The sequence below is a fragment of the Urocampus carinirostris genome, chromosome 2 (assembly GCF_059441175.1).
Source record: "Urocampus carinirostris isolate Australia breed hairy pipefish chromosome 2, RoL_Ucar_1.0, whole genome shotgun sequence".
Taxonomy (NCBI): Eukaryota; Metazoa; Chordata; class Actinopteri; order Syngnathiformes; family Syngnathidae; genus Urocampus; species Urocampus carinirostris.
Window position 1 is genome coordinate 3,136,281 of NC_142350.1, and position 50,975 is coordinate 3,187,255.

The 50,975-nt window shown below is 38.1% G+C and overlaps 2 protein-coding genes across 5 annotated transcripts; one reads left to right on the forward strand and one right to left on the reverse strand.

Annotated features, from left to right (window-relative positions):
* The first annotated feature begins 6,215 nt into the window (after positions 1-6,215).
* Positions 6,216-34,930, forward strand: ndrg1a (N-myc downstream regulated 1a). 2 transcript variants are annotated; one of them, XM_088328372.1, is made up of 15 exons: positions 6,216-6,376; positions 16,869-16,934; positions 17,043-17,078; positions 22,747-22,852; positions 22,924-23,044; positions 26,155-26,217; positions 26,299-26,359; positions 27,921-28,007; positions 28,094-28,150; positions 28,236-28,339; positions 28,418-28,526; positions 29,758-29,805; positions 30,031-30,066; positions 31,970-32,021; positions 33,091-34,930. In XM_088328372.1, exons 2-15 carry the CDS (start codon positions 16,878-16,880, stop codon positions 33,330-33,332), a joined length of 1,179 nt encoding a protein of 392 aa, XP_088184498.1. In that variant the 5' UTR covers positions 6,216-6,376; positions 16,869-16,877; the 3' UTR covers positions 33,333-34,930. The 2 variants fall into 2 exon arrangements, with proteins under 2 accessions (XP_088184498.1, XP_088184499.1); XM_088328373.1 differs by lacking the exons at positions 6,216-6,376; positions 16,869-16,934; positions 17,043-17,078 and adding an exon at positions 20,981-21,138.
* Positions 34,931-36,374: 1,444 nt separating this feature from the next.
* On the reverse strand, positions 36,375-40,785 carry ccn4a (cellular communication network factor 4a). 3 transcript variants are annotated; one of them, XM_088328374.1, is made up of 6 exons: positions 40,523-40,785; positions 40,208-40,279; positions 39,829-40,093; positions 39,028-39,282; positions 38,640-38,833; positions 36,375-38,580 (listed from the first exon to the last, which is right to left on the reverse strand). In XM_088328374.1, exons 1-6 carry the CDS (start codon positions 40,589-40,591, stop codon positions 38,281-38,283), a joined length of 1,155 nt encoding a protein of 384 aa, XP_088184500.1. In that variant the 5' UTR covers positions 40,592-40,785; the 3' UTR covers positions 36,375-38,280. The 3 variants fall into 3 exon arrangements, with proteins under 3 accessions (XP_088184500.1, XP_088184501.1, XP_088184502.1); XM_088328375.1 differs by lacking the exon at positions 40,208-40,279; XM_088328376.1 differs by lacking the exon at positions 40,208-40,279 and having other exon boundaries at positions 40,475-40,785.
* Positions 40,786-50,975: the final 10,190 nt, after the last annotated feature.

A 50,975-nucleotide genomic window follows, 5' to 3' on the forward strand; every position in this document is an offset into this window, starting at 1 on the left:
TGCTACAAACCAACATTCATAAATAGAATCCGTACTTTTTGGCCAAGTCTTAGGCAGCTATTTGCATTCTGCCGTTTGAGCAATGCATACTACTACTGCTACAAACAAAACCCCCCCAAAAAATTTGATCAATTTTACCTAAAATCTTTATAAATGATTGTTACTTTTCGGTGTGTTATTTCCCAGCAATGCAAATTCTTTGGTAGCTATTTCTATTATTCAGTTTGTCAAGGCGTGCTAAATGCTAACGACATGTCACGTCATGTCATGCGTCTGCACAAGCTGCCGAGTGGCGTGATCACGAAGGGTGTTCGACAAAAAGTAAAAAAAGAAAAAGTCTATCGCTGTTCTGTACTTGGCTTAACCTTTGCGCTCAAACAGTGCTATTAGCCAGTCACTCAGTAACAGTTTTATCGGCTCCTGGAGGGAAAGCAGGGCGTTCTTTTTTCCTTTTTCTTTTTTTCCCTTTTTTTCTTATCGCGACTTGAGTCAGCCCAAGCGTATCCAGGTCGAAGATCATGACGGAGTGCTAGCGTGCGGCCAGCGCGCAAAGCGACTATTTTGGTAGCGAGCGAAACGTTTCGATTGTGGTGGAAAATCGTTTGGTCACCAAAAAGTTTTTCAGCACATTCCTAATTCGATAAAGAGGAAATGTACAATAGTTCTGGTTATTTTAGTAGCCTGCGCTTATTAGCATGGGAAGCTAATCATATTTCAGATTTGATGACAAAAAAAATTAAATAGAATATTGTTTTTGTCATTTTGAGTAGAAAAGGTCTCTATTTTTGTATTTTTTTTGCCTTAATGGAATGTTTACAATTTAAGTAATGTAAAAAAGGTCAATAAAAACTACAAAAATTGAAGTGCGTCTTTTTTGCATGATGTGGAAAAATACATCACAATTTTTCAAATTTTTTTTTTGCCTTTTTGCCAATTTTTCCAATGTAAACAAAATAAAATGGGGCAAAAAATACGTATGTTTTGTCATGTGAATGTGATGTGAATGATTTTTTTAAAGTTTTTTTTTCTTTATGGAATCCTTACAAGTAAATAATGTAAAAGTGTTAGAAACTGACAAGACTTGGGATGCATTTTGCCATGTCATGTAAAAAAACTATCAATTTGTTTGTCTTTTTATGCCTTTATGGAACGTTTATTATGTAAATAATATAATAAAAAACATACATTTAAAAAAACTTCAAAAATTGAGATACAGTACTTTCTTTTCACATGTATTTTTTCACATATTACAAAATAATTGCGAAATTTTGTTTCATAAAACTTTTACAATGTAATCAATGTAAGAAAGGCAAAAAATTGTAGATGTTTTTTTTTTACATATTGAAAATTATGGCCATTGTTTTATCCTTTGTTGCCTTTTAGAAATGTTTACTATGTAAACAAATGTATGCATTTTAAAGAGCCATGAAAACTGCTAAACCATTTTTGGTCTACTCTTGTTCTATTTTTAAACCAAAAATAGGACAAAATATGCAAACGATGTGCATTTTACAAAGCCATTAAAATAAAAAAATAAAAAAGCAAAACAACTTTGTTGGTGGGCAGCACGGCGGGGCAGTGGTTAGCGCATGTGCGGCACAGTTCATGTCTTGGGAACCTCCTGCGTGGGTTCAAATCCAGCTCCAGACTTTCTGTGCGGAGTTTGTATGCGCTCCCCGTGCTTGCGTGGGTTTCCTCCAGACACTCCTGTTTCCTCCCACATTCCAAAAACATGCATTTCAGGTGGATTGGCCGGTCCAAATTGTCCCCAAGTGTGAATGAGCGAGTGAGTTGTCTGTCCCCGTGTGCCCTGCGATTGGCTGGCAACCAGTTCAGGGTATCCCCTGCCAACTGCCCGATGATTGCTGGGATGGGCTCCAGCACCCCCGCGACCCTACTCAGGATAAGCGGTGTAGCTGATGAGATGAGATGAACTTTCTCGGTCCATTTTTAGACCAAAAAAATTGGAAAAAAATTACAAAATTCTTTGTATACTTTTGGAGGGTCTATTTTGTTTGTTTTTTAGACCAAAAAAAGGATACACATATGCAAAAGCACCAAAAAAGTAAAACAGGAATATAACTTTTGGGTCTAATTTTGGTTCTATTTTTTGGTCTACCTGTATTTTTAAACAAAGACAGGACAAAATGTGCAAAATTTGCATTTTGAAAACCCATAAATAACTGCAAAAAAAACTTTTGGGGTTAATTTTGTGACTTACATTGTTTACATTGAAAACATTTGTTAAAGGCAAAAAAGTCAGAAAAAATGGTGGGGGAGGGGGGTTATCAAATCCAAATTGTTCGTCCCTGCCCAGGTCGAATGTCCACCACAATCAGTTCTTGAGCAATCCAGACCAACCAATCGAAAAAGGAAGACGGGTGCGTTTGAGGACTCTTGTTTTTTTTTTAAAGCCAAACCCACATTCACTGACTAAAAACTAGCGAAGGGACATTGGGGGGAAAGTCCAAAGTGCTTCTGTTCTTATCGACACTTGACCCACTTTTGGCCAATTTTATACGCGGCACATTTTACACGAGATAGGGAAAAAACGTCCGTTTTTTGGCCTGCTCCAATGCCTTCATTGTGTACAGTGAAGGCAACAGTGTTCCTATTGTGCTCACTCGGGGACACACAATCACACAATTGCACACACTAATACACAAACAAGTGTAACAGTCATCGGTAGGTGTGGAAAATTACACCAGGAGGTGTGAAAATTCGACGCCAGGCCGACCAATCAAAAACCGAAAACACAATCAAACTATGAGCAAACAAAAAACGATCAATAGAGGTGGCCCCAGGACAGGCCCCAGGAATTCACAATTCTACAGGAAACACCTCGAAAATCATCTTGGTTTGCGGCAAGACGAGAAAATCTTGTTAGTTTTCACACTGCGGAGGGACGGCTAGCGAGGGTGCGTGAGGGGCGGGTCCCCGGGGGAACACATTCTCTGCGCTTGGCCTAGATATTTTCTGAAAAATCTTCCTAGACGTTTGCAAAACGGAAATCTCGACCAGTGATGCGTTCAAGGGACACGCTTTAAAAGCAGAAACAAACCCTAAATAGGACAAAAATGGAAAACGTTTGTACAGTAATCCCTCGGTTATCGCGGTTAATGGGGACCAAAACCACCCGCGAAAAGTGAAAATCCGCGAAGTAGCTACGCCTCTTCAAAAATGCTTGAAAAAAAAAATGTTATTTTATTATTATTATTTTTTTAGACCAGCGAAGCTCTGAACCCGCGAACGTGGAACCGCGAAGTAGCGAGGTCCCACTGTAGATGCATAGTTTTGAAAAGCCATAAAAGTAATAAAATTACAACAAAAGAACTTTTTTTGTCTTTTTTTTATGTCATTATTTTTTTGCCTTTGAGTTTTGTTTTTTTCTTGTTTGACTTTTTAAGTCTATTCTTAGACCAAGTATGGGACAAATTGTACACAATTCAGAGATTATTTTGAAAATCCAAAACTAAAATTAAAAACACCTAAATAACTTTTTTGTTTAATTTACTTTGTGGTCTATTTTCGGTCTATTTTAAACTAAACTATGAAAGAAAGGCGTTTTATTTTGAAAAGCCATAAAAAACAGCAAAAAACCTTTTTGGGTCATTGTTCTGGTTTATTTTTTTGTCTGTTTTTTTGGGCTTGATTTTGTCTAATTTAGAACCACAAATCAGAGCAAAAATGGGCAATTTGAAGATGTGTCGTTTTGAAAAGCCTTAAAAAAAAGAAAAAAATATATTTTTTTATATGTAATTGTCTTTTTTTTTATCTTTGCTATCTTTTTGTCTATTTTTTGGTCATTTTAGAACAAAATAAGATGAAAATTTGCAAAGTTTGGAATTGGATTATTTTCATTTTGAAAAACAATTAAAAAAACCCAAAAAAACTTTCAGGCCTAATTTTGGGTCAAATTGTTGTCTGTTTTTTTAATCAATATTTAGGACCAAACCTATGCCAAAAATGTGCAAAGTCTCGAGGCGTGTCCTTTTCAAATCTACAAAAAAATAAAATCATTAAAAGGACAAAAGTAATGTAAAAGAATTGTGAATAAATGTAACACAAAAAGCGTCATAAAACAACACAAACTTTCAAATGCTAATGTTTTGTTAATGTCATGTGAAAAAGACTTATCTATAAAAAATTTTCATTTAAAAATAACAAAAAATGCATTAATAGAAGGCAAATTATTTTACCTGTGTATATATAATATATATATATATATATATATATATATATATATATATATATATATTACAAAATGTTTCAACCCCTTTACTTTCAGTGCAGCAAACTCTGTCCACAAGTTCAGTGAGGATCTCTGAATGATTCAATGTTGATCTAAATGACTAATGATGAGAAGTGGAATCTACCTGTGTGTAATCAAGTCTCTTTATAAATGCACCTGCACTGTGATAGTGTCGGAGGTCCGTCTAAAGCGCAGAGAGCATCGTAAAGAACAAGGAACACACCTGGCAGGTCCGAAATACTGTTGTGGAGAAGTTTAAAGCTGGATTTAGATACAAAAAGATATCCCAAGCTTTGAACATCCCAAGGAGCACTGTGCAAGCAAAATAATTGAAATGGAAGGAGTATCAGACCACTGCAAATCTACCAAGATCGGGCTGTCAGCCTAAACTTTCAGTTCATACAAGGAGAAAACTGATCAGAGATGCAGCCAAGAGGCCCACGATCACTCTGGATGAACTGGAGAGGTCTACAGCTGAGGTGGGAGAATCTGTCCATAGGACAACAATCAGTCGTATACTGCACAAATCTGGCCTTTATGGAAGAGTGGCAAGAAGGAAGCGATTTCTTAAAGATATCCATTTAAAGTGTCGTTGAAAGTTTGCCACAAGCCACCTGGCGGACACACCAAACATGTGGAAGAAGGTGCTCTGGTCAGATCAGACCAAAATCGAACTTTTTGGCAACAATGTATGTTTGGCGTAAAAGCGGCACAGCTCATCACCCACAAAACACCATCCCCACAGTCAAACGTGGTAGTGGCAGCATCATGGTTTGGGCCTGCTTTTCTTCAGCAGGGACAGGTAAGATGGATAAAATTGATGGGAAGATGGATGGAGCCAAATATAGGACCATTCTGGAAGAAAACCTGATGGAGTCAGCAAAAGACCTGAGACTGGGACGGAGATTTGTCTTCCAACAGGACAATGATCTGAAACTCAAAGCAAAGGCTACAATGGAATGGTTCACCAGAAAACATGTCAAGGTGTTAGAATGGCCAAGTCAAAGTCCAGACCTCAATCCAATTGAGAATCTGTGCAATGAACTGAAAACTGCTCTTCACAAACGCTTTCCAGAATGGGCAAAAATATCAGTTTCTCGATGTGCAAAACTGATAGTGACAAACCCTAAGCGACTTGCAGCTGTAATCACAGCAAAAGGTGGCGCTACAAAGTATTAACTCAATGAGGCTGAACAATTTTGCACACCCACTTTTTCGTTTTGTTATTTGTTAAAAAAAGTTTAAAATATCCAATAAAGTGTGTTCCACTTCATGGTTGTGTCCCACTTATTGTTGATGCTTCACAAGAAATTACAGTTTTATATTTTTGTTGAAGTCAGAAATGTGGCAAAAGGTCACAAAGTTCAAGGGGGGGCAAATAGTTTCGCAAGCCACAGTATGTATATATATATATATATATATATATATATATATATATATATATATATATATATATATATATATATATATATATATATGTTCAGTAAACGTAAAAAACATAAGGATGCGTGATTTTGTTTGACTGGGGTGATTTTATATAACAACAAAAATTCATAAAAAAGCACAACAAAAACCCACAAAATTTGGAGACAGTTCATTTTTTTAAGTACGTATGCCTAAAAGGGCGTCAAATTTCATTTTATTTCATTTTCAGATGCGATTTCCTTGTTCCAGTTTCTTCTTGTAACGCAATCTCCGGAGTCATTGAACATCACGCCATTTGGCAGTCTCGTCGTATCAGGACCTCGCGTACAGCTGTTCGTTTATTTTGGATCAGAACCCAAACAATATGAACCCTTTGCAGCTTTTTATTTTTTTTAATGCACTTGTAATTTTCTCAAATTGATTTGTTCGTCTCTTTCAAAGTGAGAAAAAGTTGCACTAGGTTGCACGATCACGCCCGCGGCAGATGTTGCCCAATCCGGGTAAAGTGGGCCGAGTCCTAACCCTTCTTTACCCCCTCCCTCCCTCCCTCGGCTTCATAAAATTCCCTCAAGCATCCGCCTACACGTTGTAAACAAAAAGTGCCGACGCCGTTGAACGCAACACCTTCAAACGCTTGCAAAATATTACTGCTGGAGTTTCCCCTTCAGTTCATTCGGGAGTTTTTGTTAAAATCTGCAGGTAAGCTGGACTTTTTAACACTTTTTAGATTAATGGGTACGCGTGCACGCGCGTGGATTCGCAGGTCATGACTTGTCTGGACGTGTTTTGTTGTTGCTCCTGAAGTGATGTGATTTTCGTGCAACCAGCATAAATGGGCAACAACAAAGTGTATTGTGCAATCTTTAAAAGTTTGTTAACATTTTTTGGTTTTATTACAAAATATGTGTTTATTTTTATAATTACGAATGTATTGGATCTCTTCTTCAGAGCATTTTTCTTTTGCCATTGTTTTTTTATTGTTTGTCGTGACGAGTTCACTTTCTCGCTATATTTTGCTTTTTTAAATGTTTAATTAATTCAACCTCAAAAGGCTGTGGAACCACGAGAGGGAGGGAAATTATGTTGCAGCTTTTTTTGCATTCTTGCTAAAAGTTTTTATTTATTATTATTATTTTATTCTTGTTTACCCCGTGTCTTCTTTTGGCCATGACAAATAGTCCTTGGTGTGCGAGTTCAGAGACCCTCGTTTTTTATGGTTTTCTTTTTGGGTTTTAGTTTTTTTATTTCTATTTTGCCTGCTTAAGTAACTTATCCCATGCTGCGTTGAACGTCCCCGTTTTAATTTATTATTATTATTATTATTATTGTGGGCGGTGTGAAGTTCAGGGGTCACTTTTAAAATAGAAAAAAAATCCCTGTTTACTTGTTTTCTTCATGCTGGGTTCATAATCCCTTGTTTTTGTGTGTGTTATATTCAGGATCCTTTGATTAAACCAGGGGTTGCTTTATTAACTCATCTCCTGCATGCTTGTGTTCAAAACCTTAGGTTTCCTTTTTTTTCGTTTTTCGTTTTGTTTTTTATTGTGTTATGTTTGGGGTCACTTTCAAAAATCATTTCCCCTGTGCTGCTCTCAAAATCCCTTTTTATTTATTTTTTTTGCACATTTTTTTATCTTTTGTGTGATGTTCAGGGTCACTTTTAGATTCGTAAATGTTTCCTGTTAACTCATTTCCTCCATGCTGCGTTCAAGGTCCCTCGTATTTTGTTATTCTTGTTTGTATTTTTTCTTGTGCAAAAATCAGGTTCTCAATTAAATTTGTCCTTTTTACAAATTTCCGCAATCATATGCATGCTATGTTCAGAATTCCCCCCCCCTTTTTTCTCCCTTGTTTTTGTTTTGTTTTTCTTGTGTTATATTCAGGACAGAGGTAGGGTAATGATGAGTTACATTTACTTGAGTAAGTCTTGGGGCATTTTGTACCTTTTTAGGAGTATTTTTAGATGGCTATACTTTTTACTTGAGTAGATTTGTGGAGAAAAAAAACTGTACTCTTACTCTGCTACATTGAACCCGTTACTAAATCCCCTCCACAAGAGTAAGTGTTCGTCTCTGCTAAGGTGGATTTATTTTGTCAGAGACCTCACTTCTTTTATTTAGATTTGACCAGTGACCCAAACAAGCACTAGGTGGCACTTTTGAGCAGGGTTGGGAACATCTGTTTTACTGTACTGTATGCACAGTTAATATAGCTGTAACCTCCCATAAATTCATTTTTTAATCCATAAAGGGTTCACAGGCAAAATGTCTGAGTACACAGACATACAAGTATACAAACGTATAATTTATTGTTCATCGGAAATATTTTGATGATCTAATTGAATAGTTTTTTTAAAAAATCAATAAATAAGATGTTGCTACAGTACTTGAGTAGTATTTATTTTTTATTTTACTTACTACTTTTTACTTCTACTTAAGTCATTCTGAAGTACCAGTACTTTTAATTGAGTAAATCTTTTGGCTACTATACCGGCTTCTGGTTCAGGGTCTTTTTCAAAATCATAAATTTGCCCGGAGGACTAATTTCCTACATGCTGCGGTTCAAGCTTCCTTGTTTTTTTTTGTGTGGGTTTTTTTCTGTGTTTTGTTTTTCCCATTGTCATGTCGAGGGTCACTTATATACATAAAACGATCTACTGTACTTGCCTCCATGCTGTGTTTAGGGTTCCTCTAGTTAAATGAACCTCCATTTCACGTCCCCTCCCAGTCAGTCACTTTGGATAAATGTAGGTCTTGGACGGCTTATTTTGGCGTAGCTGGCTGGCTTGTTGATATCTGACAAACTGGGATTTGTCAGATTAAGTGAGTTTGTGGCAAAAAGATTAGCGAAGCAATCATTGTTGCCGCAGATGGACAACCAACTTTGGCTTTAAAACAAAAACAGAAAAAGCTAACTGTCAACAACAACAAAAAAACGCAGCTAACTTTGTATGGATTGGCAAAAACAAGGAACTAGACATCCCCATACGTTGGTATTTTTGTGTACCCGATTATTGAGTCTACAAAATTGACCTTTGTCTTAAAAGGGGTTATCTACCTAAGAGGTAGCAAATATTGCGGCGAGCATGCCCATCATAGGTGACAGCGCTAGCATTGCTAACCTAGCCCAGATGAATAACATTGGCGACACAAGTTAGTACGCAAGTACCCGGAAAAACTTCTGAATGTTTATCTGATGTAATCCGTTCACTTTTTAGTTGAAACGGTGATGTCGTTAGCCAGGGGCAATTGTAGGTTCAGAGCTTTGAGGGTACTGAGCACCCAGATCAATGGCGGGCAAACTGCGGGCGGTCGGGCTACTTCATCCGACCTGCCAAACAAAAATGGGACCACATTTTAGGAAGAGCTATTAATATATACATTCATTCATTATCTGAACCGCTTATCCTCAGTAGGGTCACGGGGGTGCTGAAGCCCATCCCAGCTATCTTTGAGCAGTGGGCAGGGGACACCCTGAACTGGTTGCCAGCCAGCTATATATTTATATGGAATGATACTACAGTAATACTACAAAGTTATGACCACATAAATACAACTACAGTAATACTACAGCTATATTCCAAAATTCTACTCTAAAAAATACTGCAAGAAATGCTATGATGCTGTGCTAGGAATGAAATTGACTCAACCACTTCAAGGCAGTGGAGTATATCCGATTTTTGTTTTGGTCGACTTTTTATGTAACGTTTTTTTTTTTTTAATTATATTTAAGCTTATCCTTTCCTTTATGGAGGAAAAGAGAGTTTTAAAAGTCCCATAATTTTTGGGTGGCCCGGTTGAATTTGGGGTTGCTTGAGCAGCCACAAAAATGGCCTGGTTACGCTTTTGTCGTTGGCTATCGTTTTGTAAGACAATACAGTAGGTGGCTAACTTCGTCAGCTGCTAATCTTGTTTATATAAAGTTGCTATTATCGACAGCTGAAAATAAGTGCCTCAAATTGTGAAAATTGGCAGTTGCTAGCATTTTCGGCTTATATTCAGATTTCAAAAGATCGTGAACAAAACAAGTTGATAACATTGTTAACTAGCTTTTGTAATACAAATGATAACCAAAATAATCAATTGCTCATATAAACTTTTTTAAACATTGTCAGCTAATGTTCAGAACACAACTGGTTGCTAATATTGCCAGCTAGCACAGTCTAGCATCAAGTTGCTAACATGTTCGCTTACAACAAGTGGCTTAAATTGCTAATATCAGCTGCGCAGAAAACAATTGAGAAGCAGGCTTGGATTGCTAATATGGTTGTTATGAACGTTATCAGGAAACATTTCGAATACAAATGGTCGCCAACATCACTAGCCAAAATTGTGAATGGGACAAGTTGCTAAAATTATCAGCGAACAGACTAATAATAATTTACTAATATGGTCTGCTAGCGCAGTCCATCCACAAGCTGCCAGCAATCTCAGTTAACAGTAGGTGTCTCAAATTGTGAATACCAGCAGTTGCTAACTTTGTTAGCAAACATTCAGAACAGGTTAACAAATTCGCCATGCGAAAAGTTGCTAATTTCCTGCTAATCCAACGTAGCATTTATCGTCTTATTATATGAGGCACGATATTTCTGAGACCATCCTGTTCCCCCTCCTGAGCCGCCCTTTTTATTTCCTCCCCCAATTGCATAACAGGCCTGACCTGTGCCAAAACTTTGGGTTGAAGAATAAACGAGAAAAGAAAGCAAGAGCAGTCAGGGCACGCTAGCTACCAGAGTCAATAGTCAGATGGGAGCTGTTTGCTATAAACCAAGGGTCTCCAACGTGCTGCCTGCAGGCACCAGGGTACCCCCTAATGATAGTTGAGGTGCCTGCGGACCTGTTTTGAAAATAGCTTACCTGTGCTGGGTCAATGTGATTTTCTTGTAAAATGATTTTTTGGTTGGTTGACTGAATCTTTCTACACTCTATTTTTGATAATCAACTTAGTAATAACATAGTAATAACATGTTAAGTTGTTATTTTAGAAATTCAAATAAATAAATCCAATTCATGGACAAACAAAATATATTCAAGTATTGATAATTATTTTCAGGCAATTTATTAAGGTAGTAGAAATAATCTATTTTTTATTTTACAAATGCACTTATTTTACAGGAAATACAACAAACTAAATTCCAATTTATTGGTTTTACAAAGCGAATAAACAAAAAATGTGCAATTTTTTTAGCTAGCTATCTTCTTACCTTTTTAGGTGTTTAGCGGGCTATCTAGCTAGCTTTTTATCTTTTTTTCTGGGTGTCGAGCTACATTTTTGGCTCCTTTCTAGTTAGCTATCTAGCTTTGTTTTTAGTTTTTCTATCCGACCATATAAATGTTTAATTTACCCTTTTAGCTAGCTATCTAGCTCTGTTTTACTTTTTTACTTGTGCACTTTTCTAGGTAAATGTAAAGCTACCTTTTTAGCAATTTAGCGAGCCATCTAGCTAAGTTTCTATTTTAGACATAACTATCAAACTGGGTACCCTTTGTGCTAATCAGTAACAAAAAGCAGCTCTCCGCTTGAAAAAGGTTGGAGACTGCAGCTATAAGCTAACCCCCCCTGTAACACTAGAAGACCATCTGAAGGAGGGGGGGATACCATGTCAAAATGCATAGAGGCATGTCCAATTTGCGGCACCGGCTACTTTTTCAGACTCTTCCCCATACAACCTTTTTAGCTCCGGGAAATCTTTAAACTTGTTCTTGTAACTTAAAACGACTGCCGCAAGAGTTCAAAGTTTACACGTGTCATAAACCACGACACAAGTGCAACATGGGACGTTTTCTGAAGATGAAGAACCCTGTTCTTTATTTTCCTCATATTGAGGTTTTTGGGTTTTTCCTTGCCCTCATGTAGGTTTTAGATCAGGGGATGGTGTAATAAGAGTATGAGGTTTGCAATAATCTGTGGTCTGTGCAGCGCTTTGAGACTCCTTATTATTAAGGCCTATACAAATAAACATGACTTGACTTGATCTAAGAGGTAGCTAATGTTTAGATAGGTAGCAATTAGCTATCCAACTAACAATGCTAACATTTTTGGGGGGCGTCACCTTCAAAATACTCACCAAAATGTTTCCAAATAATGTGTTAGATAACTTCAAGAACACCTTATCTAACATTGTTTATAAAAAGTAGAAATTAAAGTACAAGTGTCTTTTTATTATGAGCATCACAATAAATGGCAAACTTCTAAACCGGTAGCAAGCTTACAATGCCAGAACATGGTCATTATTATACTCAAAATTATTGACACAAGTAGCAAAACGGTACTGGAAAAGTCTTTAACCTTTATTTTACTTGTGATAAATAAAATTCTCCAATAACGTGTAGCTAACAATTTAACAATTAGCCAGCTATAAATGCTAACATTTGTTTGGGGCCTCACCTTTAAAATAATACCTAAAATGTTTCCAATGTGTTAAACATTTGTAGGACACCTATCTAACATCGTTTACAAAAAGCGGAAACGCGTGAGTGTGCTTTATTCTTTTCTTCATAACACATAGCCAAAGTCTAAACCAGAAGCTAGCTAACAATGAACAAATATGATTAATATAATACTCAAACTTATTAAAAAAAGTCGCAAATCGGGTCTTAAAATGTCCTCAACCTTTATTTATTTTACTCTTGCTAAGTAATATCTTCTTATGACATAGCTAATAATTATACAAGTGGCTAGTTAACAATGCTAAATTATATTTGGATCATCACGTTTAAAATAACAGATTTTTTTAAACAATATTGTAGTCAATGTTTAGGACAACTAGCTAACATTGTTTATAAAAAGTGGAAATTTTGTTGCTAGTGTCCCTGATTCTTAGCTACACAACAAGAAGCTAACGTTTAATCAGGTGGATAGCTAATGAATGCTAAAATATGATCCTTTAATACTCACATAGACACAAGTAGCACATATGGTCTAGAAAGACCTAAACTTTTATTTATTTCATTCTTGCGAAGATTCGTCCAGTTGTTATAGGTAGTTAATCTCCAAACATGTAGCTAGCTAACATTGCTCAGGTTTTTTTTCCCAATAAAATTAGTCCCCAAAATGTTTCCAAATAAGATGATTTCAGGACACAGAGCTAACAGTGTTTATAAGCAAGCATTTTCAGTTAATTTAGCTACTTGTTGTGTTGTGCTAACAAATAAAGTAAACAACTATTAGCATGTAAGTGCTGCCATGTCTTCTTTATTTTCTTTTCTTTTTTTTGCCCATAATTTTTCATCTTCCTTTCCTGTTTTGTTCTCCTTCTTCTCCCTTGCCTCCAACTAAAGTTATGCAGTAAAAAAAAGGAGAAATGGGCGTGCTGTTTGCTGGCGCTCATTGCTATTGTGTGATCCGGATCGCTCCGGTCTTGTCTCGTCTCACTGACTGAGTGTGTGTGAAGCGTGTCGCGCTTCCTGCACAAGAAGTCTCGTTTTGCCAGCAAAACGCGTACTAAACTCCCTGGAAAGTAGCACATTTGTGTGCTAAGGTGGCCTTTACGTGCTAACTAGGAGTCATTAGCTTAATAACGGTTTTGTTCACCTCACTTGCAGAATACAATACATTTTAATTGCTTTTGATTAACGTCACAAAACATAAAAACCAAGATTGTTAAAAAGCAAAAGACATCTGTAATTATACTATTACGCTAATGTACGCCAATGCTAGCGCTGCTATGAATGTACAAACTCGTGTCAGTCCTGGCTCTTCTCCAAATAGTTCATAATTTGGTCAATAAATTGTTTGGATTCGCTCATTCTGGGTTGTTTGGCTCACCGGTCAAGGTAGGAACATTTGAAGCATACTTAGTTCACGTGCAAATCGGTATTCATCAACTGAATTTCTTCCTCTGAAGGCCCTGGTTAAGCTTAAAAAATTGGCCTTGAATGTCCTTAAAAATTGCTTGAATTTGGCCCTGAAAAGGTGCAATTGAGTATGATGTGTAGACCCAAAGTGGCGGAGACTCCAAAGTCACCTCATGAAAAAATATATAACACAGATGCGAAGAAAGGCCAAGAGAGATGGGGTAAAGAAGGCAAACAAAAGTCTCCTCCCGAAAGCTAAAGAGAAGAAAGTTTGACGAAGCATACCTAGCACTTCACTGCGACCTTGGAGGGAGAAGAGCAAAGACTTGCAGAGTTCTTGCTAAGTTAAAAGTGTTGGCAGGGGACAACACAAAGCCAAATCAATTAAGCTGTTAAGACTTTACAACACAATCACACCGTTAAGATGCTAATTTCTTTTTTGCATGACAGAAAATAATTGAGAAGCACTGTATTACGCTAAAGTTACTGCTGCTCTGAATATTTGTGGACTTTTGCCAAATGGTTTTAGATAGCCTAAATTCGGTTAGTTGGTCGTTCTAGTTTGCACATTTGGAATTTGGGGTCAATTAGGTCGCCATAGCACCTAGCAACATTTGTAGCATATTAAGTTCATGTGCCAACTTTCATGAACTAAGGCTAGCTTAATAACGACTTGGTAGAAACATTTGTAACATATAATTTATGTGTAAACCTTTGGTATTTATGAACTGAAGCTAGCTTGTTAAATCCTTTACTTACGTCATACTAATAGAAAACAATGAAATAAAATTGCCAAAATCCGGTTAATTTTGTTAGTTAATTGTTCGGGATAGCTCAATTGGCATTTTGGGTCAATCGGGTCACTCTGCTAGCTAGCTACCTCCCTAGCTAGCTAGCCATACTTATAGCATATTTAGTCCTAATCATATCCTAATAAAAATTGTACAGGGTCTCAATTTAAAGGTACAGTGTGTAATATGTGATCACTAGGTGTATGGTGTCGTGCAACTTAAAAGGAGTGCTAAAAAGAACAAGAAAGAATACAAATTACACACAGTGACCCAAACACAATATTATTTTCCCCAACTAAAATAAAAAAGGGGAATGAAGAAAAAAAGCACATCAGAAAAGGAAAGAAAAGAAATGAGAAAAATGACAAATGGGGGTGAAAGAAAAATATATTAATAAATGAAACGTAAAAGAAAAAAAGTTAGGAAAAAGGAAAAGCTGAAAAGGGAAAGTAAACAAGGAAATTGAAAGAAAAGTATGTAAGGAAGAAACAAAGAAAGAAAGAGGAGATAAAAAGTGAGATAGAAGAAGAGCTGGAGAACAAAAGAGAAAAAAGAGTGAGATAAATAATGAAAGAGGAAAAAATAGATTGAAAGTCAGGGAGTGAGGTAATCAGAAAAAGAGAGAAAGATGGAAAGAGGAAGAGAGGGAAAACAAGAAGGAGAGAAGGAGAGAGAACAAAAGAGAATGAGAAATCAAGAGAGACAGTAAAGGAAGAGGGAGCAGAAAAGAGAGATAAAATCAGAAAGAGAAGGAAAAAGAAAAAAATGTAATGAGCATGGAAAGAAAAAGTGAGAGACAGGTAGAGAGAAAAAGGGAAAGAAGTGGAGAAGGAGAGGGTGAGAGAAAGAGACTGAGCAAGAAAGAGAAAAGGATAGAGAACAAGATAAAGAAATCAAAAGGGAGAAAAGGAGAGAAAGAGCGAGAGAAAAAGTGTGTAAGAAAGGACAAGTGAGAAAGACAGAAAAAGGGAAAAGAAAGACAGAAAAGGGAGAGGAAGAGATAAAAAGAGCTACAGTCGCTTTGCGAGTGGCACCTGGCTTTAGCAACATCCAGTGGACTGATCTGGCCTGCCGCATGTTCGACACCCCTTGTTTGTAAGAATATTGTTTTTGGGTTTTTTTCGATGGAAGTTTTTTTTTTTACCACCTGGAGGTGCTAAATAATACACACTGTCACTTGAAGTGCATTTCCGAGCACTTTTTAACATGGGCAGTGGACGAGTTAAGCAGGCAACCAAAAAAGTTCTGAATGTAAAGGCGTGTCATGAATCACGCGGGCCTGAAAAAACATGTGAAGCGATTAAAAAAAAACAATGAATTACCCACAAAGCTCGGCTTTAAATGTCAATTTCCGAACGTAAAAGTAGACGACGGCATGTTGGGATGAAAAAAATTGTTGTGTTTTCCTCCGCCCACGAAGGCAACGCAGGTACAACACGAAAGTCAGCGAGTAACGAGTTCTAGCTTTTGAAAAATAACATTTAAGGTCAAGTCAAGTCATTTTTATTTGTATAGCCCTAAATCACGAAGAGTCTCAAAGGGCTTAAAAAATAATTTTTAAAAAAATTTCTGCGCGAAAAAACCCCAGAACAATTAAGGTTAATATTTTTCAATTTGGTAGAATTTTTATTTATTTTTCAATGTGTTTTTTTGTTATTTACAATTGCTTTTAATTTATTAAAAAATATATTTAAAAAAAGATTTGTATTTTTATTATTATCATTATTATTTATCATAAATACATATTAATTTTATTTAAAAAATCTTTAAGTTAATTTATACAGATTTTTACTATTCAAAACAATTTTGTATTTTATTTAAACATATTTTAATAATGTGTCATTGATAATATAAATTACATATTTTTTCTAAGCTAAAATAATTGACTATTTTGATTAAAAATTCATACTCCTCTTACTTTTTTGTTTTATTTTAATTAATGTCTCTGTAATATTTTCAATTAAACTACTTTACTCATGAAAAATATTTAAATAAATAATTATCTTTATAATAACTTATTATTTGTATAAATTCGATATTTTTTTAACTAAAATATTGAGTAATTCAATTGATTATTTTTCCTCCAGTAGATTTAAGTTTTGCATTTTTATTGAGTTTTGATGTTATTATTATTTTCATTATTTATTCATTCATGCAAATTAGAATATCATCCATTCCTATGTAACATAGGTTAATTATGCAAATACTGGTATCTGCACTTGTTCTTATACTTATTTTAATGACAAAATATTTAGTACATTCTATTATTAATACAAGAACTTATTTATTATTTGAAATCTAATAATATTTCAATTATTCCTTTAAATAGTTTTCCCACTTAGTTTCAATCTGGTAAAACGTTTTCCATACATTACTGTAATATTTTTAATAAACACATTTTTATTTATTAAAAAACATGGAAATAAATTATTGTTTATTATCCTAACCTATTTATTTGAATATACGATTTTTATTTGCGCATAAATTAGTATTAGAATAAGTCAATGAAATGATATACTATTTATGAGAAATATACTGTCTGTGTTTTGATGAATAATTATTACTGTAGTATTTATAAATTGACATATTTTTGTCTTCCACTAGATAGCAGACATGGACGAGCACCAGGTTGGGGAAGTTAAACCGCTGCTGGTGGACAGGGAACTACCTGTAAATATAACTAAAAATTATATTGTATTATAAGGACATCCCATAATTCATAATCGGAATAGCGCACTAAATATGTAACGTTATTTTCTGTTTTTTTTCTCTCTATAGGGTCTGAGAGAGGCAGTGCACCAGCTTGCTTTCAAGGTAAGCTAGCACCCTGCCCTGGCTACGTATTATCCCGCTATCAAGTTAGGATTTAATAGCTTGCTATCAAATTATCAGTTCATAACCCGCTATCAAGGTAGGACTTATTAGCCAGCCCGCTACTAACTCTTATCTAAAGCAGCGACCTTTGTCACATGACCCAGTTAGCAGTAATGGCGCCATCTAGTTGTAAAAGCGCCGAGGTAGCTAATCATCTCAGCCGTTATCTTGTTAGCCGGGCAATTGAATCTGGGCTCGGATAATTAGGTCTGCTGGCTCCGGAGGATTTTTTAAAAAAATTTTTTAGCCACTCTACAGTTTAACTATTGTTTATAAACTGAATATGAATATCTATATACACTAAGTTGGAAATAATTCTGTTTTCAAGCAATATTCCCTCTAATTTTCCACGGGTCTGAGCGTTCACACAAAGTCGGTGAACAACGCTTGAAACAACAGTGAGCAACCATAATCCCAAGTGTGGCAACTAAATCATTATCAAACATGTCCATAACTTGACATTAAGTTACATTTTGCTGAGTTTCCGGCAATGCAAAATTATTTTCTCTTTTGAATGAATTGACTCATGTACTATTGCAAAGGTTGTACGGCCTACAAACGTCGTTTGTTCATACAATTCTTTCACAAGATATCCATTTCTTTTTATTTCCTGATATATTTTGTCGCATGATATTAACATTTTTGGGGGCTTATTTAGTCGGTTGTAAGATACAGAACTGTACTTAATCACATTTTTTTAGTGGAAGTACAATGTTGGCAACAAGATTCACTTGATATAATTGGAAATTATTTGAATGCAACACAAACTTTTTCTTCTTTTTTCCGTGTTTTTTTCTACTTTTTTTAAATTCCTTTAAAAAAAATCTCATTGTGTTTATTTTTTCCGAGCTGTTACTTTTTCTTTTTGTTCTCTATTTACCTTTTTCTTACATTTCTTTCTTTTCTTTTTTCTGTCTTTTTCCTACATTTACTTTTTTTCTCTTCCTTTTGTTTCTTTTTTTCCTCAGCTTTTCACTACTTTTTCATTTTGGTATTTTTTCTTTTTTGTTCTATTCCCCCCTTCCTTTAAGTCATTTTGTGCATAATTTTACATAATATTTGGTCATGTTGGGATTAAAGAAGCAAAAACAACCTGAAGAGCCGTTTAGGACCCGAAAGAGGTGAGCCGAGCTGAAGGAGCCGGTTCTCGACTATCTTTACTAACTTTACTCAACTTCGTTCCACTTCGACTCGACTTCAAAATACCGCATTTAGGACACAACGTCAGGGGAACCCGTGTATTTTTACCTTCATGCACTGTAACTTTGACTTGAGTCGCTTCTTAATTAGTCATTTTGAGCCCTCATTTTTGTGCGCTGGCTAGATTTTCTTGTGCGCTGAGAATGTGCGAGCAGTGCGCAATTGCGCACGCGCGCAGCTTAGAGGGAACACTGGTTGTGACGCATTTTGAGTTGTCAATATTTTAGATAGATAAATAGATACAGTGCATCCGGAAAGTATTCACAGCGCTTCACTTTTTCCACATTTTGTTATGTTACAGCCTTATTCCAAATTGTATCTCAAAATTCTACACAAAATACTCCATTATGACAATGTGAAAAAGTTTTTTTTTTCCTTTTTTTGAATTTAATAAAAATTGAAAAACTAAGAAATCACATTTACATAAGTATTCACAGCCTTTGCTTAATACTTTGTTGATCCACCTTTGGCAGCAAATACAGCCTCAAGTCTTTTTGAATATGATCCCACAAGTTTAGCACACCTATCTTTAGGCAGTTTTGCCCATTCTTCTTTGCAATAAGTCTTAAGCTCAATCAGGTTGGATGGGAGACGTTTGTACACAGCCATTTTCAGATCTCTCCTGAGATGTTTGATCGGATTCAAGTCTGGACATTCCTTTAAATCAGAACCACTCCAGGACATTCCCGGAGTGGTTCTGAAGACAATCTTTTGAGATCTTGGCTGTGTGCTTTGGGTCGTTGTCCTGCTGAAAAATGAACCTTCGCCCCAGCCTGAGGTCAAGAGCGCTCTGGAGCAGGTTTTCATCCAGGATATCTCTATATATTGCTGCATTGATTTTTCCTTCTATCCTTAGAGGGTGCACTGTTTTCAAGATATTTTCACTTTTTCAAGGAAAACATTTTTGCAAAATTATTGAGCAATTTGCTCATTTTAAGATTTTCTTATTTAATCTTCATGTTTTTTCAAATGATCCGACTATTCTCACTTTTTATTTTATTTTAAATTTATTCCTCTCGCATGTCAGGTTAATTGGCCGGTCCAAATTGTCCCAAGCTGTGAATGAGCAAGTGAGTTGTCTGTCTCTGTGTGCCCTGCGACTGGCTGGCAACCAGTTCAGAGTGTCCCCTGCTCACTGCCCGAGGATGACTGGGATGGGCTCTAGCACCCCCGCGACCCTGCTGATAAGCGGTGCAGATAATTGATGGACGGATGGATGGAAAACCAAGAGAAAAACATAATTGAATCAAGCGAATTTGTGTTATTGTATTGTTTAGTGAATTGTATAATATTTTATTATTTCTAAGAAATATGTACTGGCACAATTTAACAACATGTTCTTTTTCCTGGATTATATTTTTTGTTGGATAAAATAAGCAAAATATGTTTTAGGTAGTAAGTTATGTTTTGTTTCAGTTTTTTTTTCATTTACTCTGCTATATAATAAATGATATACATATTACCATGTAACATATATACCTGCTATATATATATATATATATATATATATATATATATTTCATATTAGGTACTGTATTGCAACAATTATTTAATAATCAATTCACCTGACAATCATTTTTTTCGATTAATTGGATTAAAAAAAAACTATTAATTTCCTCTTCTTTATTCAAATATTAAAATTTCGTAGCCAAATAAAAAAACAGTGCACAAAACAGACTACTCTACATTAACAGTATTCATCAAATGACGAATAAAATACATACAAATATATGTTATACACCTACAAATTTATAGTTTATTTTATAAAGTGAAAAAAAAGTTGTTTTTGAGCTTCTAGAACATAGCAAAGCTGAAATCCCAGAGACATGTATCAACATTACCATGCTTGTATATCCAAGCATGTTTTTTGTCATGATAATTTAAAAAATGGTGTAAGATTTGATTTTTTTTTTAACAATACAAAAATGTCATTTTTTGCAACCTTTTATTTTGTTTACGTGTTTTTTTAATGATGATAAAATAAAAATGGGTTGGATTTCATTTATTTTTTGCGGTATTCATCTATTCATAGAAAGTAAATCTCATTTTTTTCAATCAAATGTAATTACTGTATCTTTTTTTCTGATAATAAATAAAAAAGGGGTATAAATAGATTTTTACTGTTATATCATTCTTCAAAACCTTTTTCAACCCTTAAAAATATTCTATTTTTGCAACATTTGTAGTCATAACAATATTTTTTGTTACTGCATTATGTTTGACACATAACACATGTGACCTAATTCCGCTCTTAAAGCGACACAACACCGTTTAAAAAAACAAACAAACAAACAAACAAACAAACAAAAAAACAATTCTCTCAGCGTCTAGATATCAACTTGTTTACTATGTAGCGGCCAGCCTACGTGCGAGTGTGGTTGTTCTGGGTGGGCGGAGCCAAATTCTTTGGGTCATCCCGGTTTCGCCATCTAAGAAAAAAAACCCTCAACAAAAATAACAGTGCGGTTCCAGCACGGGCCCCTGTGGTACTTCTTATGTCATTTGAATGCAAATATGGAAAGAATAAATCCTGGTATGTTAGACAGGTGTCATTTTTTTAAGGCCTCAGTAAATAAGGTGCAAGCATTGCCGACAATCCAATTTAGGGATGATCTTGTTTTGCCCGGGTCGCAAGGCATCATGGGAGGCGGGGGGATTTACGGTTAAGTGCTATAAAGCCCTGCAGTTGAAGGCGAGGACTTTTACAAACTAGTCCGAGATTTTTTTTGTGCGATTTCCCGCCAAAATGGTTCTGGACGATTCCGACGTAGAGATGATGGTGGTCGACATGGAAATCGCTGTGAGTCCGAATTTCTTGACAACGATTACGGCAAGAAGGCGGAAAACTTTTCACAAACTGGTTTGGGAAACAAAGAATTTTGATAATGCAGTCGATGAATGAATAAAATGTTGACTGTTTTTTTGGAATGCAATTGTTGCTGTCAAGAAAGTAGTTCAATCTTGATTTTTTTCTTTTTTGGGGTTTAATTTTTTTTAAAGAAGAAAAACAAATCACAACCACTTCTTTTCTCTGTTTTACTCTTTTTATTTATATATTTTTCTATCGATACATCTTTATTGCAACTCATTTGCTATTATAAAAACATGTTTTTTATTATATTAATATTATTATTTATAAACAGTATTTTTCATGCGTATATTTCATTTAGGTACATTTCACTACAGAAAATTTACTTATTAAAAGATATTTGTATAAATCATGTTATTTGTATAATTAGATTTTATTTTTAATTTTTCCTCTGTGAAAAATAATAGAATAACATTTTAAGATTTGTTTAAAATGTTAAGTTAAATACTTTTTCAATTTTGAAGAATTTTCATTGATATATTTTTGTATAATACACTTCATTATCATTTTTTAATGTATAATTTGTTCATCTGTTATGTTTATAAATTACGTTTTCGTTTTTTTTTTGTGCTTGCATAAAAAACTAATTGAATAAATTATTTAGATGTTTTTCCCCACGTATTTTAGATTTGTTTGGATTTGTATTTCTATACATATTTTTTTCATAGTTTTTTGAAAATGAAATTGTTACTTACAAAAAATATTTGTATAAATTGTTATAAATCATATAATTTTGATTTGATATTTTTCCTGTAATAGAATGAATGAATAAACTTATTTGTGCCAGTTAGTTTCAATTTTTTGTTTTTTTATTAATATAAAACATTTTTTGCAACGAATATTTCTCAAAAATATCTAAATAATTCAATATTTTTAGCATTACATCGTTATTTTTTTCTGAGTAAAATATAATGGTATACATGATTTAAAGATTACATTTAAGTTTGTTAGAAATATAAATATCATTATTTATTTATTTTTTCTTGCACATTTTTAAATTAAAAATATTTATGTAAATTATTCTTTTCCGTATCCATTTTTATTAATTGTTTTATAATCACTTTGTATTTATATTAATATTCCAATCATTTGTGGTTGCCACTATTTTTTCCCCCTCACAATTTTTAAATATGTTTTTTCTGTTTTTCATTTTCCTTTCCTTTTTCCTGCTTCATTTCTTTTTATCTTTTCTTTTTCTCTTATTCTCTTTTTGACTTTATTTATACATTTTTCTTTCCCCTTTTTTCTTGTTTCTTCCGTTATTTTTCTCTCCTCAAAAAAGTAAAATTGTGCTTTTTGGTCACTTTGAGTCTCCCTAGTGTGTATTCCCCTTTTACTTTTTAGCACTCATTTTCAGTTACACTACACTATACAATGATTTAAAAATACACGCTGTCCCTTTAAATAAAATATTATTTTAACCTATTCATATACATTTGATATTTTTTCTGCACAACATAATTAAATCATTCAATATATTGTTCTTTGTATTTTGATAAACTATGAATTATTAAAATGTATATATATATTTTTTGACAGGAGCATGATGTGGAGACCCCATTTGGGCACCTCCACTGCACCATGAGGGGGGTCCCTAAAGGCGAGCGCCCCGTTATCCTCACCTTTCACGACATCGGCCTCAACCGTAAGGCGCACCTCAAATTCTCATAAGCCTCTCCCCTTTTACTTCAACGCTACGTTCTGATTGGTCAACAGACAAGACCTGCTGGGACTCGCTTTTCAAGCATGAGGACATGTTGGAGATTTTGCAGCATTTCGCAGTCTGCCATGTCGATGCCCTCGGGCAACATGAGGGCGCTAACACCTTCTCTACCGGGTGAGCGCCACCTACTGACCTTTGACACGCCGGTCGTAAACTTTGATCCTTGACATCCCGGCTAGTTCAGGGCAGGACCTGCTTAAGTTGATCTCGTTCGCACAGTCTGGGTCGGGAGCTACACCTTGTTCTCACTACACTGCTTTTCTTAATGTTATTTTTTTATATTTATACATATTTGCATTACATTGTATTCGTTTAAAATTGCGATAAAAAATGAACAAGTTAAAATGATTTAAATGAACTCAAAAGCATTTGCTACTAGATTTGCAGTTTTGGGTAGTATCTTTGTTGCTCAAGTCATTATTTAAAGTCCATTCTTCATTGTTCATTAGTGGTGTCCTTATTTTTCGGTAATCCATCAATTTTTTCACATTTGCCCATGAATTGGGTATCCTGTATTCGAAATGTGATCCTCTCTATTACAAATAATTCCTCCACAGTGCCCACCCACTGCTTCACAGTGGGGGGCTCTTGTTTATACCATAATCTTGCTTTACCAGTTGCTAGGAGAATTTTTAACAGGTATTCATCCTTTCTGTAATATTCCTTCTGTTAGGGACCTCAAACAGAGCACTTGGAATGTTTTGGGTATCCCACAATTTTCTTTAAAACAAACCATTATTTGTCCTAGTTATCTTCTATTTTTGGACAGAGCCAAAATAAATGCATGTGTTTGACGTCATCCTATCCACATGCTCTCCAGCATGGTTGTTGAATCTGCCAAAAACTTTTCCTAATTTTGGATGTAATAAAAAATCTGACCAGGTTCAGTTAAATTCCCTCAGAATCCAGTAACTAGTGGATGTGCACAGTGTTTTACAGATATTCCACCTCTCGTCGTCTTTTTTTTTCTGAATCCATCTCCTTTCCTATTTTCTCTTCATTTACATAGTACAGCCGTATATTCTAAATCTTGAGGTAAGTTTAACCCTTTGGGGTCTTTATTAAGGTGCGGAGCTACTTCCCAGATTTTCACTTTTTCACGAGTGGCTCTGGTCCCCGTTAACCACAAAAAACGAGGGATCTGTAGTTTTCCTTCACAATATAGTTTTTGTTTTCTGATGGTCATATTAGCAGGGGTTAAAGTTTGGTCTAGATCAGGGGATGGTGTCATAAGAGACGGCTCAGCTAAAAAGTCTCTGTAGTGCGAAGTGGAAGGAGAAGAGGACGACGAGGTGAGCGGAGAAGATGAGGTAAAATTTTGGACTATTTGATAAAGTTTCAGGAGCGAGCAGAGAGAGTGGGAAAGGTGAGATGGCACAACATTCATTTGGACAGGTAACTTAAAATTAGTTTTACTTGGTTATATCAGTATCAGAAATTATTTTCCCCCCATTTTATTAACACTCCACTTATTGAAACATAAATATTTTGTTTGTTTGTTGTACATGATTCAATTGTTTGTTTGTTTGTACATGATTCAGATTGAATCGTTTCTTGTACATGATTCAATTGTTTGTTTGTTTGTACATGATTCAAATTGAATCGTTTCTCCGGCGCCGTCACGAATGGCAGCCACTCCAGCAGCTCCCGTGTTATTTTCGATTGTTCTCAGTTATTTTCGATTGTTCTCAGCTTAGGGATGCTGCTGGAAAAGTGAATTTCCCTTCGGGGATGAATAAAGTATCTATCTATCTATCTACCTATCTATCTATCTATTAAAATGTAAAAATTACATACCATTAAATATTACATTTCATTGAGTCTTTTTTTGTATATTTTTATTATAAATATTATTAACTATTTGCAATATTCTTAATGTACAATTTGTGTTAAAAAATAAAAAGTGAAAATGATTTAGAGTCAATCATTTTTTTATTATTCTTTTCATGTTTTTAATTACATAAGGTTCAAAAATATATATTTTTGGAATATTTATATTTATAAATGCCTTTTACCTAATGCATTTATTTTGAATTCATTTTTAAATCTTTAAATTCGGTAAAAATTTTGAAATTACATAAAAATTAGGTATTACATATTTCTGTTGATAACATTTGTTGGCATGTATTTATAGATATTTACATCACCCTAAATGCATTTATTTAGAATTATGAATAGAATTTAATATACTAATGTTATTTAAATTAAAAGCATTTTTTAAATAAAATTGGGAAATTGTGCTAAATCAAATACTTTATTACCATTATTTAATATTATTATATCTTCTACATTATCATCAAATTAAAAAAAACAATACAATTTACATTAAATATGTTTTTTATACAAATTTATTATTAATTTATTATGAAAACTAAATTATTTGAAGAAATGTTTTGTACATTGTTTTTCTTAATATTTTTGTTGACATATATGTATTTTCAATTCACTCAATGTATTTATTTTGAATTATAATGGGAAATTAATTAATTATAACTACCAAAATTAAAAGTATTTTTATTAGATTAACCTTTTAAAATGACATTGGATTAGTATTAAATTACCATGGATTACTTTGGTCATATTACTATAATAGGGTGGCATGGCAGCTGAGTGGTTAGCACATCCGCAGTACAGTTCTGAGGTCATGGGTTCAAATCCAGCTACCAACCTCCCCGTGCGGAGTTTGCATATTCTCCTCGTTCTTTTGTGGGTTTCCTCCCATATTCTAAAAACAAGCATATTAGGTTAATTTGCCGGTCCAAATTGTCCCTGAATGAGCAAGTGAGATGTCTGTCTTTGTGGTTGGCAACCAGTTCAGGGTGTCCCCTGCCCACTGCCCGAAAATGGCTGGAATGGGCCGCAACCCTACTAAGGATAAGCGGTGCAGATAATGGATGGATGGATATTACTGTATCATCATATTCATTACTATTAAATATTAATACTCGAAAAATACTTTACCTATGAAATTACCATTAAATCAGGGATGCTATCTATCAGTAGGTTGGACAAAATATTATTCATTGACCAAATTGAATTATTTCACATGCCAATAAATCACAGATTGAAAAAGCATGCTTAAGATTATTTGGAAAAGTCACCTGTTGCTAGGAAGAATTTACACATATTTGATTATTATTGTAAATACTAGCAACACTTATTTTGATCTTGTTCATGTAGATTATTTTATTATGTATTTTAATACATTTGTTTTTTTCCTGCAGCTATGAGTACCCGACCATGGATGAGCTCTCTGAGACGCTGCCGCTGGTGCTGAAGCATTTTGGGTAAGTGGGCGTGGTCAACAGATGGCTTTCTTGGTGGGAGTGGCCAGATTCTGACCCATTGCATTTGTTTGTGTGCTGCAGGCTGAAGTCTGTTATCGGATTAGGGATGGGGGCCGGTGCCTTCGTGCTGACCAAATTTGCGGTAAGAACTTCTTAAATAAATCGTCCAAAATAGGAACTAAATATACTACTTTTAGGTTAAAACGTTTAATGTGCTGATCAAGTTTCTATTCGTTCCCAAAAAGTAAAGATAATAATTTCAAAAAAGGACAGTAATGCAATAGTTTTAAATCATTTCCAAATTAAATGTCGCTACAGCACGGGTGGGCAAACTACGGCCCGCAAGCCAAATGCGGCCCAACAGGCTTTTTGATCTAGCCCGTCCAACAAAAATGGTCAAAGTAAAATGACAAAAGATAAATGACAAAAATTTAAAAAAATAAAGTACTCCTAACAAAAAATACCTTTCTTTGGTGCCAGCGTGTCCCCATTGTCTCTTTATGTGTCTATTATAAATATACTACTCCAGAAAAACTACAAATTACTAAAAACATTATAGATCAGATTTAGTTCTTAAAAACAGGGATGTGAATTTTTTTTCAGTCTGAAAAGGTAAGAAATTTCACAGAAAAAAGATTTTAATACTATGACAGTGATACTGCAATACAGAGATACTACTACAGAAAAGCTTTAAAAAAACTATTTCAGTAATATTACAAAAATACTAAAGAACTACTATCAAAATATTACTATAGAAATACAACATAAATATTACAAAAATACTACAATGGAAATACTTGTACAGAAATATGACAAGAATACCACTAATACAAAAATACCATCGCAGAAATATTATAAGAGGGTACTACAAAATATTAGATATACTACAGTAATTCTTCTATGGAAATGCTACAGAAATATTACAGGAATACTACAACAGAAATACTACAAAATATTACTGTAGAAACACTGCAAAAATATTACAAACACTACAAAAATACTACAAAAGTCCGACTGTGTGAATACTAAAAAAATACAACTAAAGTAATTCTAAAACACAAAATATCATATTTAGTGCTCAACTAAAGTAATTCTAAAACACAAAATATCATATTTAGTGCTCCAAAAAAAAAACTGGGATCCAATATATTATTTTGCTTAAATTGTGATTGTTTCAAAACCAATTTGGTGTAACTGATCTACTTAAAAACAGATATAGAAAATAGAACATGTCTGCATGTATATTTATTTATTCATAAATGAAAGAAAATTGAATAGATTTCCAAGATGGGCCCCTTGGCCAAATTTTTGAACCCAACGCGTCCCCCGACTCCAAATAGTTGCCCATCTCTGATCTACAGGCTTGGACGACTTGCCCTACTTTTGGCTAATAATGTATGAATATGCTAATCATGTTAATATTTTTAACATGCCTCAAAAAAGCAAAAATGTTTGATAATAATGCAATAAATTTGATCAATTTCTAAATGAAACATTGCCATAGCGCCATTTAGAGGCTTGGATGACTTGCCCTGCGGAAATTTTCAAGTGGTTTTAAAGAAAGCGCCATCTACTGGCTTGGATGACTTGCTGTACGGCAATTTTTGGCTAATTTAGTAATCTAAGTAATCATCTACTAGAGGCGCAACATTTGATTATGAAACCATAAATATGTGTGTAATCCAACATTTTCCTTCTTTCAGTTGGATTACCCCAAAATGGTGGAAGGTCTGTTGCTCATCAACATCAACCCATGTGCCCAAGGTTGGATGGACTGGGCAGCGCACAAGGTCATAAACCCTAAAAATATATATTTTTTGAAATAAAAATTGAAGTACAAATGTGGTTTAAAAACGAGAAATGTTTTGACCCCCAGATCAGTGGCTGGACCCATGCCTTGCCCGACCTGGTCATCAGTCACATCTTTGGAAAGGTTAGCGTCGTTTTTGCGAGTTTTTGCAAAAGTTCGCTAAGACTAGCGCAAGGATGCTGATGGATGTAATTCCTATTACCCTCAGGAGGAGATTCAGCACAACCAGGACTTGGTGGCCACCTACCGCCATCACGTGATGAAAGACATGAATCAGTTCAATCTGCAGCTATTCGTCAAGGCCTACGAAAGGTAAAAGTCGCATGCCTTGCAGGTGCTCGCAAATTTCAAAATTAGGGTTTTTAATTCGATTTTGCTTCCGTTCCAAAGTCGGAGAGACATCGACATAGAGAGGCCGGTCCCGGGAAGCAACAACAGAACCCTCAAGTGTCCTTCCCTCCTGGTGGTCGGGGACAACTCACCTGCTGTGGATGCTGTGGTCAGCAAAGCTTATATACCGTCTTGAAACCCTAACACAGGCTTGCGATCTTAATCTAGAAAACAAAATCTGGTTGAGACCTTAAGTTTTAGGGCCATTGAACTTAATCAATATCACATTGACAACTTAAAACCCAAACACAGCCATAACGTGAGATTGAAACCCTGATTTGAATCTCTATTCTGATTTTAAACCCCAACAAGAAATCTCAACTCCAGTACAAAACCTAAATTTAAACCAAAAATGGACACTTCACTCCTGGCTTTAGTCTTAAGTTAAAACCCTAATTTCATTCTTGAAACATGGGCTCAAACTTGAAACCTTAATTTAGCACATATACTTTGATTTCAACATTATTTACAAATCCTAGCTAGTGATGTATGGAACCAACATAAAACTTGTATGTATATATTGGGAGGAGGGTAGAGTCAAGAACACACTCACATCTGCAAGATCTTTACTGTTTCTGGGAGATTGCTGTCGCAAGTCTTTTATATGACTCGACTAAGGCTCGAACCAGAAATCTCCCAGTCTTAGGGTGGCCGCCCTAACCCCAAGGCCACCGAGCTTCATCAACAATTAGATAGATAGATAGATAGATAGATACTTTGTTCATCCCCGAAGGGAAATTCACATTTCCAGCAGCATCCCTGAGCTGAGAACAATCGAGAACAATCAATTACAAATCCGTTTCAAAACCGATCACAAGCTTTAAAACCTTACTTTGAAAGCCCTAACCTGAGATTCAAACATATTTTGATTTTACCACAACGTGTACAAGTTAAAACTCTAAACGCGATTTAAAGCCCAACTTGAATTCCTGAAGCAGGTTGCAGAGCCGCTGTAGTATAAAATTTCAAACCCAAACCAAGGCTTGAAACCCTATTTTAAAAGACTATACTGTACTGATTTAAAATATATTTTCTTTTCAACCTGAAATTCTAAACCTGAATAAAACCTGAGTAGAAACCTTAACACAAGTTGCTAAACCTAATCAAAAATCCAAACCCTAGAATAAGATTTAGAACCATATCCCATACCTGGAATCCTATTTTGAAAGCCTTACGCCTCTTTTAAAAAGCCTCACGTTTCCTTCAATCAATATTCAACACCTTAACCTAGACTACGAACATTTGTTTTGAAAAGTGTTTTGGTAAACTCTGAAATTGTGTTTAAAAACCTTGACAAGGCTGTCTTGAAGCCCTAATTTTGTTTTTGTGGTCTTTGCCAGGTGGAGTGCAACACCAAACTGGACCCCACCAAAGCCACCCTCCTCAAGGTGTGCCCCTTTTTTGCTTCTGTCACAGAAACTTTACCCCTCATATGTTCACTGGTGACACATTAACCTGTACTCAATCTGCCCGGTTGACCTACTTAACCGCTACTTTGGCCCCGCCTACATGTTGATACGACATTTAATGCTGTCACCTTATTTGTGCCTTTAGTTGTTTTGTTTTTTTCTTTAAATTTTTATCATTTTTTTTCTTTTTTCATTTTTATTCAGATGGCTGACTGTGGAGGCATGCCTCAAGTAGACCAGGTATGTATTCCTTCACAACAGGGATCTCAAACTCAATTGGGTTGAGGGCCGCTGCAGCTAGGATCTGGATGAGGTTGGGTCAAGTGCGTTTTTTCACAAACATGGGATAGAAAAACTCACAACCAGTAAAAAAAAACTGGTTTAAAAAGACAGCAAAGGTCAGTCGTAAATATGTCTTTATTTGGTTAAAGTTTGACGATAGAATATTACAAAAACGCTTGACATAATTTGTGTTGTCGTAATTTAGCGCTCTCTGTAGTCAGTTTGGGGTACTGCATGCCAAACTTTCACACGATAATGATATCAAACAGATATGCAACGATAAATCATCCCTGTTAACCTGTACGGTTTTGCCGTACAAAGTACGTTTATTATGCATTTTAAGACGTGTACGACGTACGAGAAAATCTGTACGGAAAAATGCAAATTTGTCAATTATGGGTACCATCCGGTATACACCAACTATCACGAAACGGCAAATAAATCAAGTCAAACGAGTTCGCCGCGGTAGCCTCTATCTCGGTATCGTTTTTTTCGTTGCAAACAAAGCGAGCGGTTTGATGTAGTGAAAGGAAGTCCGTCTCTTTTTAGAAAACCGGCTTTTTTGTCTCAACTCGTTAAAGAGAGCTCTCAAACGTCTCACTTGCTTTGATGCATCATTATATTACGAATTATTATGTTGTAAGAAAAAAAGGAAGTATAAAAGGAGAAAAGTAAAAAAGGCAGGTTTGGAGTTATCCCTTTAATTAGTATATTACCAACAATAATTTCATGTAGAAAATGAATGCATAATTTGAATAAGAAAATGTATTATTCTACTTTATTATATTTGCATAATTATTTTCCTTCTACCGTGAACGTCCAAGCTGCTTAATTTTTTAACTTTTTTTTTTATAATAAACATCATTCATGTCGAGCATCTCAAATCTCACAAAAAATGTTAATTAACAATATATATGATATAACGAAACACGTGTACAACACAACATGTTAAACTACATAAATAAACACATTTGAAAAAAAGAATATGGTGTAAGATTATTTTGTATTTTGTAAGGGAAAATACGACAGTTTGTAAGGGCATAGAGGCGTGGAGGTTGACAGGTATGATAAATACTTTGGCTCAATTTCCTGTGAAAATACGTCTTTATTTGGTCCAAAAGTGAAAGTACAAAAAACGTTAAAAAGAGGACTTTTGAGGTGCTAAATTCTAAAATGGTAAGCAAAACATGGATTGTTTTAGACTCCATTTTGTCCATAATTGATTCTTTAAACAATCAAATTATCGTCATGTCTAAACGGACCAGATTTAGCCTAGAATCTGATGTCCAGAAGACATCCAATGCTAAATTTAGCTGACCTCTTTTTTTAAATACCACAAAATGTCAGTTTTAATTGAAATGAAGGCAATTTTAAAATGGAACAGTTTTAGAATGTTATATTTTTCCATTTTAAATTAAAATAATAATGAATTGATATTTAGTATCTATAAAATTAAATTCATTTTCACCCTTAAATCAAGTTGTTATATATTAATATTATTTGTTAATAAATTTATTCTAAACTTTTATAATTTTTTTTACCATCAAACAAAACATTTGATATTATATTTTAGGAAATATTTATATAACCATACAAAACGATAACAAATGTATTAAAATCTTTTTCTCTTTGTTTATATGTACACCAGAATCTTGTTTTGACAATTGTGACGAAGACAATTTTAGAAAATTATATTTCCCATTTTTATCAACAAAACCACAAAAATATTATGTATAATTTATAATTATATGTATTAAAATGTTAATTATATTTACTCTCAAAAAATATGTTTTTGTCCTGAGAAGTGAATGTATAGTTATACAAATGGATATGGTGAATATTTTTTGTATTTTTTGTGTAGCCTGGAAAGCTGACAGAAGCCTTCAAGTACTTTATTCAGGGAATGGGATACAGTAAGTAGTTATTGTATTTTTTTTTTTTTACAATTGCCCTTTTTAAAATGTCCTTATTTATGTGTATTTGTTTATCTGTATCTTTATTTTTTGTAAATATTTTACCTTGATTTATTTAATTTTTTTAGTATTCATTTTTTTGCTGTATTTTTTTAAATGCATCAATTTCTTAAATATTATTATACAGTGGAACCTCGGTTCTCGACCATAATCCGTTCCAGAACCCTGTTCGAAAACTGATTTGTTCAATCACCGAAATCGGTTTTCCAATTAAAAGTAATGTAAAATCGTTTTAATCCGTTCCAACACCCTGAATGTTTACCATGAACGTAAACATGAACCTAACCCAGGCTAATCGTACGTTCGCATTAGCGTAATCTTCCGTACGAAAGATTACGCTAACATGAACGTGTAAAAATAAAAAAATCAGGTCGTTTACATGTCACCCGGGTCTCCACAAAAAGTGGTGAGCGGTTAAAGGATAAAGAAAAGAATTATGAATAGGATTTCTTACCTTTGTGGTGGTCTGCAGAAGCCATGCTCTATTCCCTCGAAAGAAGGGAAACTCGCACACCTTCTTCATATTTTGCTATATTTCTTTCTTAAATGCAATAGTTGTACGCACTACTCTTCTTTTTTTCACCTGTAGCAACTTTGCTGCTTGTACTGACTTTCTTCTGAGGCATAATTAGGGGCTAAAACACTTTGTACACCTATATTAAAAGCTAAAGCAAAACGAAGCACGTCCGCACGCGATAACAGTTGGTCACGAGGGGTGGGGGCAATCTACACGATCTACACCCGTACGCCGCTCAGCATCGCACCCTAGCGTACCGGCGTTCGAACTCCGATTTTTTGAACGAAAAGCGAAGCAAGAATTTCTCGAAATTTTTGGTCGAGAACCGATTTGTTCGAACTGAGAGGCGTTCGAAAACCGAGGTTCCACTGTATTTTTATTATAGTTATTTTTTTTTCTTTATTTCATTTACAATCTATATATATATATTTTTTTTTCCCATGATTAGTATTTTTTTCTATGATATAATTTAAAAAAAAAATTTCCTCGCAGTGCCGTCAGCCAGCATGACGCGCCTTGCGCGCTCCCGCACGGCTTCGGGATCGAGTGTGACGTCATTCGAGGGCTCGCGCTCGCGCTCGCACACGCACGATGGCAACCGCTCGCGTTCGCACACCAACGAGGGCGCTCGCTCGCGCTCGCACACTAATGAGCAGCCGCCAAGGGTGGGTGGACACGCACCCAACACCGCCCCTGACCAGGGCATGCTCAAAGCCCCGGAAGTGTCCTGCTAAATATGAAAAAAAAAAAAACAACGACAAGTATAACGTCTGTTTTAACACCCTTTTCATTTTTCTTTTTAATTTTAATAATCTGGACGAGGAGGTTTGAGCCTGTGACATAACGTTTCGGGGCGGGGCTTAGCCAGGGGGGCAAGGGGAAAAGTATGGAGGAAGCTTGTTTTGGGTCTTTTTTCTAGCAAACAATTTCTATTTTCGAGGATAATTTCCCTAATGGGTGTGCAAAATGTCTCGCACCTCCCGGTGGTGGAAAGGGGAACTTTGCCTCCCTCTGCTCACATTGGTTCTTTTGTGTGTGTGTTTTTTTTGTACCAAACAATTTCTATGCAAAAAAAGCTAGCTTTTAAAAATTATCTCCCCCAAATAGTATTCAACAACTCTTGCAACCACAACAACACCTAGTGATTGAAACGGGGATTGCACCTCCCTATGCTCTCACTGGTTTTACATATTTGTCTAGACCCGAACAATTGTTATGCAAAAATAGACTATTTTTAAAAAGATCGGTTTGCAAAATCTCTAGCTCCATCTAGTGGTCCCACTCCCTGCTTTAATTTGTTATATTGTTTGTCGTTACTTTTTTTGCACGAAACAATTTCTACGCATAAGAAGCCCGATATTTTAGATGTACGTATTTCCTTATTAGGGGCTAAACACATAATGACTCGACTAGACGGTATGCAACATCAATAGCAAACACAGCACTCTTTAACGGCGGAAAGGGAAATTGCAGCTCTCTTTGCTCCAATTGGCTGTAGGTTTTTTTACATTTGATTTTTTTGTAACCAAAAATTTCTATTTGCAAAAATCCCGATATTTCAAAAACAATAACCCTATAAGTCTATAATATCTCTAGTAAAACCCCTTGGTGGGGAAAAGGGAAATTGCAGCTCCCTCTGCTCTTAATGTCTCAATAGAATTTTTTTTGTTCACCAAAAATCTATGCAACAACGCCCAATATTTTGAAAATAATATCCTTTTTTCGGGCTGCAAAATACAGTATCTAGCACAACAGCTCATTCTAGTGTCGGAAAGCAAATTTGCCACTCCCGTCTGCTGTCATTGCCCTAACAGACCATGCCCAAGGCAATTGTTTTATTTAGTACTTGTATGAGGATTAAACGATTGCTTTTGAGTTGAAACAAAAAATACCCTTATTCTGTAACTCTTATTTACTAGCATCAGTAGAGGGTGACAAAGGGCGAAAGAAGCTATATTAGGGCGTTATTTAATCTCTTCCAGTTTTGTTTTATTTTTTTTGCCATATTGACAAATTGCTGACATCATATTCTGTATTATTGCAAGTGTGTTAACTTTAAATATATAATTTCAAGGGACGAACTTGTGTTTTTCTTTCTTCCAAACCACTAAATGGAAAAGCTTTATTAACAACGCTGAATAATTTTTGATACAATTCTTTTAAAATGATACAATCAAGCACAGTAGTTTTGATTATTATTCCTTTTTTTCAAGTAACATTGTAGAAGTTCCCGCTCAGCAAACATTTTGGGAGCTTTTAAGGGGTTTGTAATGATAACACTTTGTATTTATTAAGAAAAAAATGACATTAAAAAATGACAACTTGTAACTCACTCGGTCTCTTGCTTCATTTTTACCCTTGTTATGTCTTTAAGGCACATATTAGATTTGTCTAAAGAAGCTGTCACCAACGTTTTTAAAAATAGCTCACCAGTGCTGAGCCATTGTAATTTTCTTGTAAAATACTGTTTTATTCGTTGACTGAGTGAAACACTATTTCTAATAATTGAACTGATAATAACATACTAAAAACATAACATAATAAGTTGTACATTTTGAAAGGAAAATTCCAGTCGGCTTCATAGACAAAACTGTGTTCAAGTACTGATAATTGTTTTACTGCAATTAATTGAGGGAGTAAGATGAAAATGTATTTGTATATTAAACAAATGTGTTTACTGTGTTCATTTTTATTGGTTTATATTGCAGTAAATAAAACAAACTCAATTCCAATTTTTGGGTTTAACAAAGCCAGTGAGCATGCTATCTTCCTACCTTCTAAGCTAGCTTTTTGCATTTCTTTGCATGCTACCTAGCTAACATTTCACCATTTCTTGCTAATTTTCAAGCTAAATTTTGACCTCTTTTTAGCTCGGTATTTAGCTTTGTTTTTAGCTTTCTATCTGGCTATTTAGATGGCTTTTTACTCTTTTAGCTAGGTATCTAGCTTCCTTTTACTTTTTCAACTGTCTACCTTTCTAGCTTACTATCAAGCTACCCTTTCAGCTATTAAGAATGAAATCTATATAAGTTTTTATTTTAAAAATGTATATTAAACCGAATGCCCTTTCCAAGGCAACATCGCAGCTGGGTGGTTAGCGCTTAGCCTCACAGTGCATAGGTCCAGGGTTTAATGCCTGCTACAGCAGCCTCCCTGTGCAGAGTTTGCATGTTCTCTCTGTGCCTGCATGGGTTTCCTCCCACATTCCATAAACATGCATGTTAGGTTAATTGGCCGGTCCAAATTGTCCCTAGGTGTGAAAAAGTGGGTGATTTGTATGTCTCCATGTGCCCTGGAACTGGCAGGCAACCAGTTTGGGGTGTCCTCTTCCCACTTACCGAATATAGCTGGGATGGCCCCCAGCACACCCGCGACCATACTGAAGCGAAGCAGATAATGGGTGGATGGATCACAATCTGTAACTTGTGTGAGTCTTAAATACCCTCTATTTTGCCTTGAAGTCCTTTGTGAGATATTTTTCTGTTCAAATCAATCAATTTAAATGATTGTTTTGAATATATATTACATACTTCTTGTGATTAATGTTCCTAAAAATGAACATGACTTGACATATAGTGATTATTTCAACCTCCTAAGAGCAATTTTCAAATTTAATTTTACATTTTTGAGCGCATAAGTCCTATTTCTAAAATGATGCTTAAGTTAAAATATATAGCTGTACTGCTGTTTAAAACTTTTATTTTATGAAATCAGATTATTCTCTTTTCAAAAACACATGTGGAAAAAATGTTACATAGGACAACTACAACATCATGAATATTAGATATATATTTATTTTCATTTCCTTGTTTGATGAAGCAAAGGTCAAAAAACCTAACATCTCTTCTTCAGTCCTTTGTGTTAATAAATCACGGTATTATTTACATGTTTTTAATGAGGGAAAAAAATGTTGAATAACTAACACGTTAAAGCAGGCTTGTCCAAAGTGTGGCCTGGGAGCTAATTACGGCCCGCGATCACATTTTTACTGGCCCGCGGCCTCTGTCATAAAATTAATAATATGTGGCCCGCCAGTAATGTTGAACACAGTATAAAATAGATAGATAGATAGATACTTTATTCATCCCCGTAGGGAAATTCACACTTCCAGCAGTCTACCCCGTTGTTTATTAACAGATGAACATGATGCCCGAGGGGTGCTTGTAGCGGAGTGGATGACGTCGCGCCAGTCCAAAAGTTCGACATCCCTGCGGCAGATGGAAAACTTTTCTTTGTGAAAATCCAGGGATACACCACCTCGTGTTAGCAAGTCCGCCTCCTCTCCGATTCCCCCCGGCTTTCGTGTCTCTGTTTAGCGGCGTTGAAGCCGGATTGCTCCGTGTGGCTACACGTTAGCGTCCGGAATGCTAAACGTGAGCCACGTTTCCGTGAAACACAGCAACTGCGCTCCCTGTGCGCTTCGATGTTTTCCACCAGCACTCGATGATCTTATTTGGTCGTGAGTTCGCATTTACCATGATTACGGATGGTACCGAAGACTTATAACGCCGCTAGCCGCTTCGCTAGCTCCGGCTCTTCTTCCACGATAGGCCCCTTCATCACGCCGGCACGAGAATTCTTCAGGGCAAGGAGTTGAAATTCCTTGAATACACGCATTTTTTGTGCGCTAAAACCCATGTCCATAGGATAGAAGTAATCCATAGTGTAGTGGTCAAAACGGGAAGAAAAAACACCAAAGATAGGAGCAGACAATAAAACAATAGGGCAGCTGCTGGAAAAGGCAGCCGCTCGTGGCAGGGCCGCTTTGATGATAATAGATGTGTACAAAAATAAATTCACCATTTCACAAGATGATAGCAGTAGCCCTTTGGCCACCTTGCCCTTAGCTTTAAAAGTAAATGTGAATGATCTGCATTTATTCAGCGCTTTTCAAGTCAATGAAGACCTCCCAAAGCACTTTACAATGTGCTTCACACTTTTCGCTTTCTGAGAGAATTTTGACCCAGCCCATTTCCGGGATGACATCTGTAAACAAAAAAAAGAAAGTTGGCTTAAAGGGCCGCTTGTTTAAGGACAAGTTGAAATTGGAGTATATTTTCTCCGAAATAACTGCGTCTGCCTAATTTGCCAAGAGACTGTGGCTGTTTGCATAGAATACAATATCATAGGCTCTGCCAGACAAAACATGCTGACTACAAAAAGCTAACTGGTGACGAACACTGTGATAAGGTGAAGCAACCGGAAGCTGTTTTAACAGCACAGCAGCGAGTCAAATGAAACCCTACAAAGGCGAAATACAAGGTCGCGACGTTGTTGGCCAAGCAATGCAAACTTTTCACAGAGGGTGAATATATTAAAGACTGTACAAACAAACATGCCAGCCTGAATTGTTGGCCCTCATATCTTTTCAGCTTACCAAATGTGAATGTTTTGAATATTAGGGGCCAGTATGTATTATTTAGATCCTCCTAGTGGTTAAAAATATTGATTTGAAAAATAATCAAAATACATTACCCGTTAAATTATCAAGCATTCTTTTGAATTCTTGCACGTCGAGAAATTTTCTTTTATTCAAAATAAAGGAGTGTTGCTTTTTGGTCACTTTGAGTCTCTGTAGTTTTGTATTCATTATAGTGCTTTCAAGCAATTGTTTCTCTTGAGACTACAGTGACATCTAGTGGTTAAACCCACTCATTGTCCATTTAAACAAGAGCAAATATGTTAATCGATGACCTCGGGGTACCCGTAATAATTATCCAACTCAGCGAAGATGTCATTAGGGTTCTTGCAGCTGAGGTTGCAAAAGCAGGCCTGGATCCACAACATTTTCCAGGCCAAGACCGAACCGTCCGGGCACAGGAAGTCCACGTCTACGGTCTTGGACTTGTAGGGGATGCAGCAACGTTCGTCCGTGCATACTCCGCAGAACTTGGGCTGGTACTGTTTGGTGCTGGTGCAGCCCGAGATGCTCATGTTGGACGCTTTTTCCTGGCGGTACACATTCAGGCACTTTTTGCCCGCCTGAGTATCAAAACCGAAACGTTAGTGAAAACTCGAAACCATGGTGACTGTACTCGTACCTTGATGTGTTTGATTAAGTCCACGTCGCAAGGTCGGAGGTTACAGAGACGAGATTCTTTGACTAGCTCGCAGCGGCGGTTAGCGTTGGAGACCCGAAGGGACAGGCCTCTGCCACAGGACTTGGAACATGGACTCCAGGATGTGGTCTGGCTCACACAGTTATGGTGCCAGCTGCTCAGCTCAGCAGGGGGCGCTAACAGTTGCAGGGCAACAACGTTACACTCAGGTCAAGAACAGTAGAGCCATTCGTGTTTCTTGATCATCAGTCTTGGTATCCATGGGTATTATGTGTTTGCATTTTCCTTTGGCATGAGTGCAAACCCATAGCCAATACCCTGTGTTGTAGGGGGGTCTACTGTACTGGATCTTACTTTTTCTAGAGCTTACCATCCACGGCATGCCTGGGCGCTGTCTTGCGCCCTCTTTTGGGCTCGTCGCAAATCCATTCTTCGCAGCAGCGACCGGCCAGCTTGACCCGCCTTGGGTTCTGGCACCAAACCCTAGGTGGCTTGGACTTGGTGCAGAGCGGCACGCAGCCGATAGCACCATTGACACAAACGCATTGATACTTGCAGCTGGGCTGGAAGCTTTGCCCGTTCCGATAGATGACACCGTCATGCTCGCAACCCGTACCCACCATGTCTGCCAGTAAAAACGGGTTGGACTTGTGACCTTGTGGACCTTGTCAGTCATCCGACGTGGTTACTGGGAGAGGTTAGTGGGTGGCAACTGGTCTCTCCTTGTTTTTTTAAGGACACTTGGAATTTATTCAAAAGGCTCTTTGGTTGGTCCTGAGATTCTTCACTTAAAGTTCCTTTGGTGTGACAGAGAGTATCTCTGGTTTTAGGTAAGTATACAAGACCGCAAAATGGTTTTCAATTGTTTTGGGGATTCTTCAGTTTGAAGCTTCTGAGTTCGGGAAAGGATAGGATTCTTAATTTAGAAACCTCTGGTTTTAGGTAAACCTACAAGAACCCAGGTCCACGAAGGACCTACAAGTTCTTGCAGGGTGACTGACTCGCATGGCAAATCAACCACTACCATTTGCAGTTGACTACAGAAATTATTAGGAACGTCAAAATCAAAAAGCTCTTCAACATCACAGAAGAGTCCAGTTGCCCCCACTCAAGTTCCGCAGATGACCCGGATGACTGGGATCTCAAAATGTTCGGCGTGAAGGACACTTACAGGCACACAAGCCCTTTTCGTACCTCGGCTTGTCTGAGCTGTAGTCACAGTACAGCCCCTTGTGGTGGTCGCAGGTATCCTTTTCGTTGCATACCTCGCCAACTTGCTGGGCGCAGGCCCTGCAACAGTTGCAGCCATCCATCAGCAGGCTGACGCCCGGCGGGCAGGCGGGGGTTTCGGCGGGACACTCGCAAGGCCAGTGGCAGTACCTAGTGACGTTGAAAGGCTCGGTCCACGGCATGGGGGTGGAATACTGGCCGGAGGTCTATTGGACAAAAATCATCAAAAACGTCAGACCATGCACGAGGCAAAACATCAAAATTGTGGCTTTGCAAATGAGTCCCAAAGTAGAATTTTTGGTCTATGTGAAATGAATTGCCTCAGCATGTTTTGTCTCCACTTGACGTCGCCTCATGTTGACGTCCATGATGGATGTGCCGCATCTGAAAAACTATCCCAGGGATTTCAATAAACGAAGACTCTTTATGCCAAATGGTACCTAAAAGTGTCTCCAGATCTTGAACTACCAGAGCCAAAACAACCATAAAGGACGATATCCTAATCAAATCCTCATTTGAACAGGGATTTTGAGCTGGAGAAATTCTGACTGCCACACAAGGTCACTAAAGCAGACAAAGTCCAGGACAGATGAATACGCTACATAAACAGTCAAATGATATTTCTTACACTCTACCTTTTGAATCCCGACAGCAATTAGAATCCACAGAACCCGCCAACTCATCCCTGGTGAGAAACCTCCCATACATACACTCAGAAACGTTCATGTGCTCTTCATCCTCCCATTCGGACGCCGCATCCTAGACCTAAAGGTGACGTGGCCACGACGACCACAGAGCGACTGAGCAGCCGTGTGCCCAGATCCACATTTAAAAGTCCACAATGACGTCAACAAGCTCTGACATGCTGGCTTTCTCCTGGTACTCCACTTTCACTGCTTGCTATAGCTCCACCTCCGCCCTTTAACAAACTCTCCTCCTCCTCCTCCTCCTTCTCTAGCTCTTCTAAGCACTCCTTCCCCCTAGCAATGACTAATAAACTAATAGATAGATCCAGAGCCTCCCTTCGTTTTTGGTTCTTCTTCAAGATCTGAGGGTCTACTTGAAATTCCAGTGGTGCATGTCCATGATTAGATCTAAAGGGAGGTTCCCTTAACCACATTTCTCTTTGAATTGGCTGCACCAAAGAGGAGTCTGACATAACAGCCATTCATGAATTCAGCCAAACCCAAAAGCCTTACAGGGTTTCTGTCCAATATCGGCAGTCTTTTTTGAGTTTGGTTTGGAACGATGTCAAAATGGACGTCGCCAGCTTTTGGATAAAACAGTATAAGCTTTGAAAACCAGCAAAGTAGTCAAGGGGTTTGATACTAATAATCTATGCTATCCTTAGCATTGTCAGTAATTTCCTTTGAAAAACCTACATGCAAGATGATAGAACTAATAAGTGAAAATCCCCTGATTACTTTATTTCAGGTTCTACAATACACAAGGTTTCTATATATATTTTTTTTTTTAATGTCCAGATGATTTCGGTGATTACAGCCGCTTTTATATAGCTCCTGTGTCACGCCCACAGAGGGCCGAAAAATCTGAACCAGCTCAGGCAATAGTTTTTGTAAGAATGCTGCAGAACATAAACATAGGAACTCAAAGTCCTTGGAAGGCTCCTATCGTGTCAGGACTTTGGGATCCCAAAAAACCCAAGTTGAACTTACTTTATCAATTATTATGTCAAAAGATTAAAATTAAAACTTAATCGATGCTGATAACATCTGATGTTTAATCCGAGGGGTGCGTACTTAGATAAAACAAAAAACAAGATTTGGACTCAAATTCAAGCAAGGGGTGGGAATATACAAGAGTGTCTCTGTTTTTCAGTCTAGAATAAAAATGGCCATAGAAACCTTTTTGGTAGTTCGTGCCGCCCACAGCAGGAATGCTTTTGTCTTGGGACTGTTTAGACTGGCTGACCATTTGTCCACTGATCTCAGGGTTCACCATAGCTCAAGATGTCTTACAAAAAGAAAAACAATTCTACAGTCAACTAAACACGCTCTAGAACTGCATCAGGACGTAATTTTTCTTTATGCGGGGAAAATAAGGATGACATCTCAGCAATGGTTTACTAGCTAAAATTATGACACCAGCTGTCTCTGATCTTCTTTAAAAATAGCTCAAAATCTTTGGCCAGATAAGAGTCACAGAATTCAAATCCTGATCTCAGTTCACCCATATAAGCACAAGCTGGGAAAAGTCGTAACAATAAGATATGGCTGCTCCTGAATCAGTAGTAAAACTGTTAAGAGAATAGACGGACATATATGGGTCGAAACAGAACAATTGGCCCCTTTTCAATTGGGCCACGTTCAATCCAGAACAACAAAGACAGCAAACGCCCAAGATTAATTTATGCTTGCACTAGTAAGTGTCCCTAAACACGAATTAAACGGAGGATGGACTTTTGTCTGGTCTCGTCTCAGGGATCCAAAACCAACAATGAAGTCAAAGATCCTTGTAGGGAGCCAATGAAAGGAAGCAGAAAATCTAACAAGCAGCCAAGGAAAAAAAAGACCTGGAACTTTGCCTTCATTATGCAAGATGAGTTTGGCCTCACTTTAGAGCTTTAGAAGAATTTTTCGAGTTTTGAGTAATCGTTCTACTCTGAAGCAAATGTTTTCCTCGCTATCAGATTTGACTCCGAGGGAGGCAGGTTACATCTGACTTGCACAGGTGCACTTGGTGAAAATAGTTCACTGGTGCGTAATGACAGGATAATTTTTGGATGACACAGCGTTAAATGTTTAAGTCCCATTTGTTGGCCTGAGGAAGCGCACTATTATTATGGTTTTGCCAGGGGACTGGCATTCGGCCTCCCTTGGCAGTAGGGGAGGTACTCTAAGCACACCAAGGTGGCTCCTCACAAGGTTTGGAGGGTGTAATCCGATACAGTTACTAGTTACCTGTTTGAAATGCAATCAGTAACGTAAACCCAATACCATGAGATTTGTTGGGATTTTGTGGTGGACTCAAATGCAGTAAGCAAGAAACATGGCAAGTTCTCAAAATGATGGTTGTTTAATAACAAACTCATCTACAAACTAAAGAACAAATAATCGAAAAAAACAAAAACTGTCCCGAGACACAAAAAACAAACTTTAGAAAGCAGGATGGACTAGAAAAAGGTAATGTTGGAAAATGAAAATTAGCTGTCCAAAATGTCCTTATGGATGGGGAGGCTATTTGAATTCATACCTAGTAGTCACCGCCACGTTTGTCTGGCGTCTTGCTGCTACGCTGTGGTTCGCTGTGGTAAAATATTAAACAATGTACCTTTAAGATAAATGAGCAACGTAATCTTGAAAAAAGTTGAAGGAAACGAAGGTCAGGTAGTTGCTAGTTGTCCTTCAAAAAAGCGTTCAGATTTCAACAGCGTAGTAATATTTATGAAGCAAAAATAAAACTTTAACTTTCACATGGCAGACAAGCCATGCTCTGTTTTAGTTCAAATTGAAATCACAATAAAACAGTGATCATGCAGTTGATTTTGAACAACAATGAGCTGCAAAATCACAGCGGCTGAGTGGTTCGCGCGTCAGCCCCTAAGTTGAATACACAGACACGTAGACATGAAACTGTAGGCTCGTGCCAATCCAACAAAATACAGTGGCTTGCGAAACTATTTGGCTCCCTTGAACTTTGTGACTTTTCGCCACATTTCAGATTTTAAACATAAAGAAATAAAACTGTAATTTCTTGTGAAGAATCAATCAAAAAAGTGGAACAGACTTTATTGGATATTTTGACAAATAAAAAAACAAAAAAGTGAGTGTGCGAAATTCAGTGAGGATCTCTGAATGATTCACTGTTGATCTAAATGACTAACAATGATAAATGGAATCCACCTGTGTGTAATCAAGTCTCTGTATAAATGCACCTGCACTATCATAGTCTCAGAGGTCTGTTTAAAGCGCAGAGAGCATCATGAAGAATGAGGATCACACCTGGCAGGTCCGGGATACTGTTCTGGAAAAGTTTAAAGCTGGATTTGGATACAAAAATATTTCCTAAGCTTTAACATCCCAAGGAGGACTGTGCAAGCAATAATATTGAAATGGAAGGAGTATTAGACCAATGGAAATCCACCAAGATCAGGCCGTCCCCCTAAACTTTCAGCTCAAACAAGGAGAAAACTGATCAGAGATGCAGCCAAGAGGCCCATGATCACACTGGATGAACTGCAGAGGTGGGAGAATCTGTCCATAGGACAACAATCAGTTGTATACTGCACAAATCTGGCCTTTATGGAAGAGTGGCAAGAAGGAAGCAATTTCTTAAAGATATCCATAAAAAGTGTCGTTGAAAGCTTGCCTCAAGCCACCTGGGAGACACACCAAACATGTGGAAGAAGGTGCTCTGGTCAGATCAGACCAAAATCGAACTTCTCTGCAACAATGTATGTTTGGCGTAAAAGCGTCACAGCTCATCACCCACAAAACACCATCCCCACAGTCAAACATGGTGGTGGCAGCATCATGGTTTGGGCATGCTTTTCTTCAGCAGGGACAGGGAAGATGGTTAAAATTGATGGAGCCAAATACAGGACCATTCTGGAAGAAAACCTGATGGAGTCCGCAAAAGACCTGAGACTGGGACGGAGATTTGTCTTCCAACAAGACAATGATCTAAAACATAAAGCAAAAGCTACACTGGAATGGTTCACCAAAAAACATGTCAAGGTGTTTGAATGGCCAAGCCAAAGTCCAGACCTCAATCCAATTGAGAATCTGTAGAAAGAACTGAAAACTGCTGTTCACAAACGCTTTCCAGCCAACCTCACTGAGCTCGAGCTGTTTTGCAAGGAGGAATGGGCAAAAATATCAGTTTCTCGATGTGCAAAACTGATGGTGACAAACCCTAAGCGACTTAAGTGTGTTACACTTCATGATTGTGTCCCACTTATTGTTGATGCCTCACAAGAAATTACAGTTTTATATCTTTGTTTGAAGTCAGAAATGTGGCAAAAGGTTACAAAGTTCAAGGGGGCCAAATGGTTTCGCAAGACACTGTAAGTCCTACATTGAAGGATAAATAAAATAGAGATAAAAAGAAAAGTGCTTTTCCCTGCAGATCAGTGTGACAAACATGCAATTTGTACGATCTGCACAACAGATATTGGCGTTACTACAATGCGCGAATGGCGTGTTTAGGCATCATCTCTCCTTGTCTCTATAGTGTCAGTGATTGAAATTATGATAGACACAGTTCGTCTATTGCCGCATTAAGTACTTTACAAAAGACTTTCACTTTTCCTTCCAAAACACCTGATGGGACTCCCTTCTGTGCTCTTTTTCCCTTGGAATAAAGACCCAACACGCTATAGGCACATAGCGGTCACTTCCTGTACTAAGATTAAAACAAACACATCATGGGCATGCAAGAAACTGAACAGGCTGTCTCATGAGACTTGCGGTCTTCCCAGTGCAGTCAAGTCAGACCTCTCCTGCATTTAGATGCTATCCGTAGCCACAGAGGCGCTAACTACCAGTGGTGCAGCATAAGGAATGTCTGTCATTTAAGTAGAAAATCAACCATGGAAAAAACACTGAACCATGACGAGTGCACCGGGACTTTGGCTTGTTTGAAAAAAAAATCCTTCCAGTGGGCAAATTGGTAATTTTAACAGGGAGGACGTGGAAATGCGGTCACAAATGGAAAGGAACTGACTTTATAAATCAATGCATTGAGGGCCTTTTAATGTGCTTCTAAAAACAGTAAAATTGTTGGAGGTTTTGTCACAGAGTTCCGATCTTTAGCCAAAGAGTTACAAAGAGTACAAGACAGTAGCTAGGTGCCACCTCTTACTCCATTGTCCCAAAAAGAAAGGCCGCTTGTGGTTGGCTGCAAGAGCAAACATTGTCTCAAAGAGCACCATAAGGGAAATCATGAAACACAGGTGCATTTCCTCATTTTGGTGTTGGGATTTGATTACTCAATCGGTTTTTTTATATATTTACAAACAAAGCTCAAGACTAAGAAAAACAGGCAACACAGTTTCATCAGCGTCCCCATTCGGCATGCTGCGTGAATTTTGCAAATAGTGTGAAGAAAGTAACCAAGGCAGACACTTACTTCTCTAGCCTTAGGGTGGGTAACATAAAGCGAGGGTTGAGCACACGTAGTAACTTTGGGATTAGAGAACGTCCAAGTACCTGGAAAGGTGAGCACAACATGATCTTTAATTTGTATCTGTCATGCGAGAACTTTGCAGCAATATCTGGAATTGTAGTGTTGAGTGACTAACAGGGCTTTACATTTGGTTTTCTCCTCACCTCCCACTGTGCAGGTTCCAAGGAAGATCTTGCTGTTGTGCTTGCTGACTACCCACCTCCTGATATCGGTAAGCCCAACTTCAGAATGGGCGAGAAGCTCGGCATTATCACATAGTATGAGCACACAGTATGAGCACACGTTTTCAATTTCCATGGCAGTTTGAAATAATATTTCCCTTTCACAGTCAGACCTACAGGTGGAAAGTCTGGTCACTCCAGACAGGAAAGGAGAACCACATCCCGGACACACATGTGGCCAAAGTGTATCATGGGTGGGTCGGACACCGAAAACAACTTGCACGAGGACGTTGTCAAAACAGACTTGACCTTCAGGTGACTTTTTGACAAGGTGAACAGGCAGAAGGCAGAGGAGCTTCTACTTCTACCTGGGAACAGGGTTGCCTCCTTCCTGGTACGTAATAGCTCCATAGAACGAGGTAGGGAGGACTTGTTCCAAAGTGGAAATATTTCGAAAAGTAAACCTGGCTCAGACTTTCATGACTCATGCAAATGTTTTCAACAGTACATTACAACAACTTCTGCCTTATGGTTTTACAACTTCCTGAAATTACTCTGACTGTTGAACCCCAACCTATGCGATTCAAATTCTGTTTTCAGAAATGTATGTGCTATCCGTCAAGCACAGCATCATACGGCACTACCGTATCTACCGACTGAACAACGGCTGGTACGACATCTCCCCCGGCCTCACTTTCCGTTGCCTGGAGGACATCATCAACCACTACTATGGTGAGGGGAGACTTTTGTAGTGTATTGTGAAGGACACACTACTGAAAAAGACGAATGACCGTTACTTTGATAAAAAACACTGTGCAATCTTGAGAGCTTGAAAACCAACACTTAGCCAGGACACCCCATATCCATTTTGTCTCTTTGTTTCAAACGACTCCAAGATATCCTTATCCATTTATGGGTATTGTCCAAGAAGTTTACTTTTATTCTCCAGACATGGTGTATTGCAAAAAGAATTCTACAAAAAAATGACCAAAATTCAACACACTTTTACCATAAATTATTAGTTTAGTTTACCACATTGATTGTTTGCTGTACTTGTACAAGCCATGCCTGCCTACAATTCATTACGTGTGACATAAGATCAAATATACCCATATAGGTTGACTCCCTGATTTCAGTATTTTACTTAATAGTGGTATTTTTGCTTTGATTGTGAATATTTACAGTAGGGAGCATATCCACTTGAGGAGAAATTCAGTGTTGTTCTATTATTTGTTTGAGATAGCGCCACCATATCTGTATTCACGATTCTGTTGTATTTTGTGGGTAAATATAAAAACCCTTCAGGGATTGCCTTACAAGATCGAGGTATGTGACAACATGAGTGAAGCCAGAGTACTCGGCATTCAAGGGTACTTTAATTAATGATCTGGACTTCTAAAGTAACGTAGTATGCAACAAGTAGTAGTGTCAGTTGAGTTATACAATATTATTACACACTCGTTACAGTACTCATTACCGAGAAAACTAAACGCGTTCTAGGAACGCAATTCTTTGTAACGCCTTAGTCACACCACCGATTGTGATACCTGAAAAAAGATGATCAGATGCCTTCCGAAAAGAAATGTGACACGCCGGTTGGAAATGAAAAAAGGCTTCGTTGTTTCAGTTCAAGTGGGTTGGAAGGAGATTCTACTTTAAGGCCTTGATGCTAATTTGTTTCGTCATTACAAGACTTTGCAGGCGGCCTTTGCTGCGCCTTGACCACGCCGTTTGATTACAAACCAACAGGGCCACCGACAGACGCTCCGCCGACTGTCCTGAGACGTCACACTGACCGGTTGAAGAAAGAATGGTGCCGCTATGTCAGCTCAATTGGGTCTGAGATTCCATTCTGGTTCGTGATGGAACGGTCTGACCAGAGAAGGACCCAACGAACGTTTTTCACGAGCGCCGATCGGAGAAAGGAGCCATGCAGCGTTCGCATCGGACTGAGGCGGAGCTGCGACAGATGTCGAGTGACGTGTCCGCCATTCTCCGACTTCTCCGGCGCAAAAGAAATGCTTCAGCGCCAGCAAGCAAAGTTTAATGCCCTCCCAGAGATTCTCGCTCGTCAGCTGCACGCATCGGTCCCGCCTCCCAGTAATTCTCTGCCACCGCAAGCCCCGCCCCTCCTGCTCGTGAATTTTCCCGCCATCGAAACGGCGGAGCCGCAGGTGGGCGCCCCGGAAAAATTTTGTGGCGATCCTGCCCAGGTTCGCGCTTTCCTGATGAACTGTCAGCTTATTCTCGACTTGCAACCCCGTAACTTCGCGTCTGAAGCGGCCAAAGTGGCCTTCACAATTAACCACCTGTCCGGAGGGCTCGTCTTTGGGGAACAGCCGAATTTGAACGGGGTTCGGCGACATGCTCATCGTTCGACCTTCTGGCCCAAGAAATGCTGAAGGTGTTCGATACGGGCTCCTCTTCGGCCGAGGCCTCCCGCTCGCACATGAACATTCGCTAGGGCAGGCGCACGATTGCCGACTACTCCATCGATTTCCGGACACTAGCAAGCCAAAGCAATTGGAACGCGGAAGCGCTTGTGGACGCCTATCTTTTCAGCCTAGCGGACTATTTGAAGGACGAGTTAGTGTCCCACGCTTCCCCGGCCACGCTCGACGAGGCGATCGCGTTGACAGCCCGGATCGATCGTCAGGTCCTGGGGCGACGCCGTGGAAGAGTCCGCCAGAGCCACCCAGCTTCCTGCTCGGCCAAGAGGACCGACGCCCTCTTGAAATTCTAGCAGCCACCCGCGATTCCTCTAAACCCACCAGAGGCTATGGAGGTGGATCGCACATCGCTGTCCGTCGAGGAGCGTCAGCGTCGACTCTCTACCGGCCTCTGTCTGTACTGTGGAGGGCAAGGACACCGGGCATCATCCTGCCCATCAAAAGGGGGAGCTCACCGGACGGTTGGAGTCGTCCGGTTGGATTCCGTCCACACCCCAATCTCCCCGACCGGAAGGCCAAGGCTCCAGGTGCACTTTCAAAGTTCCGGGTCAACCCAGTACCTGTCCGCCCTTGTGGACTCGAGCGGGAAGGTCAACATCCTGGACGCGGCCTTCGCCCAGAGTATGGGGTTGAGAGGCATTCCCCTTCCAACCCCAGTTCCTGCCCAAGCTCTGGATGGGCATCTATTGGGCAGGGCAACACAAATTACAGAGCCGGTGGAGATGAGACTGTCTGGGAACCACCGTGAGTGGATAAGTTTCTACCTGCTTCCTTCCCCCGGTCAACTGCTCGTCCTGGGACAACCGTGGCTGGTTAAGCACAACCTTCGCTTGGACTGGCGGACAGGGGCGGTCCTGGAGTGGGGGTCTGAATGCCAACGAACCTGTTTTCACACAACCTCTCATCCTATCCTTTCCAGGTGTCCTCCCGCAACGCCTGATCCATCTGAGGTTCCCATCAGCTCACCGGTTTGCCAGTCCGGCTCTACTGCTCACCAGCTCAGCGCGCCTGCTCGCCAGCCCGGCCCGTCTGCTCGCCAGCCCGGCCCGTCTGCTCGCCTGCCCGGCTCGCCTGCCCGGCTCGCCTGCTCGCCAGCCCGGCTCTCCTGCTCGCCAACCCTGCGTCCGCATGCCTGCCTGACGCGCTGTCCATCGGGGCGCCTGGACCGCTGATCCGTCCGCCTGGCTCGCCTGCCTGCATACCAGCCCACCGGTCTCGAGGTCGGTCCGCCCGCCTGTCCTGACGTCCGTCTGCCCGACGTCCATCGGCCCGCCTGTCTTGACGTCCGTCCGCTTGCCTTCCCACCGGTCTTGGCGTCTGTGTGCCAGCCATCCCGGATCATCCGTCAGCGTGTCTCGAGACCGGCCTAACATGAAGCCTGCCTGCCAGTCTGCCTACCGCCTGAATCTGGACCAACCAGTTCCGCGCCGAGGTCGTTCCGGCTCATCGGTTCTTCTACCTTCGGACCCACCCCCTGCCGCCCCTTGATGCTGGCGAGGGGGTCTCCGTCCACTCAAAAGAGTTCTGAGGATTTCCTGCAATGCACCTATAGATTACCTGTGACGTACCCGAGGATTACCTGTGACGCACCTATTGGTTTAACTGTGACGTACCCGAGGATTACCTGTGACGAGCCCATGGATTATTTTTGTTTGTTTAGGGACTTCTGGAGCCGTACCTTGAGGGGGGGTTGTATCAAGATTGCCAAACTCAACTTGGGACTAAGACAGAAGAGAAAAAAATGATTGAAAGTGAGAGAGCGGACAAAAAAACCTGTCATGATTGCCAAACTCTATACACCTGGGGCAATCGTTTGGCGCTAAGGAGCGTGCTCTCTGGTTGGCTGGCACTCCCCTCTTAAGCAGTCACCACCCAGAGGGGAGTGTCAGACCGTACTTGTGTTTCCCTTTGTGTTTCGCCATATTACCAGTACCAAAGACTTCCCCTGCCTGATTCCTGCCTGCCTTCTGTTTCGACCTGTTTCTGTCCCACGTTTACGATCTACTCTCCTGCCCTGGCCACCGACCTGCCCGCTAAGCTGTCTCGATTCTGCCTACCTGTCACGGAACTGCCATTCTGTCCAACGCTGCTAGCGACCGACAACCATCGGCTTCCAAAGCAAGCTCTGTGAGCTCAATCCAATAATGATTGCTTTAAAACGAACGCAATTGGGTCCGAGATCCCATTCTGGTTTATGATAAAAACGAGAAGGAGGAGGATTGAGAAAGAAGAGACAAAAAGAGTAAAAAGAGAAAGAGAGAAAAGGGAAAAATAAAGAGATAGCAAAAAAGAAAAATCATTTACTGAAAGATAGAGATAGTAAGGAAGAA

Bases quoted from the DNA above. Each gene is read 5' to 3' on its own strand.
- ccn4a (XM_088328374.1), bottom strand. From the start codon at position 40,591: ATGGGAGGTTTCTCACCAGGGATGAGTTGGCGGGTTCTGTGGATTCTA. The intron at 40,094-40,207 runs GCAATTCATTTC...TTTGTCCAATAG, and splicing joins TGGAGACAAAACATGCTGAG to ACCTCCGGCCAGTATTCCAC. The intron at 38,581-38,639 runs GTACGAGTACAG...TTTGATACTCAG, and splicing joins ACTTAATCAAACACATCAAG to GCGGGCAAAAAGTGCCTGAA.
- ndrg1a (XM_088328372.1), top strand. From the start codon at position 16,878: ATGGACGAGCACCAGGTTGGGGAAGTTAAACCGCTGCTGGTGGACAGG. The intron at 28,527-29,757 runs GTCAGCAAAGCT...GGTCTTTGCCAG, and splicing joins CACCTGCTGTGGATGCTGTG to GTGGAGTGCAACACCAAACT. The intron at 30,067-31,969 runs GTATGTATTCCT...TTTTTTGTGTAG, and splicing joins GCATGCCTCAAGTAGACCAG to CCTGGAAAGCTGACAGAAGC.